Consider the following 62,402-nt stretch of genomic DNA (forward strand, 5'->3'; position numbering starts at 1 on the left):
TAAATCTGCATGAGGGCCTTTTGAAAAGCCATTTGACACGGTCAACTTTATACTGATGAGAGTTCTAATCGTACAATAATCCTACCAAGGAACACTAATTGTGAAACTATTTTCCTTACTGATAAACAGTGGAGCCCAATAGACTTAAGAAGTAGTTTGAAGTATAGTAGTCTGAAGGATATCTAAATATATAACCTTACAATCTAATGTTACCAATGTTATATCCCATAAAAGGTTCCAATAATAAGATCCTAAATCCCAGATTCCAGGACTCATTAACAGTAGAGAAGAACTGAAGGACAGTGCTTAAGAAGACATTTATCTCCTCGTTCTATAGATGGAGCATTACATAGCTTTATAGCCGATTAAAAGGAAGCAAAGAGGATTCTCTTCATCTATGAAAAAAGGAAATCCGACACAAACAAGTGACAAAAGTATCGTGCTCCTGAAAGGTCAGAACCGAAGCTCTTTGCTATAGTAGCAATTAATGGCCACTCTTGTGCAACAATCGTCAGATGACATCCTCTGCTTTCACTGCCTGTGACAGCGCCTAGCTGCATGGCATGGGGCTTAGGTGAATATGAACTATCCAATTTAAGCAATATTTAAATCACATTTCCAATTTGCAGCGCTCGAACAGCAGTTTAGAGTGGGATGAGGAGGTTGAAGCATAATGACAGATTCACCAGGGCTTATTGAAAATCATGAATACTCAGAAGAGGGGATTGCTCAATGTGAATTCATGAATTTGAAAGAGATTATTTAAGCGGAGATCAATTTAAAAGTCCAACAGCTCAACATTGATGAAATGCCTCAAGGTTAAAAAGAAGAAAAAAAGAAGAAGAGAGAGACAAGAGAAAAAGAAAGAAAAATGACAGAGCAGGAATCAATAGGGTGAAAAAATACCTCCCTTCACTATAGTCTGAAAAGCTCTCTACTGCTGGAACAAATTGGCTTTCTAAATCTGATAATGCTACCAACCAAACCTGTTATGTTTCATCAGCAATACCAGGGCGAAGAAGACCCTCCCTTGCCACACTGGAGTGCAGATCCTGTGAATCCTAATCCACCCAGTCTGTAGCGGGTCTCCAGAATCTAATTATGGATAACTAAGAAGATAAACCAAAACAAGCCTAGACAGCGACCAAAACACCAGGGGCCACACAAAAAAAGTCTACTGGCGATAGTTTACAGTGTGAGCAGATTAGCAGCGAGGCCCGTTGCTGGACTGCTGGGACCAACTGTACCAGAGGCACAGCAGAATAAAGAAAGAAAAACATAGACGGCATGGGTGGAATGCGGAGTTTCTATCAAAGGAGCTCAGAAACCAGATCCCCCGCATCAGAAGACAGAGGGGAAGAAAAACACATCACTAATAAATGAACACGGGGGTACAAAGAGAACAGAAAATCTAGGACAAAAATAATACAGCGGCATGTGTTTGGTGCTAATCTGGGAGTCAAATGGAATGGAGGATATAAGCCACTGCCGCTGTCCTGCAGGGCGAACGTTTTTTTGCTTCTTTCTTCCCCAACACATCCCTGTGTCTGCCGGCGCTCATTTGCTGATCTCATTAATATCCCTGATTTTGTGGAAGAGAGACAGCAGCCATGAAGCAACCCAACCCTGTCCCCAGACTCCCCACCTCTCTCTGCCTCCGCCTCCTGTACCATCCACGCCGTGCCTGTTCTATTGGGCTCCCCCTCCGCCTCATCTCCGCCTCTCCGTAGTTCAGTAATTGGGCTCGGCTCATTGTTATTCAAAACCCTGTAGAACCAATTAGCCGCGGACCTCCTGACCCTGGGTTGCTATGTAATGGTGCTAGCTAAAGACTCTAAGTGAGGAAGCCGAGAGCAAAGGTTTGAAATTCCTTTAGTTCCTGATTAATAATCCTGTCAGGGCGATCACAGACATTAAAGAGAAGACTGTGGTTCGGCTACCGCTTTTATGGCTTCTCCCTCATTTCTGGGCTGTCCATTAAAGCTTAATGATGCCGGGGGTCGCTCTCTCTCTCCTCTGCCTTGTCAGATAAATGTACAGTTAAAAGGATAATGAGGAATCCTGATCCACCAGCAATCTGGGACAAAAGGAGCCCTGTGACCCCACGGGGAAGAAGCAGGAGGCAAGCAGGGGAGGCACGGACAGATAGCAGAGGACAGGGGAAGTGGTGGTGGTGGGCATGGTGGGCAGGGAGGTCCAACTGCCCTGAAGGAAAGGGATGAAAGACAAGGGGTGGGGGACAAAGATGAGAAGGATGCAGATAAGGCGTCATGCTCCTTTGATGACGGACAGTGGACGGGGGAGGTGTACTGGTGGAGACAGCTTAGCCAGCATACGTGTCAATAGCCAATACTAGAGGGAGCGAGAACAATGAGCTGGTACCACCCACTTTAAAATCAAATATGGGTAAATACTCCTTCTACAGCACTGCCACTGTAGAATGCCCTGAACCCCTCCCTCAAAAAATGCATATCACTTACATATTTTAAAACTTCTCTCTTAACCCATTCTGGGCGGGAACCCCTATTGGTATCTTACCCCCTCAGGCCGGGCACCCATATTTGGGTTCTGTACAGTATGTACAGTATTAAAAAATGTAATTTTTTTGATGCTGCTATATAAATATTTGAATTTTTTCAGAAACCTTAGGTCAGGATTTAGAGGCCTTTTTAGAATCGGCCTTAGGCCTAAATGGGTTAAACAGGTGATCACCCCCCCCCCTTTAAAAATGTCCTGATATGATATAGATTTATGTTTTTTTTTTCTTCCTGTGATGATATTGAATTGTGTTGTTATTCTTCATGTCATGTCTATGAATTGATTGCATAGGGCCTAAATGGAAACAAGACCACAAGGACTTTTTTTGTCCTGTGTTTGACTGTACTCGGTTGCTGTTTTTACATTTCTGTCTAATAAACTATTCAATCAATCAAAGCCAGGTAGGCCTACAAATAATTTGTTTGGAACGGACAAGATAACGTCCAAAGACAGCAGAGACTTCAAGAGCGGAGAGGCGTAATTGTTGCCACCCATTTATAAAAAACTGCCATCAGGGTATGTTGGCCTGCATACGTGCTGTAATCACATGACTGATGATCAGCATATTCCAGAATGCAGCTACTGTACTGTATGCTTAAAGACTGAAGTAGCTTCACAGCTCCAAGGCACCTGCAGTCTTATATCATATATCAGTTCGAAGAGCAACCCTCCCCATAATATAGGCCTGTCAATGTGTTCTACCTGGTTGCTGGCTTCAATTATACAGAGCAAAGAAAGTTTCATCTCATCAAATATACCATGGGACATAAAAACCCCAAAAAGATTTCAAAATGTGCCCATATAAGGCCTCTTGACCTGTCTTGTTTATCAATCCTCTCTGCAAGCAATTATATTCTTTTGAGCGAGGAAGGTCAGCTCACACCTGTTTTCTGAAAACCTGTTTGGAGGCGATGTGATGTTTGCATTCCTCGCGTTGAAGTGCTTATTTGGTGGAGTTTTCCATGCCTGGCCTGGAGTCATGGGAGGATCCACATGCAATGCTATGCTTAAACACTGCCTGCCGCAAGCCCTCTGACACTGCTGCATAGCCTCACAGTCCACTATAAATCTCTTTACAACAAACTCCATAAAGCTCTTTGGTGCCTAAATATTTATGGGTGCCTGAGTTTCCCCAGAGGGCTGTTTTCCGTCAGAGCACCAACAGTGCTAAACCATGTGGAGTGACTCCAGACCTCTTATCTTGGGAGTTGGGCTAAAAAGGGCCAGGTGGTCTGGCCTCCACAACAGCTCCCTCATCTCCATGTCTGCCAGATGAAGAACACACAGGGCGGACAGACACGTGCCGCGTTCTCCTGCATGCTGTCATCGTCCCTCGTCCGCTATAGTGGACCTCGACTGACCAGACAAACAAACAAAACATACCACCGGGTGACCTTTACTCACCAGACGGACAAAACAAACAAATACACAAACAAACAAGCAGATCCGTGTCAACATTATCCAAACCTCTCTGTCAGTCGATGTAGAACAAACATGCTGGAAACATCAATGTGGTGGGAGACGACAGCAGGGGACGCAGCGGACTATAGACCTTATGCAGACCGCGGCCATCTTGCCATTCATTAATTTAATTGAACTTTTCATCTCCGCTTTGGACTACGGGGACATATACAGAAACGCATCAGTTACCACACTTAAAATCTTGGACCCAGTTTATCATTCTGCCCTCAGATTTATAACAGGAGACAGCTATATAACACCCATCATTACATAGTACATACTGTACAATAAGGTTGGTTGGCCCTCCCTTGCGACAAGGAGACCAACACTGGTTTTTATTTGTCTATAAAGCTCTAATTGTGAGTTCACCTTATTTAAACTCTCTTTTACAATGGAAAACTATTTCTTATCATACACGTTCTCAAGATTATTTGATGCTAGTTTGTTTTTTTGTTTGTTTTTGTTTTCTTTGTCTGTCTGTCGTCCAAATTCAAGCTTTTCGTACTTTTCGAATGTCGTAATATTCCAAAGGCACGCTCCAGAATTGTTTTATGTAGAAGAGGCAAACTAATATTGTTTATGTTGTTTGCGTTGATGGAATAATTGATTGAACATGTACGCCGTAATATGATTTGATTTGGGTGTGTTCAAATTTATTTGTATGTGTAAACTTGAAACATTATTGTACTGTAAAAAGGTCTATTTTCTTTGAACTTTATCTTTTTTAGTATAATAATATTAGTTTACTATAGGCATAATTAGATTAATACACGATAATCAACACTAACACTTTATTTAGAACACACCCAAATCAAATCATAGTACAACGTACACGTGTGTTCAATCAATTATTAAATCAAAGCAAACGGCATAAACAATATTAGTTGGCCTCTTCCACAAAAATAAAACGTACAAGTTAGTTATAAGGCTGCATTCTGTTGCACGTGCCAAGCTGTCATTCTCTTATTTATTTCCCACAGTAACCTCGCATCTCGGAGGACAGTCAAGACGGGCAGTGTCGGTAGGCCAATCAGAGACAGGTGGGACTTTACCATGTCTATGCTCGTACGCAAACTAGATATACGCGTTACCACCCAGCCATTAAGTTAATGGCAAGATGGCTGCAGTCTGCATAAGGTACCATATAACGTAACTTGAGTCACTCATCCCACGTGACCCATAGTTCAAGTGACCACAGCCCTCGCAGTAGCAAATACACATTTAGTCGCTTAGAGCATGGATATGACACAGAGAGATGCTAGGAAAATATAGGTGTAGTTAGGGCGAACCCCATATGCTGATGATGACTACAGCATGTCATTTTTAACCATTGTTGTGGTTCCGTCATGAAGCTGCTAAACAAGGTTGCTCCAAGAAGCAAGTGTCTCTAAAAGCTGCAGCGGGCCCTGATGAGTCCTTGAGCATCCTCCCAGTGCTGTGATTACTGATGTTTACCCTCTTTAATATGTGTAATTCCCATTTCTCTGATTCTTGAGTGAGAGCCCCTGGGGGGACCACACTCAGTGGCAGGCTGCCAAGGTCCTCCAGTATGAAAGCCCAAGTCATTCTCACTCTGTAGTTAGATGAAGTGTGACAGTTACAGGTTGTCTGACGCTACTATTATTATAATTGTATCTTAGAGCACCGATGATACACCTTGATTACGGAACATCTATTGTTACGGGTTCTGAAAAATACACACACACATCCATCAGCAAGGAATTTCCAAAAAAGAATCTGAGGACATGCAAACACTGCCTTGCTAGCAGGATGCCAAAACTCACAATTAGCATGGTCAACACTGATGTTGACTCTGAGGTGAGACACATTTTGAGTTCATGATAGGATACCTATATAGCTATTCTGAAACAGATTGTAAGCTACGAGCCATTAACTATGTTTCACAAACATTCGCTAATGCACTGCAAATTGCTGCTTATCGCAGCTCAGTGATCCCATATAATGACTGCTTTACCACAGTCAGAATATACTGACCATAGAGGACACTAAACTAAGTCTTTTCATAATCCACTTTCCATTACCATCACACAGTGTTTTGAAACAGTTCCACGTGTTGTATGTTCATTTAGAAACTGTTGAACGATAGAGCGAGGGCAGCTCTAACTTCTATCATATACGGTAGTTCATTACTCGTTGCTGTTTGGCAGAAACCTTGTATCTACATATTTTCTTTTGTATTTTGTTTTTTCATCATACAGGAGTGTCGCACAAAATTTGTGAAAATAGCTGATCTACAAGTTCACAACATGTTGCGATGCGACACGCTGTGAGCTATTCTTACTATTTTTAAAATGTTTTTAAATAATAAAAAATAAACAGATTTGGATAAAGGTTTCAACCCGACAGCAACGATATTAAAGCCGATATATGGAGCTGATGACACCTCCATCATCATCAGCCTGATTATGGACAATTAGAGATGAGATGAGGAAGTGAGAACCCTGACATCATGCTGTCATGTCAGGATAACAACAACCTTTTTAACATCAGCAAAACAGAAAAAAAAGAAAAAGAGAAAAAAAGGAGATGATCTTGGACTACAGATGGCTGCACGCACGCACGCACGCACGCACGCACACGCACACGCACACACACACACACACACACACACAAATTCCTCTGGACCTGGGCTGCTCAAATCACATGTGCACCATCATCAAGGCAACGAGACAACTTCCTCTCTGCAGACTCAGGCGGTTTGGCATGAACTCCAGGATACTCCTTCTACAGGTGCACCATGAGAGTACTCTGACAGGCTGCATCCCTGCCTACACACTGAGGGAGGTTTAAACCGCACGCAGCACATCTACTGTGCTGCACACTATGCAGGACCTGTATACACCCAGGAGAACAGACCTGGTGAGGGCCCAGAGGATCCTCAATGACCCTAGTCAATTAAATTCAAAGGAGCTTTATTGGCAAGAGAAAACATATGTTTACATTGCCAAAGCAAGTGTCAAAATACAATAAAACTGTTGAAAATGGGGAGTATATACAGTTTGAAACAAATAGCAGCATTTGTTTTGCAGTTACTTTGAGACAAATAGCATTTTTTTCTCACAAATATTTAAATAGCAATAGCATACAGTGTTTAAAGGTGCCATCTCTGTCTACATGTGCAGTAGATCTAGTGGTCTACTTGGTACAGATAGTAGTCCTTAGGGTGGTTGTACTCCATTGGCTAACCTTTTTTTGTCGCAACAGTTCACACTAGTCACTTGTTGTCAGTCACACATATGGACTGTTGACTCTGCTATGGTCTGACAAACGGTACTGGAGTACCGGGTCTCGATATAGCAGGCTCAGTGACACAGTGGCACAGTTTCTATCCCGCAGGCCATAAGACTTTTGAAATCAAAAATGCAATTGTAAGTTTGTAACTGGAGATGCCAAGCTTTCCAGATAATATTACTTACTTGTACCCTAAGTATAGCTTTCTACACCGCATTAATGGAGAATTAAGTCAACATACTAGCTTTCCGCTACTTCCTGGCCGCAAGTGCTACGCTCAGGCAGTAGTATGGATGTGAGAGGTAGTAGTTCTTTTTACCATCTAGTTAACATATTCCTTTCATCCCGGCTTTCAATGCGCCACAGGGTACATACAGAAGGCCCACTGTCAGAGGACGGCTGCATGATGACAGACCCACCGAGAATGTTGTCCTTACCGCCATATGTAATACAGCACCAGAGTTCCCTTATTAAGGAGTGAAATAATTTCTACCAAAGTGGTTGGTGGTGCTGACAGCTCAGATTAATGCTTGCTGTAAAACAGCCAGAATAACAACTGCTCCTGCACGCATCGTGAAAACCAGTACGTTTGGCTGAGGGAAGCCTGCCAGCTCCACAAATTCATGCATATTTGGGTCTGTGAACATCTGCCAGCACAAATAATTTATGCCATTCCCTCTCGGCTAAGGGGCAATGAATCCCTTCTGAAAAGTTTTCCCTCCAACTTCTATGGCTAGCCTGTATGTATGCCACCTCCCACCCTACCCTCCTTTCTTGCCTCCTCCATGGTGTTAAGTCATCAAGACGTGCACAGACTGGGGTTGAATGGGGTAGATCTCAAGGCGTGTGGGGGAAAGTCCCAGGCATCACTTAGTTCAGACCTACTGAGGGCCAACTGTTTCCTGTCCCTCTGCTGCCGGCCCTGGGGGCTTGGAGGCAGGCTGTCAAGGCTATAATACCCATAATGTGCGTCGTACAGCAACATGAATGGAGCTTTGCCCAGAGAGAGATCGACATGGCACAGCACGGCACATGCAGCTCCAACGCACAGCAGATATCTTGCAGCACGCTTTGCTGTTGGGGCCCTGTAGACATTTGTGCCCTACCAGGGCACAGTGAATATGTTATGAGCACCGTGGGGTTGGATCAAAACGTTTGTGCTTGCCGACACCGAGCCTGTTTCCTTGGGATAGTTCCAACACAAAGGTATCAGGTGATTAAACATCCTAGGGGAGACATATTGATATTCAAAACACTGCAACCAGCAGATGGCATATTATTAATCATTAATTCCTCCTCCGCCGTTTTAGTGTTTGATCTGGAGCACAACATTCTGGGTTAATTTAGCTCCACAGTACTGCTTGGAGTTGATAGTTATAGGACTATGTGCCCGTGCACATAAAAGGGAACCTATCATTTATGTCAGCCTCTCTATTCCTCCAGCTTCTCTGTTCTCATCAACAAAACCCTTTGGACAAGAAGCAGGTTTATGCGCCAGCCAATCAGCTGGTTAATTTGAGCTGTGCAGCATTATGAGAAACATCTGGACGAGTGGGATGAATCAGAGATCTACCAGCAGTAAATTCTCAAAATCCCACACACAAATTGGATTTCAACCATGGTCTTGATCAGCATGACAATTTTGTTATGTGTGCCTGACAATGAACAAATTACATTTTAATTTATAACAAACTGTAAATCTAATGGTGAATGTAATCCAATTTAGAAAAATGAATCAATTACAATTCTTCTTCAAGTATAAGGTTTGGTAAACATTAATCACATATTGATCAAATACGTCAGTGATGCGCAATGAAAATGTGTCATGCAACAGATGTATGCCGTATATTTCCACCACACTGTCAATGTGTCATTACATTTCACACATCATCGTTAAATCCCATCTCTCTGTGCCCTTTGACTCACACAGTGGAAATGTGTGGGAGGAGAGACCTACAAAACCTCAGACCTCCTCCCTGCCAAACGTGTGTGTGTGTGCGTGCGCGTATGTGTGTGTGTGTGTGTGTGTATGCAAGCTGTGGCAAAAAGCTGTCAAGAAACTCACCCCTCCCCACTGTTCTCCCTTCTCTCCGTCCAAACTGCTCTCCTCTGATCTCGTCTACTCCACTCAGCTGGCAGGAGGTCAGCGTCGGGCCAATCCCCGGCGGCCCCAGAAGGGAGCTGCTGTCAACATGCAACAAGCAACAAGGATGGTTTGAACACTGAGGGCAGCACTGTGGCACACCAAGGTCATGTGGAATCACTCAACCCAAAATGGGCCATCAGCACCAACTGTGCTGATGTCATGGTTTTGGGGCTGTGGAATGGATACCTCCGCCACTTTATTACGGTTATGGAATGTGCTGGGGTGGCATACTGAACCCTAAACTTAGTTCAGAACTGGCAAGCCAGTCTGTCCAAGACCGATTCCATATCTATCGCCTCGTTGGGATGGAAATGATCGAACCCACATTTCCTCTCCGCCACTTAGTAATTAGACTCGGGACCACAAATCCACAATGCACAGTAAACGCAGCTAGAAGAATATGCAGGCTTAAGTTTAGACTCTCTTTATAAGGACAGATGACAAGGAGTTGTAGTCTACAACTTGTAGAACGCCACCGGTCGCTCCGTTTATTCAAGGCAAGCTTCCTCCAACAAGTTAACAACATAAACTCTGACGCATCACAACACTGCGTCATCCACGCACGACAGCCGCCAGGCAAAAGCAAGCGATCCCCGAGCCTACATTATTACCTTGTTGATCAATGACCATGCATACATTAAACTACATAGTACATGATACTACATAGTACCAACTACCAACCCAACACACTGCTCTTTGCGTCAATCCTGTTCCTGATAGGAAACTGCTCATTTCTCAGACAAGCCTGCCCTCTGCAGGTTAAAGGTTGTACTGTAAGAGGTCTTAGACATCAGGCCTTCAGATGTTTACCTTGAAATTAGACAGATAAGATACATGTATGCATAGATACTAGACACGACAGACGTAGCCTATAAGGTTCTCAAGGTATCCACATTTTTTTTCATTAAAATACCCTACAAAAGTTTTTCATGTTCATTGAACTGACACATCCTATATTAAAATTGCCTTAAAGGGATATTTCGCTTACAAATTAAATAAACAGCAGGACATTCTAATGCGTGAGGGGGCCGTGATTTTTCTACCCATTACTTTCTTTTATTATAGTATACACAGGTTTGTCTTTAGTTCAATAACACATTGACAATGAAGGGAAAATGTACATCATAATGTGTCATTTACGTCATATTGTCTCTTTATTGTTAATGGCGTTGGTTTGTGTTTGCACCGTTTGTTTTACATCAAAGTTACATCACCTAATCAACATGAGATAGACTTTAATATATTAGCGCCCCTCACTTCACACGGGTGTGATCTTTTTATATACTGTATTTTTGAGGGGCCCTATACATTCAGCTATTAGTGTAGAATAGATTTTCATATTACACAAACTCACAATAATATTTTCTTTTCTAAAGAGATAAAACCAGTGACTCTTGCTCAATGCTACACACGAGGTTCTCATGCCCCCTACTGACCCTGCTCCTTTGTTCCTCCTAGTGAGCCAGATGCTAGTTTTTACCTGCGCAAGTAAAAAGTTCAGCAGTCCCATTCGTCTCTTTTGTGATGCTTTGTACTTTGGCCCAAAAATAAACATTTCATCATTGAGCTCTTCATTAAAACTGTTAAACCATCTATGTAGCAGCGCAAACAGACTACCAAGCCTTGCGCACCTTAATTAACCATTATGTTCAAGTATTTCTTCCTCCTGACAGAATGAACAACTTCTACTGGCCCTAGAGTCAATGTGTGCCACATGTCTGTTTGTATCCACGGCCCCATGCACTATTCTCCACTGTAGATCCGCTGTGCGTTTCTCCAAAGCTTTGTACTGTCATGGACCTCCAGCTGCCCTGTGGAGAAGAGCCTAGTGCAAGCACTTCTGACCACTTTGACTCCTGTACTCCCACCAGTGTGTCCTTGTTGATGACCTTGACACACAGCATATAGGGTCTTACTGGACAGTTCACATATATCTCCCAATTTAGGCATTGAAATAGAGGAGTAGACCTTCCTCTTCCTCTCCTTCCTCTACTGCCGCAGAGACCTCTAGAGCTGGAAAATCCAAACTCCTTTCATTCTGTTTACCTTCAGGGTCTCTTCCCAATGTCTCTCTGAGTGGGCCGGGTAGTGAACAGACCTCATACCAGTCTGCTCAGTGCTCACTGAGGTTTTCCTGTTTTCTAGCCTCTTCCCGATCTCAGATCAGCTAGTTTCACCAGTCCTGCATTTATTAATATTCTTTCAACGGAGGTAGATATCCTGCTCTGGATAACGGGGTTGTAGAACAGTGGTTTCTCCACTGCTTGACTATAAGTCTGTGTTGCGTTCCTCCGAGCTTTCAGAATTTAGTTCCAAGCTCGTAGAACGATTGATCAAAAACAGTGGTACCCGATTTATCCATCTTGTTCTAGTGTGAAAAGATGTCTGTCATAGCATAGGCGTTGTACTGTCCTTAAAGCGTGCATGCTATGTCTGTCCACACCACTGGAGACGCTGTGCAGTTTGTAGTCGGAACTTCGGAAGGCTGAGACACGGCTGCGTAGGTCGATTAGCCCCTTGACCTCCCTCGGCCAAAGGCAGGAACAATACGGATGCCCTAGTCCAGTGTTGTCCCCCGAGAAGAAATTCACTAGTCTTCTCTGAATCTCCTTTAACAAAATTAACAGTGTGCATCAAGGTGGCTCCAACAGTGAGCCGATGCCAGAACATTGAACGATCAGGTTGTTTGCACCAACACTCTAGCCCTGTAGGACAACTGTGGCAGGACCCATGTCCATTGAGACAATCGGGCGCACATCTTCTCTATCATCCCCTCCCAATTTTTCTTTTGAGATTTTGAATTACCAGAAAGACTCCGAAACATTTCATCCCCTCTGTACTCCAACATAATGCTGCCGGCAGTGTTGGTAGTCTGTTGAACGGGTGGCGCACCTATAGTCAGAGCGCCTATGTGTTGGTTAATGAGCACCAGTACCAATATTAGTACCAGTAGGGGCGCTGTTGTGCCAGCAACAGAGAGAGAGAGAGTGCTGCACTGTTGCCTGCTAATGAGAATTCACCTTGATGCTTGTTCGTATAATGCTAGGCTCTTAGTAAGACACTTTAGTAAGACAACTTAAACTACTCATTATCAAAATTAATCTGTTCACTTTTATATTATGAAATAAAACGTATACCGGTATGTACATAAGAATATGCAACACATATACATTATATAAATTCAATACACATATATCCCTATCATACATATCAAAAATATCCATTTTAAACATGTAAGGACCTGAATTATCCATTTTCCTCCTCCCTGTATTTTGTGAAAACCATATTTTAAGTAACCACCTTACTTTAAACAGATTGATGCTAGAACATTGTTTTTGCTCATCCCTCAAATTGTTCCACAGTGTTACACCCCTAATCGAAACACAAAAACCAGCAGTTTTGACTGTAGATAGCTGACCTTGTGAATGGTTCTTATTGCTCTTTTTGTAGAATGACCAGCGACTGAACTGAATTTGTATAGATATTTCCCCAAACCTCAGCACAATAATGAAAACATGGCAATACTAATGAACAGTAGAGAGTGTGAAGTGACTTGGGATCGAGCACCTGCTTTGCCTTATTTATGACTGCTATACTTCTAGCCACTTTGTACTTGACATTAGTAATGTGTGGTTTTCAGCTAAGCCTGTCATCTATTGTCACACCCAGAAATGTATTTTCATAGACCCGGTCAATAGCAATCCCATCAATATTTACCTGTACCCTACCTGTGTGTTTGTCCTGTGATTACCAAACTTCGTCTTGCTCACATTTAAAGATAATTTATTATAATCAAACCATAACTTTGAGAGAGAGAGAGAGAGAGAGAGAGAGAGAGAGAGAGAGAGACAGACCGACCGTTATTGGGAAGTCTGAAATATAATGGAAAGATGCATCTCCACAGCATATAGTGCAATCACACCAAAACACTCTGCCCTGGATCAAAGGGGTGGGAAAACTAGTGAAATGGCAGATGAAAGCACTACAGATTAAGCTGTTTACTGAGGTGACATGAAAAGGTGTTTTAGCAGTATTCAGCCTAATGAGGGGGAGAAACCTGAGAGGGCTATGCCATTAAAGATTCAGAGCTGGTAGGTTCACAGCCTCTTGTGCACCCTTCCTCCACATCAAAGGAGATAATTCACAATTATCTGGGGTGATATCTTTTCATAGCATGGTGTCTCTATGGATCATATTTTTAACTGTTTCATGGACGGCCTCATTTTAGGGATATTTTAAAAGTTTTTGGCTTTTATGCCTATTGATAGTTACAGTGAAGACGGACAGGAAAGACTAGGGAGGGAGAGACGGGGAGAGACATGCAGCAAAGGTTGTCATGAACGGGACTCGAACACGCGACATGCTGTCAGGCCAGAGCCTAAATGTGGCATGCGCCTGGACTGTCTGGACCGTTAGGCCAACGGGCGCCCTATTTTAAAACCTGAGCACCGAATGACAATAGGACATGCATGGACATTCCAAATAAAAGTGGTGGTTTCCCTCCCAGTGGCTTGTGACTGGAATCACTATGCCCGATATAGTACAGATGACACAATCCTACGTTCTACCCAAGTTTGCTTTAACAACTAAGCTGCGCTTATAGGTTCATACGGCTATCCTGCTATGCAAAAGTTAAATGTACATTGTTTGCTTCACCTGTCTGAGGGAGGTACTGTAATTGCAACAATGTCTGAACTACAATACAGAGCACATAATGCACATCTACACATATCCAAATCATCCAATGTCCTCAACAACACCAGGGCCGGATTGGAGCCCAAAATCAGGCCGGGAGTCATACACCAGCCAGGCCACCCACATGAGCACACGCACATTTAAACATTTTTTTAAATGAATTCCCATTTTTACCATCCTGTGGATGTATTTTTGGCACGCACGCACGCACAAACTGGCTGCAACCAGCTAACCACATACAGCATCACCACACTGACAAACTGAAGGTTGTAATAAGTAGTAGCTTTTATATTGACAGACAACCACTGTACATCTCTTCTCTACCACTATCACAGAACACTGCAGCAGACAAAATAAATCCACAATGTGGAATAAAGCTATTATGCTACTTTGCATAAGAAACATGACCAAATAGTGTAAAACTTCCATTTTACAATGTCTACTGGGCACACACACACCTGGCTGGTATAGGAGAAATGTATTTTGTAGCATAGAAAAGCTGTGCTGGTTTGCCTGGCCTGCCCTGGACTTTTTTTTTTTGACAGGCAGGCAGACCAATAGGCGGCAGGCCACAGGGAAAGGAGCACCAGGGCTCTCCATGGCACACGCTGCTCAATCGAGCCAACCTTCGGGAGGTACAAACATCTCTGTAATCCCCCTCTGAGTGACCAATGACCATAAACACATCCCGTCGCAAGAAATGGCAAAACCACTTTACCTCCATGACAAATGTGCCACAGCTCATCAGAGGGAGATCCAGGTGGTAAGATGGGATGGACAGGGGAAAACAGTCTCGGCCACGCCTTCGGCCTGGTGGAAACAATAAGTTAAAGGACGACTTCACCCAGTCATTTTCAACCATTTCCAAGCTATTGTCATATTTATTTTCAGCTCGGTCTGTGTCTCAGAGGGCTGTGGACAGTTCAGAAACCCGCCTGCCAGTGACAGCATCAGTAGGCAGGTTTTCAAATACTTACATTTTTTGAGGGGCGCTATTCCCTCCAATGTCTGGCTTTCCCTCGTGACGTCATGTGGCAGCCAGGCCAATGGACTTTTAATGTTTGCAGCCCACAATAGAAAGCTTGGATATCAGGTGGTGGATTTCTAAACTGTCCACAGCCTCCTCTGAGAGAGAAGAGACAAAAAGGAAAATACTGTTCCTGAAGAAACAGTGTGAGTAGCTTGCCAAGTGCATTCTTCTATTGGTTGACCCACATGACATCACAGGGGACGGATTATAAAACAGGAATAAAGAGTGACGATAATAATTGTTCCTCATTAATGCTCATTGTGGGCTCGAGTAGAAAATAGTTAAGTGGTCCTTTATATTCCTTGAGCTGATTTAGATTTTGAATACATGGGTTTCCATCAGTCATCGTGTTTTAGGCAACATGATTTTGGAGTTGGATTTGATTAACTATCATCATATAACAATATGTTCATTGCTTGTTTGCAGTATGCTATCTGCTTATAAAAGGCCAACTAAAACAAGCAGTGGTAACACAGCTGCACAACTCTGGCCCATTTGGACAGATGCAGAGAAGGAGTGGGCGGCAGGGGGGGGGGGGGGGGGGGTGACTGGATGGAGCAGTGGTGCAGACAGGACCTCATGCAGTTCAGGGCAGACTCTCCTCTATTACATTTAGATCAAAACAAAACCAGTACTCGCAGGGGAGGATCCGGTTTCAGCCAAGTTAAAGTGCCGTCACAAGGACGATAAGCCCTATGTGTAAATCGAGTAAAGGCCCCAACATGCTCCGAAGCCTCCACAATTTCTCACTGTCCCGCAGTTTAAGACACCCGTGTGCATGAAAAAAAGAGACACACAACACCGCATTGAAAACAGATGGTCAAAGCAACTCCCTTTTTTGGACTGCGCACTGTTATTGGAAAGAATGTCAGTAAGGATTACCAAATGTGGCCGCCTTTCAGGAAAACAAATGGACACAGATGTAGTTTTCCATTTTACAGGCTGTTTATGTCTTGCAAATTCCTCCTCCAGAAGAGCGGGGGTATGTTCTTTCATGTTTTAATGGCTCGGAGTGACCGCAGCCCTTTGTGGCCAATGCATTTTCCAATACTAATGACATGCAGTCACACACTGCTCTGGCATCAGTGTGCTACTAAGGCCCTGCGCCCACTATGTAATTAGTCTACCACTAACTCCTACTCTGGGGAAACATTCACAACCACATTAAACCTTGACGGTTTTTCACCTCACAGAGCCCAAAGCAGATGGCTGTGCTCAAGAGGAATCATATAGAGGCTACAAATGGCTTTTGGCAGTCGGTTAAACTGATAATATTTGCTGCCTAATGGGAAGGGACGTTCAATGATCCCTGCAGGAGCTTGGCTCTACTTCCCCTGGTCAATCTGGACTGAAAGAAGCAGGAAGACCAACAAGGATTAGATGACAACCTTTTCTCTTTTCTGTTTTGGCGATACATCACCACAGTAACGCAATCACTCCCTGGAGAGTCAGGCAATCTGCTGCTGTAAAAAAAAAAACACACCAGAGGGGCCTGCTGTAGTCAGAGACAATCCTGAATCTTCCACAACACCTCATGGAATTCGGAAATGCCTCCCTTCTCATCACACACCCTACAATTCTGTTGGAACAATAGCAAGGCAATACTGATCCATATCTGAGGTGTGCAATGCTGCCATCGAGTGGGTACAAAATGACATTACATGGCTCATATTATAAATGTATATATTACAGCTTTTACTGTGCCTATTACAGCTTTTACTGGTAATGTTTGTAAACATTAAAGGTCCATAGACTTGGCTGTCACTCTATTTAAAGTGCCATATGACGTAATTTCAAAAGGCAGGGGATAGCGCCCCTCAAAAAGATATTATTTGTGGAGACCACAGCAGTCTGTCTGTAATCATCCTTGTGTCACAGTGAACTCATAACACTGGGGCACTCTCTGATCCCTTTGTCAAACGTCTGTTCCAGATCTCTCTCAAGTGTTCCTTTAGATTTCCAGATCAGAAGGGGACACATCAGGAGAAAACCTGTTGAAGCGATCAATCAGACTTGAACCAGCCTCATTAGCCATGGCTACATCGGCATATGTGCCTTGCGCAGACGACAGGCTCTGTGTCACAGAGGTTACATGAAAGCTTTCCCAGTGAGAAACAGTTCTGAGAGGGGGCCCTTTCTGTGACCTGGCTTTAAACAAAGTGTTAATCCAGAAGAGGTGGGCTCACTCTTGTAAAGCAGGATGTGATCGGAGTGTGTGTTGGGCTGGGGTAGCCAATTGTTGAACGAATCTCAAGAGATCTGAGAAGGCTGTTGCATGTCATTCTTTCTGGTGTCATCATCCCAGCGCTGAGATGTTATTAAAGCACAATAACCTGAAGCAAGTCACAGAATGGACATATGGTTCTGGTTACAGCTCTGGAAATGAGATTAAAGGATGTTCTTCTTCAAGCACACTGAATTGTACTTGCCATAACTACTGAAAACAATTGACACGGATGAAACCACAAATGACTATATAAGAAGCTAATGGTTGCTCTTTCTTTGTTTCATGCCGACTCTTTCACGATAATAACCAAAAAGAGAAAGAAAGGAAAAAGCATTTGACCATTCAACTCAACAAATGTATACAGAGGTGACAGGAGGAAGGTTTTGCAGCCACTCTTCAGTGGCATATTAAGTTTCTTTCTTCTATAAAGTGGCCCAGGATCAGCACTTGATTTCAGGGGAATGACATATGGCTACCCGTGCCAGTAGTCGTAGACTCAAACCAGGAGGAGGAAAACAGAGAAATCATCCAGGACAATATAAATCTCACAGGTGTCTATGTAATCCCTGTGCTTAGCCATGTCCAGCACTTCACTGGAAATAAATCGTATTAGTTGCATTAATAAAGGCTTTGAGGGGACTGCAGTGCCAGGCCACATTCCTCTGAAAAGCGTTTTAAAGCATTTAAATTAAGAGCACATGTCCTCTTCATATGTAAGCAATATTTCATGAGTCAGTAAGAATTACACTAGCACAACTGAATAGGACATCTACACTTAATAAACATTTAGTGGGAGGGTAAACATCTAGGTTTTCAGGCAAAAACTAAACTTCACTATTGTTGGGGTAACATATGTGATATTTCTTTCATGAGAAAACATACCACATGACTTTATGGTGGAGACATTTTTCACTGGCATGGCTATGAAAAGGAGCCAGAGAAACAAATGAATGCTACTAAACAAGATTACTTGTCCTGCAGCATAGCAGATAAAATGCACGACTCTATTCACAGTGAAATAGACACTGGTGCAAAAGCTAATTTGATCAGCATGTCTGACATCAAAGCTGTGAAGTTGCAGGTATGAAGTCCTCAACCTGCTCCCTGTACCAGACCCTCTCCCCACCAACCACCTCAAGAACTGCCTCCCCAGTCCCCACTCTCTCCCCATCTCGGCCCGTCTCAAACCCATTTCTGTCAAAACAAATCTGGAATGAGTTGTCGCAACACTAATCACTGCATACATGATACATACCTGGACATGAATGACCTCTATGAATAGTTTCAATCCGGCTTCCGTACCAAACACAGAGACACAAATTACCTCCTGGCTGCTATCTTAGAGTATATATGAATAGAGAAGGCACCCGGAGGAAACCCTGAGGCGAAATGGACATAGTGGCCGAATTTGTCATTGCAGCTCGAGCCAGCGCTGGTCCGTTGACTATCATTGCGCACGTTCATGTGTTTGAGGCCATGACACGTGAACGAATGTTTCATACGTGAACGCGCACAAATGGCACAATGATAGTCAACGGCAGCGCGTTCATGTGTTTGAGGCAAATCCATCCCAGAATGCACTCTGTTCCTACACGGAAGGAGGAGTGAAATCGCCTCATGCACTTTTGAGCAACTTAATGCAAGTGGATGGAAGGAGAACTCGGGTGTCTTCTCTATTCATATATACTCTAAGGCTGCTATACTGACACCGGCTCACTCAACATCCTCATCCTCATTGACCTCAGTGTTGCCTTTGATACCATACACCACTCCATACTCATCTCACGCCTCAAATTCACCCTTGGAATCACTGACACCGCCCTCTCCTGGTTCAAATCATACCTAACTGACAGACATTTCATTTCCATTAACAAACACACAACCCCCAAGGCTCATGGTCCTCCTACATGCTTCCCCTTGGTCACATACGGCCTCCGCTCCGTTTCCACCGGTTGACACACAACCTCCCCTCCACAACAGTCATTACATCACCATCCCATTTTCTCAATAAAAGTTACAGGCTACGAGAGCTTTTATTGTTATTCTTCTGGTTTGAGGGAAAAGGAAGTTGCCGCCTGTTGTTCCTGCCTGTCGACTACAAAACAATACTACAACATGACGTAACGATATCATCTGCTCCTGACAGGATCATATTGACTTTTGAAACAGAGACCATGCAGGCTTTCCTCCGAGGTGGTGGAAAGCCTGGTGAGGCGAGGTTATATCGCCGGTAGTCACCGGGTCCCATAGACAAATAATTCACTTAAATTCATGGATTCATCATCCAGACTACTGCAATAGCTTCCAAGGTTCTCAAAGAAATTACACCCGTGTGAAGGGAACAAACATTTAAAGGTCCATAGACTTGGCTGCCATAAGTCATAATTTCATGTGGGGCTAGTGCTCCCCCAAAATCACACTTGTGTCAGTGAGGGGCACCTCACTTCTTTAATTTGATTGATTGACAGATTGTATTAACAGTTTGCAGAATGGGTAGGCCTACATTTCACATGAAAGTGCAACTCAATACAAAGACTGTTACTGTGGACGACACACTGATAAAGCATCACACTTGTTTACAACAGCAGGGTCCACCATTTTCAATTAATCAGAAAATGTCAAACATTGTACTCTAAACCAACATTATTTAAAGGTCGGACTTGGCTGTGTTCCTGTTTTTTGGGTACTGTTTGTTAAGCAAACATTAAAACATCCCCTCAAAAACTACAGTATACAAAACTGCAGGCCTGCTGACCAGAACCCATTCAAAGGACCACACCAGTCCTCCGTGAACTCCACTGGCTCCCAGTCAAGCACACACGCACTATTAAAATACTCACCACAAAGCCCTCAACAGCCAGACTCCTGCTACCTCTCTGAACACATGGTTTGTTGAACTCCCTCTGTACTGGTGTTGTGGGTGTGGACTTCGTTATTAAGGAAGTAGGTAGGGTATTGGTGGTGTAGCGAATCTTGTGGACCAGACCCATTGCAAGATGCTGTACTCTGTCGTCAACCCTAAGCCATTTCAACCTGTCAAAGTGGGCAGGGGTGAGGTGGGTTCGGTTCGGGGAGTGAGGCCAGTAGCCTGACCAGTTTGTTATGCTAATTGCTAACATGATGTCTAGCTTGCAGATCCAAGCCGTGTGCAAGCCCCAAGCCGTGTCGGGCGATATACATGGGCGAGCCGTCTCTCTCTCTCTGAGATTTACCTGTAGCCTACTATATTTTCACCTGTAGCCTACTTTGAGATTTTTCCTGTACTTTTAAACAGAGAGAGAGAGGGGGGGGGGTAAAGTGTCTATAGATCAATGTACTGTAGTATGTCAAACCATATATATATATATATATATATATATATATATATATATATATATATATATGTGTGTGTGTGTGTGTGTGTGTGTGTGTGTGTGTGTGTCAAACCCACAGATGTTCATTTCCAAAGTTATCAAATTATTTTGTGCAATTAAATGGTCAGCTAGATGATGATAAAAAGGTGAGTATGTGAATACCAATGATAGGCCTACCAATGATATTTCAGGATATTGTTTACTAATGAATTACATTGTTTCGGTACTTTGGTGTTTAAACTTTAGCATTCCTGAATCCTACTTCATCTAGTGTAAACTAAACTCTAAACAACTATCATCTCTCTCTCTCTCTCTCTCTCAATTCAATGCAATTTAAATGAAGGTGAAGTAAAATGCACTAAACCGCGGCGAGAGAGACATATCCCTTTAGATATTTCAAAATGCACTATGACCTGCACCAATAGATGGTGCTGCTGCAGCTTCTTATGCTGCTCAAACAGCATTTTAATAACATTGTGGCATTCTTATCATTGAATTGAATGGTTATTGGTTAATGGGACATTTCACTGCTGGAAGAATGTTAATAAGTCACATGTTAATAGTATTTGTAGTAGATAACAGTAGCACAATTTTAAATGTGCACCCTATGGCCAGAAAAATAATGAAGTCTGTTTGACTGGATTGCTGAATTCCTACAATGACCATAATGCCTTGGTGCACCTCCTTGTGGAGAGGGAGAAACTACGTGTGGAGGTGTGACCTTATAACTCTACAGTATAGCCAAAATCTTGGCCACTCACTCACACTTGACTTGGGTCACTCCAGCATGGCAAATTATGGTGAAATTGGTGACCTGCCGAAATATGTTACCATCATGTGGACTCCATACAACTTACATGGAGGTCTTTAAATGTGGCCTGAATACTGCTATTTTAACTCTGCTAATGAACAAACTGCAACTATTTACATTCAGACATTGACTTGATTGTCTACACACGATTGTCACATATATTTCAGCAGGTCACCAATTTCACCCTAACACTGCCATGCTGGAGTGACCGTGTGAGTGAGCGAGTGGCCGAGATTTTGGGTATTGGAATTTGGCTTATGGGTGTGACCCTATTGGTGTGACTTGTAGTCTAGGAAGTGGGACCACATTTTCATGACAAATTTGGGTCATTTGGCTAAAATATCTAAAAACACATAAAAATCCCAGGATGTACGCTTGTGTCCTAAACATCATTCAAATAAGATCTGGTTGCAAAAGGGGTGAAGTGACCCTTTAATGCTTACTTGGCAGTTGGCACAGAAAGTAATGAAAATAAGAAAATATATAAATAAATAAATGATCCATGCACTCAAATCTTAAATTGGAAGTAAAAAGTAATTGCATTACTGAAATCATGGCTCAACATCTTTCCAACGGAATAACATTAGGCTACTTCTTAAAGAGCAACTTCCATGACAGATATAAAAAATAATGAGTTTAATTTACCATAATCACAGTAATCCTAGTCATATTCAAGGGCTTTTTTGGATAAATTAGACTCCAGCTCTACTGCAGAGGCGTGTTTGTGTCCACCTGATGCTAGTTTACACTCGTTAATGCATCGAGGAAGGCAATTACTATATATTTCTGCAACTGTCAAATAGATCTTCTACATCTATTCTATGATGAATGTATTTGAAAAATACATTGTGACCCTTTGCACTTCACCCTAGACATAATTTGACCCTTGGAGAAAACAAATAGGGGAACCATGGCCTAGCTTGAGACTGAATTTCCACTTCATTTAATCGCAACATGGAGAATTTATTTTTATTGCCATGACTAACAATTCAGGGTCTGGAACCAGGCAAAGTTTGCCCCTAAAAGTATATCAAATGTGGTTTGAATCCTCTTCATAACAGCACTACTGTATACACAGTAAACTGAGAATGAAAAACTTTTATTATAAAATGACAACAGCCAACAAGACTAACTTAGCCAGCGTTAGAACAGAAACAAAACATGATGATTTTTCCTTTTTTGAAAGATCTCAGTAAACACCAGAAGAGAACAAGCATCATAATTAGAAACTAAAAAGTGGTACTCAAGAACATACCAAAAACACACACGTTCTCAGCAGCTTTCCACATGAATTGAAAGTAATGAGTTTTAGTCCAGGGAGAAGTCTGAAGTCTTGGGACTGTTTTTTTTATAAACTCTCAATAACAATCAATAAAGATCTCAAGCGATCTGTTCTGAAAACTCTCTTGTGACATCTTTTCCCAAAAAGGTGGCAAGAACATGGTCTGCCATTCAACAGACAAGACCTCACATGGTAACCGTATCAACATTAAGCCTACTTTATGATTTGGTGACAAAGTGTTGTCGCTTGACATGTCGCTCAACATGTTTTCAAGAGATAAAAGAGAATGCATAAACACTTTCAGTTAAAAACAAGTTGTTTCTTCAAGCAACACATCGCACAACACTCGTCGACGCAAGTCAGGGTTTTAAACTGCTTTGCGGTGGTACTCTGGAGGGGCCACTTCATAGTCACTTGCGTTGAAGAGGGATGCAGAATTTTTAACCAGGTACCTGGAAAAGGAGACAAAACAGTTACTTGCATACTGTACTGCAGACTGAAAACGATATTGCATGTATTTTTTTAAACCTGGAGTAGGCTACTCACTTGAGGAAATCCTGCAGATAACTGAGCAGCAGTGCAAGGCTCTTCTCATCCAGGGGTGTGTAAGCCAGCATGGCTCCAATTCTTACTGTCAGAACCAAGAGTGGGTTGGGGGTTATAAATAATAACATTTTCTTCGATAGATTAAACCATAATGAATTGCATTTTTATAGTGCTTTTCCAAGTGCTCAAATCGCTTTACAATGGTTCATTCATTCATACATTGGGAAGTGAAGCGGCGAACAGTCGACACCAGCGTCTTCACTTCCCACATTCACACACCAATGGCGGCAAGCTCCGGTATAGATCGCATTTTAAACGGGTAGTTTAAAATCATTACAAGTAAACTACAAAATGTTACAATACTATGATTAACTAATTACAAAGGTTACATTTAGAAAGTAGTAAGTAAGGTTAAAAGTTGAACTACCGTTATGTTGGAAACATTGGAAAGGTATGTGCAATGGTTTATGGGATCAGTAGTTCCTTCACTCTTTGCATATTCCAATTTAATTATTTTTGACCCAAATCAAATGCTTTATGATTTTTATCATATTTGAATGGCTTGTAAATGCATGGTAAATTTACTTCAGGAAACAGCTGCTCAAAAAATGGGATGTCAGTTATTCTCTAGGGGATGTGATTTCAGCTTGGGCAACTCATCACAGATGTTGGATTGAATTTGGCCCGCATTAACCCTCCAGAAGGCTCAAAGAAACATTTGGACTTTGTTTGCGTTACATAAACCAACAAATATTCCCACAGCCTTCATATTTACATTTAGTAAAGAAAGAACGCAACCCATCCAACAAAAATAAAAAAATAGGGGGCAAACAGAGAAATAGATTAAACCCAGTGTGTAAATAACTGAGCTTCTGGTGATACAGACTGTGGATAAAATAAATTAATGATGGGCATCTGGGCAGGATTCAAATTAGTTTAACCCACAATTCTGAGAGACATTTGAAGAAGTTTGATTGATTTAAGAACATACTAATGTTAGTTCTAGATAGATACCACTAGCATGGTCAAATGAACAGCACTGGAGAGCTTGCAACCATTGAGTTTGATGGAATATTTTTTGCAATTATTGCCAAAACTATATGGTATTCATGATTTGTCATGAATTCTTCATTAAATATTTGCGGTGTTTTATGTATTATTTATGTTATTATTGTTGTTTGACCCTTACATCAGTGGTTTCAATAGTGGTCCTTGAGGGGGTTCCAGGTGGTCCCCAGCTACATTTTGTAGTTTGGAGTAATCAAATGGACCCTTATAGAAGATTGTTAACTCTTGAGTGTAAAATGCAACAAAATGGACACTTACGGGTCCATTTTATGCTCTCAAGAGTTACTTAGTTTACAAGAAGTCTACAAAATGATAGAATGTAGAAGAATTGTACCGCGCCATCAATACATCAATGGAATTGGACAAAATCGTAAGGTTTGAGAAGCTAAATCTCATTAAATGGTGTTCCGTGGCTCAAATGCTGAAGAAATAATGGACCTTGATGTGAAAAAGATTTCAAACTACTGCTTAACATAATAAAAGCCCATCCCTGGCCTGTAATAACAAAGTAGTAGTACCAAATAGTCTGAGTAAATGCGGAGCCCCGTAGATCTGAGACATAGATGTATCTGGGTGGTTGGCAAGGATGTCTGCATACTGTGGCCTCTCAAACTTGTACAGAAGTTGTGTTCCCAGCATGACGTTGAAATACTCCCGTACACCAGCAACAACCTCATTCACAGCAAATTCCCTGCGCAATAAACAGATAAGTTATTGTCAGAGGGTATATCGAATTATTATTAGGACAAATGTTATTGTACTACAAGGTAAACCAACAAGAATGGCTCACGATATAGATAGAGCTGGGAAATATGTCTATATCAAACTACAAATGTACAACGCAATGCATCAGGAAACGTTGTGAGCCTGTACCAACTATTTTTGCTATCTTTGAAATGTATTGAATTCTTAAAAAAAAAAAGAAAATTACATTATCGTCACAATACAATATTATCACAATATCAATATTATTATTTTTTAGAATTTGATTTTGTCCATATCACCCAGCCCGGCTACATAGGCAACAAGATCAAAACATAAATGTTAAGTGTGTTTATTACTTGCTGTCAGAGTTTCCTCTAGATTTCTTGTAACTTGCATAATCTTCAAGAACAGAATCCACACTCTTTTTGGCAGGTAGGTGGAAAAGCTGAAGAAGATGAAGAAAGATCTTTAATGATTTGACAGAAGGCAGTTACTGGGGTGATGCGAGGGGAAGATATGCTGTGTAATTCTGATTCTGGTCATGAACCTGTTTCTGCCGCGTGATCAGATCCCAGTCATCCACAAGCCATGGTTTTAACTCCTCTGGAATCTTTACTTTAACCTCCACTCGATTTATGAAGGTCTCCTCCTAAAACACACACAGGAACAATGAATTGAATGCACAACACAGGACCACAATGGAAATAAGGGATTTTTGTGCTATCCTTTTAGCACCATTGTATAATCGTACCACTATACTATTTGCAAACTGTTAAAAGTATTCAATCAGTAACTACTAGATCAATACAGTATGCACCTCAGTGACAGCTTCTATTGTGTAAAACACATGGCACTTTGTTTTTGCACAATAGAGGTCCCCCTGTCAGTGCTCTTTTAGTACACTAGAGGTTCGGGACGATATGAGCCCCTCACATCCAATATCCGGCCGGTGTCACACCTGCAGTATTTGGAGATCTCTGTATATGCGAGTCCTTGTCCCATTTATACCCATATGTAAAACTCCCTGATGTACAGTATATATGCCCATACACTGTATGAGAATTCCCCCTTTTGTGCCCATATGGAGCTGTTCATCTGGTTATGGTGTCATAACCAGATAAAGAAAGATTTAAATTTCCTGTTGATTTATCCATTTTCTGTAGAAAAGTCCTGGACTGCATCCGCAGATTTTCAAATGGTAAAATCGATTGGAAGTTTAACATTTTCTTTAAACCCCCCCCCCCCCCCCCCCACCCACTTCGTACTGGGTTTTGTGATATACCGGTATGCAATTAAAAAAAAAAGTTTTTCTATGTACGTACACTTTCAACTGTCGGGTCAACACGGGCCCTCTTCTTCCGTGGTGGGTGGGCCGGGTCTCCCCCTGAACTAGTGCCCTCTCCTGCCCCTGGAGCTGGATGGACACAAACGCGTTAAATAAAACTAAAGACATTTATTATTATTGTGGTTCATCTTGACTGTGCATTTAAAACACCCAGGACCCTTGATACTACCAATTTGAGTACTATGAACTTGAGAATTGTATGTTCATTTATTTTGGATTCAGAAAATTATTATTTTGAATAGAACATACAGTTATATAATTTATTTAGCACCTACAGTTATAAGTCATATTCATATCAAAACGGCATCAGTCTTTCATACAGACTACAGATATACAATACATTGTTTGAATATGTAATGTGTCAAGGATGTACAGTATAGTGTTTGTGAGGGGGATAATACACAGACTTTATGAGATACTTACGCTTCTGTTTGTTCTTTTTGGTTTTCCTGAAAAGGGTAAAACAATATAGATATTTTAAAATTCCAGAAGGAAAAATCAATTATTAGGTATCTAAAAGGATTTAGAAATAGAAGGTACAGAAAACATAACCATCTGTACTCACACATCATTTTTCTGCGGCACGGCAGGTATCTTCTTGTTCGGTGCTACACCCCTCATCCTTCCCTCAACATAATGGTCTCTGAAGAAAAAAAAATATATAGTTTACTTGTGATTTATAAATATTGCTTAATGTGGCAATAGAAAGGGCATTCATATAAAATAAATACAGTATTATACTAAGAACCTCATTTCAGAGATGAGCCTGCTCTGAGATTTTGAGAATATAAAGCTTGAATAGTCGATTCTAAAAGAAAAGGGGAGTCTTGCACACTGTCTTCACTTACAAAAATGTATTGGTAAAGATGCAACGTTCCAGTCGCTTGGACCTTCACCAGGCATTAAAAGGAAGCTAGCTCCCAGCTAATTTCTAATTTACATCAATATTTTCCTTGGTACCAATAACTAAACATTTGACAGGTTGGCCATGCCTTTATTAAGTTTAATAGACTGTTGATTTAATTTATTTTATTAGTTTGCTAAATCTATCCAGTTAAAACACTATTACCGTTACTATTGCTGCCCTCTAGTGGTCGAAAATAACTTGTACTGCTTGTCTCCACAATGTGATGAATTTGTGATAGTTGAAAGAAATGTTTTAAACAATAAACGTTTGTACATATAAAGGAGTTATGTGGGGCAGCAGTGGCTCAGGTCAGGTTGTTCTGGCTCTGCTGTCAATGTGCTTATGTGCATGAATGGGTGAATGTAATGCACATTGTAAGGTGCTTTGGATAAAAGGCACAATATAAATGCACCATTTATCATTTGTCTCTAAACTACTGTAATGTATACTGACAAAATGCAGCAACCAAATATTAATTTCAGTGCACATGCTTAAAGCAACTCCTGAAAGAAAGACAGTTTGATGAGTAACTCTATGCTGCCGTCAGGGCTGAAGTCTACTGTACATCATAATGACAGGTCCATTTTCACTTTCGAAACACATGAAGAAAAGTCTGTCTAAAATATTTGAGAAGACCAACTCACTGATTAGCCCTCTGAAGCTCTTTTTGTTTCTGCAGGTTACTGTCCACATACTTAAGCACTCTGCTTTCAGGAACCCATTCGTCCCAGCTGGAAAAAAGAAAAACAACAGTAGGGGGTGAAAACAAATCAAGAAGCACCTGTACAATATTTTACTGCTTTACGATATCATATCAAACATTTGAATTTTGACAATTTGACAGAAAAACTTACTTTTTATTCCATCCACTGTAATGAATGAAGTATTTGATTTGCTTTTCCTTGATATTTGTCTTAACACACTGTGAAGAGAGAATAGGACTGTAATAACTATGAACTGAGTCATTGAGTCATAGATAAGATAATATGTAAATCAGTGGTTTTCAACTAGTGGTCCTTGAGAGGGTTCCAGGTAGTCTTAAATGATGTACAGTAAAGTTGGTAACCAAATGGACCCTTATAGATATTCTCTTGAGTGTTAAATGAAACCAAATAGACCCAGAGTTCAATTATTGTTAAACATCTGCATTACTTCATTTACAAGAAGTCTACAAAAATTAGAGAATGTAGAAGAATTGTTATTTTGATCAATGTGTGCCTGTTATCTCTCCGAATGGTAATTTTGTCAACAATTCCATGCTATGTTGATGTTGGTCAACACAGCATGGAATTGTGGACAAAATCTTATCCAACGATAACAACAATAGTCTTTAGTTTTGAGTCTGAGAGGCTAAATCTCATCAAATGGTGGTCCATGGCTCAATGCTGAATGAATAATGGGCCTTGATATGAAAAGGGTTGAAATTGAAAACCACAGATGTAAATGGTCACACGAGATACACTGGGCAAACTGCCTAAAGGCCTACCTTAGCTTCGTAGAGCAATGGCCCATGAAAACACAGAACTCGTTCACCTAAATAAAGAACAGTTAAAACATGCAATGAGAACAGGCTAAAGGAAGACCTTTGCTGTGGTCCGCAGGGTAATTTCTTTGCACGTACTGTAGATAATGAGGATCATAAATCATACAAATTTAAGTTTAGAATCACACCTCTCTCTTTCTTCATTAGTTTGTTTGTAAATACATCAAAGATGCGAATATAATCCATTTCTAATGGATGCCTTGGCCTGAAGGAGAGGTCATCAGGTGGTCTCCAACCTTCTTAGAGTGTTTCAACCCTCAACCACTACACTCTCCAGACGTTGGCGGGTCAGCAGTGATTGGCCAAGTCACTGCCCCTCTTCTCCAGGCTTCCAGCTATAGACAAGTCCACGGAGGGGCAGCCACCACCGAGGCGTGACCACCACCGAGGGAGAGCCACACCCGGCCAACAGGGAAGTGCGAAAAACCAGGTGCAGCAAACCAGTGCTGACCACACCCCAGCGACCGCCGTAAGTATGAAGCATGCTGCATTGCACTCAGATGTGGATGTGTACTGTGAATTGATTGAAAAATTGCTGCAACTCCTAGATCCTATTTTTATTATTTGGAATCTATAGTTGCAATACCAACACCTGACAGCCCATAAATCCAAACAGAAAAGTCCTATCGGATTGTATTAAACGACGTTAAACTCACCAACATTGTTGGAAATAACTAAACTCTAAAAATTGCACATAATGCAGGAGGCAGCTAGATGTATTATTGAAAACGATCGCTTCCTTCATGGAATTTGACAGAGAGTAACCCGTAACAGTGTCTATGGTGGATTTTTATTAAACAAAAACTTGCATTTAGAAAGAGAATAATTCAGGCTTTCCGTACATCTGCAATGTTGGTGAGTTGGAATTCAGTGCACAAAATTAACATAAACATATTACCGGATATAAAACACATCACCATAACATTGTACCTGAAATAATATACAGGGTATGACCATAGTACTTACATGACAGATGATTACACAACATATTATAGCCTTGGATCAAGACTGTCATAGATATATTTGATAGTCTGACATTTGCTCATCATAAATGTCAGACTTGATAGAAGAAATCTATGACAGTCTTGATCCAAGCCAAGGCTAATATAGATTTAACAGTAAAGGGCGTCCACCCCTATAATGATAGGAAGAAATGATAACTATAATGTTAACTAACGTTCTGTAAACATGCTCAACGTGTTGAATGTAAACATTTAGCTGTATATTGGCTGTCAGTGTTTTTATCGACCATGATATAGCTCTTAAGTATTGTTCACGACTCATCACGAGTCACGACCACTGCCGTTGCTATTGTAGTTGTGGAGCTACACATACTTTTAGTTATAGACAGTTGTGTGTAGACGGCCCTTAAAGATACAGACAAAGACGCACTTTGATCGGCACCGTCCTAGCTTGCTAGTGTATAATTTCGATACCAGCTTTCGACACTTCCTATTCCTATTCCCATCAATGCAACAAAAGTGGGATAGCATGCATGTATAATTGTAAGTGTAGGCCAAGTATACCATTATATTGATTAGAATACAAATGCGAACTTGGTCAATCATTGTGATCCAGAGCCACTATAAAAGCAGGAAGATAACATTAACAGGAGCATTAGCTAGTGAGCTGCGGGTATGGTATGATGCTAACCATCATCGTCTCATCTCATCAAGCATACGCCTTACCAAGCTACACTTCAGATATGCGACGAACAATTCCATACCTTCTTGAAATTTAGGCTTCGGGTCCTGTTTCGGCGCCATTCACAGATTAAACGATCAAAATATCTGAAAATCAAATCCAGGCATCGCCAGCTCCCATTCCATTCAGAAACGGCGCCGCTCTATTACGTATTCCTCACCCGTGACGTATAAACCGTGCGACAAGCCAGCCTGCGTTCGGCGTTCACACCGATGTTCACACGGGCAGAGTAGACGCAAAGAAAAATAGGAGTATTGTTGCATTCACACGACGATGCAGTCTACCATTCATTGTCAATAGAAGACAGCGACATGACGTTGTAAAGTCGCAATGATGCATGTCGCTGCTCCAAATCAACTCACTCACAACGGGTCTTTTCTTTATTTTTCACTGGCATTGCTGATTTTGTGATTTGAAAGTCGAAGAATCTCTCAGAAGACTATAGTTAAAGACACAACACCAGAGGACGGGGCAGAGGTAGCAGCAATTTGCAACACTGGGAATGGGTTGAATAAGATGAGCTACAGAAGCATAGGGATAGCCTGATGGTCAGACTCTAGGCGGTGGAAAGCCTGGTGAGGCGAGGTTAGTCAGACTCAGAGCTTCCAGCTGCTCTCAGTCGAGTGGGCGGGGTCTATGGGCTGGAAACCAGGCTAGCATAGGGGACTGATTCTGAGACAACGCATCTACTCTCGTAGATGTATTTATCGATTCTGAAATTTCTGACAGATCACAGAATCGATAAATAAATCTACGAGAGTTCAGATTTTGGGCTAGGGGCTGAATCTAGAGTTGCACACTTGCAACAACACCCTCCATTGACAGCGCATTCATCCAAATAGAAAAGTCCATCTGCTTGTATTAAACGACTTAAACTCACCAACATTGCAGCTGTAAAGCAAGCTTGAATTATCCTTTCTTTCAATCTGCAAAGCGTTTGTTTGTAAAAATCCACCGTAGACTTGTTATGAGCTACGTCAATAAATTCCGTGCAGGTGATCATTTTGAGTTTGGTTTGGAACTACCGGTAAGCACTCTTCGGAAGTCACTCAATGGACCCGGCCGTACCACCTGTTTCGTATTTGTATAAGCAGCAGCACGTTATAGGTTATTAAAAACGAGTGCTTCCAAACTCCAACACTTGAAAAAATTATACATATAGGGGCAGTGACGTAGCCGAGCACACAGGACCACAATGTAAACAACCCCAGTACTTTTTGTGTTATCTCTTCAGCACAATTGTATAATCGTACCACTCTATTGCAAACAGTTCCAATTATTCAATCAATCGAGTTGCACTAAGGGCTAAGGCACCATCAACCAGTCTACTGTACAAGGTTCTTTCGTGGAAGTGGAACAATTAACCTCCAAAGAATTGTCTAATCTGCTGGCCTGCCTGGCCACAAGCTATTTTTGGACCTGCTACAGCCGGCTTACTGTCACTGTCCCCTACATTAGCCCTGATTCAGTCCCCAATGCAATATATATTTTCCTTTTTATTAAGAATTATCAATTGGAACCAATGGTTATCTTACTGGTTACAGCTAGGCCAAGTGAATTTGGTTATGACTACTACATTGGAGTTCACAAAATTCAAAGTGGTTGTTAATTTGTGGTTATCTAATATTTCTTAAAGGAGCCATAGACCATGGTGTATTTATTAGGAACACATTTTAGTACATTAAAAAAACATGGGGAGCTGCATCAGGACTAATCTCTGACCAACTACAAATATGTGCTTTCTTATATTTGTTTTAATTCATACAAATATCAAACTGAACAGTAGACCTGGGAGCCAGTCAAAATTATCAGTCCATTGTGTTACTGACATCTACGGACAGGGGGAAATTGGGGGGAAAAAAGTTACAATGCATGTCAAGCAACAGTATCTTTAAATAGCATTAATTATATAATTACAAAAGAAATATCACATACAATGACAGCAATGTATATCCACAGATCAAAATGCAAAAAAGAAAAAAATGAAATACATAATAAATAATCCTAATTATATGCACAAGTCAGGAGAAAAAGCAAAGGGAGCAACCGAGCAAAGTAACTTGAATGATTCTTTTCTCAACCATCACAAGATGAAATTTCAGTATTCGGCTGCAGCAAATTCACTGAACAGAGTAGGCTGTGCCTGTTATGGTTTCACGAAGTAATCATAGGAGAGTCCAACAAATTAACTTCCAGGTGTTTTGCAGAGAGTACATCAGGCATGCAAAGCCGGGAACTATGCCATAACTGTATTCTATAATTGTGAACCCTTCACTGGTCAAAATTGCCTTAATGTAAAAAGCAAGTACTAAAAATCTGACTGCACTCGACACTTGTATGCGTCGTTTTAAATAAAATAAAGAACTGAGTGGACCAGAGGCTAGCCTTGTCGCAGATTTTGAAGTCAGGTTTGGAGATAACGCCAACATCAAGTACCAGTGGTACTTTAATATAAGTGTAAAAGTCAATATCACATAGTGGTCTCATGTTTTTGTGAAAAAACAACTTGTCCTCATCCCTTATTTTACATTTAAATAGTCCAAATTAATAATTTGGTGACAAAAGCAGGCAGAAGCACAGACTCTTTGCTAAACAATACACTTCCTTCCCACAAATTAAAATGCCTGGTCCAACAATATTGACCAATTTCCAATTAATATGTATACATATTAATCACACTCTGAACTATAAACAATCATGTTATTTCACTATAGAAGAGCACGGATAAATTGAGCAAGCAAATACGAGTGCAGACTTATGACAACAGAAGGATCTAGTAGCATCTGTTTTTGCATTTCTAGTGGCAACAATTCCTAAAGGCGTTGGGAATGCTCTTAAAACACATATCCAACATAACTTACATCATAAATAATTAATGAAAAACAACAAAACAATAACAACCACAGCTTGAATGTCTGAAAGAAAAATAAACAAAAGAAAATCTACCGTTGTGGTAAAAATATATCAGACCTTTCTGCTGTCGAAAAATCTATGAGTACGCAATTTAGAAAATAAAAACAATATGATGCATTCTGCATTTTCTATATATCCTAAGTATTATGTTCCATACGTTGTCACCTTGTACAGGTGTGTGTGCACTTTACATTATAATAGATAATGCCATTGACATGGAATAGTGAAACAAATAAAACGTAAAAACCAAGTACAAAAGGTACAATCTAATCAAAGGACCACGTGAAGAGGTGTGAAAAAGTCTTCAGTATTCACAGAAAAATATCAACTGAAGTTAACTCACTGGACAGGAAGCGTCCTAAGTCTTTATACATACGATAAGTAAAATTGAAAATAGATTTTTCTCTCTGTACATAGCATTGTATTCTTTCATCTTTTCCACTTCTTCTGTATTTACAAAAGGAACTCCTGTTCTCAAGTTCTCCCACCAGTTGGTTCTCAGTTCTGTGTGTGTGTGTGTGTGTGTGTGTGTGTGTGTTCTAATCGAGCGAGATAACATCAGATATGGAGCCGTACATGGCCGCCGCTGCAGCCATGGCTGCCGCCTCCGCCGAAGACCTCGACACGGCTGAGATGCCGTGGCTGTCCCTATCCCTCTCCCGATCCTTGTCACGGTCCCGCAGACTGCTGGAGGACACCAGGCTGCTGGTGCTGCCACTGTTGCTCCCCCCATTGGCAGCGGTCAGAGTGCTGCCACCAGGCGTGCCAGGCTGCTCCAGGAACATCTGGGATGAGCCGTAGGGCAGGAAGCGGTTGAGGAGCAAGTCGTGGTCCTCCGAGGCAGAGGCAGACGCGGCTGCTGCTGCCGCCATCACCATGTTGTAATGCTGATGGATCAGACAAAGACACAAAGAAAAGAGTGAGGATAATGACATCGGCAGATACATTTATGTCGTCGTTCAATGGTGTGTACTAGTGATGACAACAGTTACATGTTCTGCATTTCTATACTCTGTGTCCGGGCAGCTTAGTTGGTACAGCCTTTGTCTTTGAACCGCAAGTTTCTGGGTTCGATACGCACAGCTCAATTTATCAGCGTATGTGTAACATAGCATGGCTTAAGAAACTCAGATGTGCAGTAAAGTACTGGAAGCTGACAGCAGGAGTGACACTCTACCTCAGCGATCCCTGATCTAGCGCCTTACAAGATTACATTGTTGATCGACTGATAGACAATTAGCTATTTTACTTACTTATTTCTATAGCACCTTTATCGAAAGCAATTTGCAAGTGTGTTACATTCACACAATGACAGCGGAGGCAACGATGCAAGGCATCAGCCTGCTCATCGTGGTTACTGGTTAGTGATTCATTGTCTTGCTCAAGGACAATTAGACATAAAGCCACGATGGTTTCCAAATGGACACTACGAGCCAGTTGCTAACAAAATATATGCTTAAAAGCGTATTGTTTCATTTTCATAATACATGATAACTAGAAAGATGCAATTCTTGAAAAATTGCAAAACATTCTGGAAGGTCTATATACTCTGCCAGCTGATCAGACAAAGTGAGATTGCACCTAGAGCGAACCAAAAAAGAATAGTCAAAGTGAGGCTCAATTTAGGATAATTTGAGGAAAGACGATGACAAAGTTGAGTGTAAAGTTCTGATCGCATTCACTCCAGTCCTCTCTGTCTTTCTTTCTCAGACTCTCACCCAATCCCTTTCTCAGTCTATCTCGGTCAACAGATTATGCACTAAATTGACACCAGAACACATTGAGGCGTAAATTGTCCTTAAAAAAAATATGTAGGCCAACCTCAAGCAGCCAGTAGCCTGGGTCGGTGTTGATCTGTTGACTCCACTGGAAATGTGATTTTGTTTAGTTAGTGTCAATGTCGTATTTCTTTGCCCTGATATCCAGCACAATTTAGGCAATTATTATGCCTAAAAAATGTATTGTCATGTTTAAGGTTTCATTTTGAATAAATTAATACCATTTATCATACCATGATAAACATTAATTCTATGTAAACATTATGTGTAACTGTATTTAAACCTTATTAACCTTTAAACTACATAATGATGTTGGCTAAATGTTTGTAAAACTATTTGTATGTATGTAAGTATGTTTACCTGATTATCGCCTTGGAGGAAGGAGAAGAAATTAAGATCTGCAAGAAATGAAAAAAGGTGCATTTAGTCCATTTGGTCCATTCTTTAACATGTATTAGGCGTGTTTACAAGATAGTGCCCGGATAATTAACATCTGTTAAGTTAAGTTAAGTGCTGCTCTAACCTGGCAGGTCGCTGGGTGTGTGATAGTAGTGGCGGTAGTCCTGGATGAGAGGTGGAGGCGGTGGAATGTAACTTGTATCCACAGGAGGCATACTGGGAGCTCTGCTCACAGGGGAGGATTGACCATGTAGATTCAACACCCTATGTGGAGAAAATTTCACATCACTACAGTAACACAGAAAGGAGAGGGGGGAGACAAGAAAAAACAATCAGATGTGGTTGTATAACAATTATTAATTAATTAATAATTAATCTATTTATCGCGCATTGCCAAATGGCTTTTCAACCCTTATTTTGAAGAGCCAAATTACGATGACATAATGATGTGTGTGGTGTCTTGACCGGTTGTTCTCTCGCTCCGTGCAGAAAAAACCCGACAGCGATTAATGCTTCGGTGACATTGACATGCAGAGTGCAAGAAACTACCAAAAGTGCTGGTATAGATCAATGGCAGACATGTGACAAAGGCTTAGTGATTTTAGCCCATGATGTGGGCTAAAATCATGTTTCTTAACAGCTGTTTGGGAGACTCACCCCTTGTGTACAGGTGGAGAGGAGGGTGACATGGAGGGACAGGCGCGTTTAGGAGGAGGCTCGTCATCCACCTCCTCGTCCGAGGAGCTGTCCAGTGTGAGGTCGATGACGGCCACATTCTTGCCATGGTCATTTGACGAGCTGTATTTCTGCTCATATCCTGTCGTCCGACATGAATCTACAAAAATGAAAGTAAATATATATATGATCACTATGGAACAGACTCAGGGCACATTAAGGGTGTGAAAAACTTGCTGGCCCGCTACTTACCGGAGTCTACGCCATTGTACGAAGCAGACACGTCCTGCACTTCCTTCTTTGACCTCATAGGTGACCAGTTCCCATCCTCTTTGAACTGGATCTCATCACAATCTGTACAGCTGTTCAAGATCTCCATGAACAACCTGAAAAAAACAAAAAACAAATCTAATTTATTTGGGAAACATGACAAATCAAGTACACAGGTATTTTTCTGCCTTCTTTTTCAAAGATTCCGGTCTACACAAGCACGTCTATAAACAAATCTCAGCCCATACAGCTCGGTTTGTTTTTAGATACCTCAAATTATACAATGTGCACATCAAAAAAGAAGAGATCAGATGTGTAATATATATTGTTTTTCCATGAAACCATAAATGGACAAATTTTGCAATCATTAAAATCTAGTGCACGTACGCTTATGTAATACTGATAGGTAGGAGATGACGTCACAAGCAAAATACAGCGGCGCATGTGGCAGCAGAAAACCGTTTTCTGCTGATCCATGCCTGTAAAGCTGTAGATGTAATATTAGCTCACCCGTCAATGATGAGGTGTTCATAGGGTGCCTTCTTGTCACACACCGGACAAACCCAGGTTGGCTTCTTCTCATTCATTTGGAGGTAAAGTGTGGCGTCAAAGCACTGAAGGTGCGAGCACGTCATTGCTCTACTGGGGATTGTCAGTCTCATCTTCCCAAGCTGAAAAATACACAAATAAAATTAGTTAATGATAGCATGTTGTAGAACAAAGTGAGCTAGTCCTCATGATTGATATGGTTTTATTACTGTAAGGTTAGGGTTATAAGATAAGACAAGACAAGGTATCATAACAGCATATGAATCGTATGAGAGGTTTATATAATAGTATATATAAGGTTATTATTTACTGGCACTGCTGGGTGCACTGCGGGGTGGACCGGCACTTTTATGTCATGTAATTATTACCCTTCTGTTATCATATTACTACTAACTTTGCAAATGTAGTGTAGTAATACTGTATGTCTTGTTGAGACCCATATCTAACTTGCATTGCCCTGGCCTAGAAGACAAATTGTTGCCCAAAAAGTAGTTTGAGGCATACGAGTCCAACTTTGACCACATACACTAAACACAAGTACTGTATATATATCTATTCTAGATAGTTAACTTGAGTGCAGTGAGCAGTGAGCAGTATTTACTGGACAAAGGAGAGAGACTCGTAGACTGGTTGTGGCGATCTCACTCTCTGGATCAGCTGTTAGCTTCTCTTTGACTGTGAGATTAAACATAAGGAAAACAGACATATTAGGGTACAAGAAATCAAATATTTTCTATATTAGTTTACACAAACATTAAATGCCATTGACAATTTTGAGTGTTTGTGTAAACACAAACATTGCTTAACACACAAACATTGATGACGAAGGTGAGGCCACAAATTGTGATTGGCCCGAATGAGATGACGTACGATGATAAGAGCGCACCTCACTTCACACAGGTGTGATTTTTATTTAGACATTTTATCACGTCTCTTCTCATCTGTGCTACATAGATAGTTCGATTTGAATATTTCCAAAATAATTATATGTCAAAACCCACGTGTGTGTGTGGAAGAAGGAGAGAATGTATAGGCATACCCTCTCGTGTAATATTGCTTAATTATACCATATATCTGATATACCTTTTTACCACTTAAATGGTATAAAAGATCGGTTTCTCCAGTTCGGGTAAAATACCGATCGTTCACCGATCGCCACACTAAAGGAGCTCACTCCGGCACTCCAATGTAGCAGCTTCAGGGAGAGGTTCCATGGGCTGGACTGGCGTCAGCCTCCAGGCTGGCTGCCTCATGTCTCACACCGAACACAGCTTCGCGCTGCGGTCTCGATGCGATACATGTCGAAGCAGCCATAGCGTGGAGGCCAGCGCCAGCCCAGACTCCACTATTGTACACAACCATACTATATAAACGGCTTCTTCTTTTGGGTGAATTTGGGTGTGTTGTCGTCTGCTCTGATGATGGCACCGCAATGAGCTACAGGCATATAAGGTCCGACAGGCTGAAACTCGTCCTGTGAGAAACGTTCCAGGGTGAAGAAACGGACGGCCGTGTACATACAATGAAATATCGTGAGTCGGCTGGTGATTTCGATACACTGTATCGAACATCAATTTCGATACGAATCGAGAATCGTGACAGCCTTAGGTCACATTCTCACCAGAGAGCTTTGCTGCGATTAAAACGAATCCTGCTGCGCATTTTCAGAAAGTGCGCTTCGTTTGGCAGGTGTGAAGGCTCTTTCGAATCCTAATGCGCAACAAAGAACCGCATTTTACTCCGAGCAAAAACGGGGGTTTCGCTTCGCTTCCAATCGCGCTTGACTACGATTCGGTGCAGGTGTGAATGCAATCCGCAGCAAATACAGGAAATGAAGCAAACATACGTCAGGCGGGTGAGGAGCTGAACACAGTTGGAGACGGAGAAGGCATATTTTACGCAGCGCAAAGATGTCCCGTTACCGTGGATAGACGTGGTCGAATGAGGAGAGTGGAGACTGAAGCCCTGATCGAAATGAGGACGAGTACATTAATCAATTGCTTAAGAAAACACAAACACTGCAGTGCAGTGTAATAGTATTATAGCCTACAGAATATGCTGTCTGTCTGTGCGTGCCGTAAACATGGAGTGCTGTCACTGCGTGGGGACTAGTGGGGAGTAGGAACTTTCATCTCGATAAACTTGTAAACATTTTGCGCTGCTGTCTGTTATATCAGTGCGCTCAGCGCTGTGCCTCCATGCCCAAAAGAACAGTGCGTGCGTGGCTGCGTGCTTATAGTGAGAGAGCGAGAGAGGGGGGGGCAGTCCCAGACCGTCGGCACGACACATAATGCACGTTATGAGTATAATTATCACCATAGATTTATCATTTCACTGTGTAGGCTAGTTTATGAATGTAACACATTGATAAAGGTCCCCCCTGCTGCGTTTCCAATTGCTGCGGATCATGACAGTGTGAAGGCAAACCGTAGCCAATTAAATATGCAAGAATCCCATTTCTCCTCCCATACGCATTCGAGTCTACCGAAGTATTAGGTGAGAATGCGACCTTAGTTGTTAGTGCCCGTTAGTGGCAGAAGGGAAATAGCTGTTTTTGATGTCTCTGCAACTACAATATATCACCATGTGACCACATACAGAAATACAGTATGTGAATGTGAGTCTGTGCAAGCAATGCTATGACATCAGCTGGATGGTATTACATAAAAATCAAGTAACCACATACTCAGAGCCCTGGAGTGGTCAGGGTTCCGAATTCCTTTGGCCCGTAGTCTTTGCAGCAACACTGTAGATGACTGCTGTCTCACCAGATACACAGCCATGGAAAAACTCTGACAAAAAGGAAAACAATGAGGGCAGTGGTTACAGTCATGCTTAATTAAGCATTTATGACACTTCACAACCTTACATTATCCTTCAAAGTGGATTAATAGAGACTAGAATACAAACAAAGTGGCATGAATCTCTTTACCCTGCCAATCTCTGAGGTCCATGACACCACAATCGTGTTGGGTACTGTGGTGGATAACCGCACCAGAGAGGTTATGTTGATGGGGCGACTTGGCCTTTTTGGTTCAACTCCATTTTTGGTTGGAGGAAGATATCCCTGTGGGCGGAAAGGCATAAATTGCTGATTAGTGCCAATCATTTGCAATTGGGACACAGAATTTGACGCAAAACACGCTGTGAGAACTCACCGGTAGGTTACAGGGTTTGCCGTTCACCTTAACACACAAATTTGGGGGGAAATGATCCTCCTGGGGACAGCTGGTCTCTGATAAACAAAATCTGGAACAAAATAGCAGTGACTGTGAGAGAAATCAACTCAGATAGCTGTGAGAAACATTTCTATATATGTGGATAATCTCACTATAACACTGGACTTTCTTTGTTATGACAAATCCTGACACCCCCCCTTGTTTCTCACTGTTAACCCAACAGTTGTGGAAGGGTGTAGATGAGCATGTGTCGAGATATCTACATGTTTGCGACTGGTATCATACTTAGGATTATTTCAGCCAGCGCCACAAATTCCTGCAGGACTAAATCTAAACAATAAAGTAACAAAATGCCACATTCTGGAACTCGTGCCTGTCAATTGGATGAGCAGTTGTTGAGATATCCAAGGCATACAGACAGAGATTCCTGGCATTTATAGATGGCTGCCTTGACTTTTGAAATCCAGTCTCTCTGGAGACTGCCATGCTGCTGCTGCACTTGGATGCATTGGAAGTGTGATTTTCATTCGATACTGAGCAAATAATGGCCATTAATTTGGCTTTTAACACTCCTTACAACTGTGATCATAGACCACCCATCGACACAATATCAATACAATTCACATCATGATACAGCGCTAACAATTCAATACACTGTGATCCTATTAACATTGTTTTATATAGGGATCTTGTGTCAGAAATGCTAAAATAAATATATATATAGTATAAACTCCTTTGAATTCTACGGACCAGAACTACAGTCTACAGTACACTGAAAATACACTTGCATGTTTGTTTTGCAACAACTACACGCTCATTACACTTGCACTCATCTTATACAGTGCTTGGTGTTAAAATGTCATTTTCTCCAAACCGGTCTTTTTTTTTTATGGTAAATCTTTTGGTGTACCAGTCATTTTGGTTAATCACACACTCTGCATGTAATTTATCAATTAAGAATTGATTCAACATAATCGAGAATTAATATATACTATAAATGAAATGTACAATGTTAGTGAAGCCATTTCCCTTACACCGATCATGAGGATATGTTTACATCTGTGTATAATTCCATGTAGAATTACATTGGAGAATTGAATACACGCAATGAACAAAGTGGAAAGAACGGCCCCAAAATAAGTGGGTAGAAAGGCTGTACACTGCTGAGGTGTTTGAAGAGAAAATGGTTTGGAGAGAAGAAACAAACGCTTTTCTGGAGATCAGCATAAGAATAAAAACATGTTTTCTTACCTTAACTGTACTTGAACAGCAAAGTCACATTTGGTCCCAGAAATGTCCCTATAGGATTAACATACATGTCAGATGAATGTGATTATTATGTGTGTATGTGACCAAGTGTTGATGTTCAAACATCTAAGCAACATCTCTGAGGAATACTACAAATATATTTTTTGTGGTACCTATTTTGTGGTACCTATTAACAACATTAGCTAACGGCTCTTTGCTTCACGAAGTTCACGTAATAAATCCTGATCATGATTATGCAATTCCACACTTACATTGAACTGCTGATCTGTTGAACTTGCTGTGGTGTTAATGCAAAAGCATAACATGTTTCCTGGAACCGTTGACTGTTGTCTGAGGCTACAAATGACAGAAAGCAGATTAAAAAAAAAACAATAACAATTTTCCCATTATCAATATTGCTGAACAAGTAGTGGTGGTAGACTGGACTCACCCAGGCTGGTGGGCTTGATGAGCTCATCTAGCATGTCATAGAAGGGCAATCTCTGGAGCTTGACGTCTGGGTGTACAGGGTGCAGGGCGGAGGGGAGGTGAGGCAAACCCAACTCATGCTTAGGACCAAGTAAAGACACAGGCAGCAGGGGTGAGGCGGCACCGTGGCTGTCGAAGCCCAACTGAGTAAGTCCTGCAGGTAGGCTGGAGGTGGAATGGACGTTGGGCAGCGCTAGGTCCACCGGAGACACCATCTTGGTGGGAAAGCGTCGTCTATATAGTTCCTTGATCTTCATCTGCACGGCAGGGCTGCAGCCAGCCTTCAACAGGTGTAGTGCTTTGGTCAAAAGTTCGTGTTTCCGTCCGTGCTTGTTCCGGCCTGCGTATCCCAGCAAAACTTGAAGCTCCGAAACTCGTAGGCTCATAACCATTTGCTAGAAAATATTTAAAAAGAACAAAGTAAACATCCTATAACAATACCATGGAAGTTTAGTTTCCCTTGTTGACATGTGTTGAAGAACACAGCCTAGTTCCTTCCATTATGTCATAAAGGAAGGAACAAGGCTGTGTTCTTTGACTTTTCGACGTCAGCAAGGGCATGCGGACGCAATGGGTTCCTAACGCCAAATCAAATGGGTTCAGATCTGAGCAAAGTCTCCTCACTCCTAAGGAGGCACGACTGAAACCTGTCCTGGACACCCGTCCTATAGCTTTAACATTTTGATGTTAAATATCAGACACGTTCTGTTTTATTTAGTTTGGTTGTTTAAAGCCGCAGTGGAAAACTAGGGCTGCAACTATCGATTTGATTACCATTTTGATTAATCGAATAACCAAGAAGCATGTTTTATATAAAATTATATCTTTTTTGACATATCAATTAACCACTTGAGCCCTATTTTATACTTCGCTACACAAAACAAACTCAACTAGTCAATTAACTGTTGCAAAATATGATTATAAAATATTACTCAAGCTTTTTCTGGTTATCTGGGTTAGAGCCCGCCGCAGTGGTGTCCGATGAGAACTTAACCGGGATGCGACAATCTCTGCACAATAATATCTGGGTTGTAAAGCTTGAGTATTCTGGAATCTGGAGCCGTTGTAGTTCCTAGTAAGAAGCGTAATAATTACTTCTGCACACATGCTCTCTGTAAGGCCACTGCTTTATACTGTTCGACTATGCGTGTCACGATGACTAGGCCAATCGTATATATACATATGGGTTTGCTACATCAAACTGATCACTGATGTCTGCAATAAATGTCTCTGTCATCCTCATATATGGAACTGTTCCATATATGAGGAAGACAGAGACAATCGTTTTGATCAGAGTCAGCCAGGACCAAATATGGGGATTATAATACTAGACCTGAATAAGCTAGTCGGATATGTTAGATATCTCCATCATGTATAGAAACTAAATATCCAGTGAGCATCTCTCCCATATCCGATAAATGAATGTGAATGGAAGTGAGAGTCTTTGTTACAATGATTTCTCATAGTAATAGTGTTGAGTGTTTCAACTAAAAGCATTGAGAAGGCAACAGTGACAATCGTTAACTTTGAATTTAGAAAAGGGAAGAATCGAAACATTGGAATTATGCACGCTTATGCTTTTTGTCAAAACTGGTTAAACATATTCATAACAGAATAGCACTTCTAGAGTTGAGTGGATAATTATTCAACAAATATTTTTTGTTTTTTCATATCGATGATCTTTGTATTATATTACATACAAAGTACATATTGTACTACATAGAGAATCATTTTCAGTGACCTACAGTATAATAATTGAGTGTTATCAAGCAGTATGATAACAATGTTTGGCTAATCACATTTTTGTGTCTTGAATTATTTTAGCCAAGGTGACATGATATGCAAACCATTTAGCTTTCTTTGCACTGGACCCTTACTAGGCAATATGGTAAAGCAAGTTATATCAATACCAAGGATGGAAAAATATGTTGAACTCTCTATACAGTGGAAAGCATAGAAATAACCCACTCCTACATACATTTTGTAATAACAGAATTGATTTGACTTGTAATTTAAATGAAAATTCCATATCTAATATAACCACTTGTTATGGCAACATAGTTTTAATTCTCTATCATCCCAATGATATTGCAAATTTGCCATCGATAGTGAAAATAATGCCATTTTACCAAAATGGTATTATTGCACACATCCCAAATCTCAAGCTGGTGGTGAGCTGAACAGTGCCTGAAAATAGAGAAACATGGCCTCTCAATTATACTGACAATGTAATGTATATTCCAAATATGGGGCTCCCTCTCCCAGAGGTTACGAGGTGTGGTTGGTTGGTGCAGGTTTATATAATCAGAACAATACCTCTGTTGTCAAGTTTCTAGACTAAAGGCCTATTCATCGTCTGGATTTTCGGTGGTGAGGTGACCACCGCTCCGGTGGTGAGCTGCCCACCGGAGCTGAAAAAACGTTGGGCGGTGTTGAGTAAAAACAGAGAGAAGGGCTGGAGCGGTGGCGCCGTGGCGGTGGTTTGCTCTTCACCACGGCTCGTGACGTCATGGTGTAGTTCGGTGGTCACCTAACCACCGAAAATCCAGACTATGTATGAGCTTTAAGGAAGATGCAGACAGCATCAAAAGTTGTGTTTTCACACCAGAAATAGACTTTCCCTGTCCTGCTGCACCTGTCCTGCTCCTGAGAGGAACTGGACTGTCAGATATATAGAAGACAGGTGTGGAAATGCAACAGGTTACGTTTGTCACACAATCATTCATCAGTCTCATAGCAGATAGCACTAGTTACTTGAAATGTGGTTGTATTCATAAAAGACAAGAATCATTGAAAATACATCATTGGATGATTCTTGGCCAATCAACTTGATCCTTTCAGTAGCCACGATTTGCAAGTTGCAACACTAGATATATTTTTTTAAATAACGGGTTGAATCTAGAGTTGCAATACCCGCCATTGACAGCCCATTGATCCAAATAGAAATGTCCGATCTGTCTGTATTAAATGACTTTAAACTCAATAACATTGCAGGGGTAAGGCAAGCTTGAATTATGCTCTTTCAATCTGCAAAGCGTTTGTTTCATAAAAATCCACCGTAGACATGTTACGAGCTACTTACTGGCTACGGCTAAGAAATTCCATACCATAATAATTTTTGAGGGGCACTAGCCCCTCCTACACATACAAAGCTGGGCAGCTTTGTGTGCACGGAATGTGATGATGTATAATGATAAGATCGCCCCTCATTTCACATTTTTGAGTAGCGCTAGCCCCTCCCATGTCCAGCTTTCAGAGGGTATGTGTAAATACAAACATTGAAGACTGCAAAAGTGAGGAAGCAAATTGTGATTGGCCAGAGTGAGATGATGTTTGATGACGTATGATGATTGGAGCGCCCCTCGCTTCACATGGGTGTGATTTTTTCTAAAGCCAAATTCCAATACAATACCCCAAATCTCGGCCTCTCGCTCACTCACACTCGGTCACTTTAGCATGGTGGTGTTACGGTGAAATTGGTGACATGCTGAAATATGTGACAATTGTAGACATCACATGTCAGTGTCTGGATGTAAATCGTTGCATTTTGTTTATTAGCGGAGTTCAACCTAGCGGTATTTAGGCCACGTATTTAAAGAACTCCATGTAAGTTGTGTGAAGTCCACAAGATGGTCACATATTTGGAACAATGGGCTGTCAATGGAGGGTATTGCAACTCTAGATTTAACCCATTATTTTTCTTTAAACACACTTGTGTGAAGTGAGGGGTGCTCTTATCATCATACGTCACATTCCATGTTCAGCCAATCAAATCATCACTATGTGGCGATCACAATGTTTTGATCATATTGACCATGTAAATCCCAACTATGAAGTGCAGGAGCTGAGATAAACAAGAGTGTGACAGGTGAGTTTATGACAGGTGTTCCAGAGATAAGAATAAATAAATTAAGACTTCATTAGCATTACCCACTTATCAAGACTTACAAAACCGAATCCAAATTCAGCACATTTCAGATGACGGGGGGAGGGGCAATCTGGAATTGAATGAATTAACTGACTGGTGCTGTTATACATTTTACATAGGCTACTAAATGAAATATTAGCACAAATCTCCAATTTGAACTCAATCATAACAATGTTGATCACTTCTATGAATCGCATTAAACAGGAATGAACAGTAAAGTTTTGATTATATACAGTGGACTCCGACTACTACGAGCTAATGTAGCTAATGTTCATAAACTGCGTTGATTTACCAGGGAATAGACACATCCCGTTATAGCATACATGGCAGCACAGCGTACAATGTCATACTTACGTTTGTAGGCTGATTTTGCTAATAGCCGAAGTGGGACGGCCAACAATAATGTAACTTTTATGTCGTTAAATGCAGGCTTGTCTGTGAGGCCTTGTCTGCAGGAGAGGAACCTTCCCTTACCTAACGGAACCTCGGCAACAATAACAAAGCTAATGCTAACTAGGTAGATAGCTAACAGTCCAGCTAGTCTGCGATTACTGCTGTGTTGCCGTGAACTGTAGAACAACGTGTGTATCACCAATAAATCGTGTTTATGTGATCGGTAACCGACGTTTTAAGCGTGAACCGTTTATTTGTAAAATGTAATGCTGGGTTTCGCTTTACCTTCAGTTCCGCACTCTCCGCCATCTTGTTACTCTGGGTGCGCACGCGCAATATCCATCCTCAGGGGACAGGGAGGACAGAGCAGAGAGAGGGGGTCTCGGTCCTGTCGTTGGATGTCATGATGCAACGGCTGCATTTTTCATTTTCCCCTTTCTTTTGTAAGGAAAACAGATTGTATCTGAACTACCTTTGATTGTAGTTTTAACTACTTTTAAAACGATTTAATGTTTTCATTTAATGTTTGTGCTAGTAGAAATTGCTGGCAAAAACACCACAACTGCAATGAGGGGAGCTATAGGCCACAGCAAAGGAGAAACACATCTACAATCATTTCAGGATCAGGACTCAAATAGTCCTTATTAACAGATTGGAGAATTACAGTACATTTCAAGCACAACTCAAAACAAACGGTGGACGACACCATAAAGCATTACACTTTTTTACAATAGGGCCCACCATGTTCAATTCATCATAACAATTAGTGACGTACAAATATACTCTATATAGTAAAAAAAACTTTAGGAGGTAAAAAAGGAAAGAAACAAACATACATACAGTGAGGGGGGAAAGGGGTGGGTGGAGGATTCAGGTTTTACGGGGGCCAGTTTCGAATTGCGGCCGTCCGTATGTGCCCTTTGAGAGCGGTTTTGAAGGAGTCAAGGGATTCACATGTCTTAATGACTGTTGGTAGGGCGTTCCACATTTTGGTGGCATAGGAGCGAAATCTGCAGGTTGCACATGGGCAGTTGCGCTCCCTCTGGTGTTATGGGTGTGGACTTCATTGACATTAAGGAAGTATTTAGGTACATGGGTATCATGGAGGTGTATCGAATCTTGTGGACCAGACCCATTGCAAGATGCTGTACTCTGTCGTCAACCCTAAGCCATTTCAGCCTGTCAAAGTTGGCAGGGGTGAGGTGGGTTCGGGGAGTGAGGCCAAGTAGTAGCCTGACCAGTTTGTTTTGGGAAGTCTGGAGCCTTGTTTTAAGGTGAGGTGAGGTTTTGAGGTGCTGTGGTACCAAGAGATGCATGCATAGTCGAAGAAACCTTATACGAGGAATCAACAGGCCCTAAAATTAACAGTAGCCTACACTCAAGACATGCTCCTTATATGGCCAGTACAGCATGTTGATCTGACCCCCCATGCCAAAGCGCCAGCGCTCGCCCAACAGTCTGCCGTCAACGAGGCGGATGCGTGCACGCGACCTGCCCTGGCCTTAGGCATCTTATTGGTTTATTTGTTCTCTTTGTACTTTGACATGCTTATAATTATGCTTATTTAGAGAGACAAAGAAAATAAGAGGTGAGGGACAGGGAGTGCAAAGAGAGAAAGATATCTTAATACTATAGATGTATTTTCATTACACACAACATAATCCAGCTGGTACAGTACATTAGGTTAGACATAAGGTGCATGAATAGCATGTATATTGATGGTTCTAATTAGACCATTATGAGGAGAATGTTTTTAGTTTTATATTTTATAAGTGAATAATGTAAGTCTGAACCAGGACCTTAAGTTATAATGTCCAGACCACCAGGTACAAATTTACAGAAATAATCCAATTGTCCGAGGTGTTCCGAATAGTCTTCTCAAGCAATATCCATGATTTTAAAGAGAAGATGAAGTTCGTTGTTGTTAGTTCAGAGTTGTTGGACTGTCGTGATTGGATGAGAAGCCTCCACATGTTGACGATGAGCTGGCGGGGACCCACGTGGAGAGAACCATGGCCATCTCGGATTGGCCCAACTAAGTAAAGATGGTGGTGGTGTAGTGACGTAGATGTGGTCCCGTAGACTGCATGAAGTTGAATGCGTTGCCATGATAACCTGCAGATAAGCCCTGACTCCTGTGAACTGGCCACTAACAGTCAGAGGTGTTTTAGCTGTCTCCTGTTCAGTAACAAGGTCACGCTGATAAAGGGACAGCTGCCTGGCCGACTGAATCAAAACATTGTCCTGTAATATTACGCCTAACTGGGGAAAGGACAGTAATATGCGCTGTATAGACAGAGAATCTGGCGACAGAGATATATCTTATAAGTTAATAAGGCCATGAAATACGAACAACAGGATGGGACGATGACATTAAGTAGGGATGGAATAAAAACATACGGTTGTCACAAACAAGAAATACCGGACAAAATATGATAGGATATGGAAAAACATGGAATTGTGTGTATAATCATGTATGCATGTTAAGCTATTAGTCTAACAGCAAACAAGTAGTTTATTGCTGTTTCTGTCTAAACAACCTTCATACTACTCAGACATAACCATAAACAAGACCATAGAGATGTGGTTGTCCAGAGTGTATGGAACATCAGGGATATCATATATGAGCAAATAAGGGACACCAACAGGTACTCAAAGCCCCTGACACTGACACAAAATACTCAAAACTGGCCATTCATTGTCAATGGCATTCAATGTTAGTGTTTACACAAATAAGAAACCTCATAGGAGCGGCTATAGCGCCTCTCAAAAATAATAGTTGCTTTGGTGTGGACTGGCCTTAAAACTGTTTTGTTGCAAGGTGTTGCAACTAGTTGCTTTTTTCATATGTATCCTTCTACCCTAATGGAAAGGGGATACACAAGCACATGGCCGTTTATCCGTTCTCCTTAGTCCTACCAAACCACTCCGTTAGCACACATCTCTCCATGCACAAGAAATCCTGCATGCCACCCGAATCCATATGCACTACATAGCTTCCCCACAACTGCCATATTTACTGTACAAATATTACTTTGGTCAGACACACTGTTTCTGACCGCAACATTTCTCTGTGATGCAAATTACATGACAAATTCCCCATTCCCCGCCCCCTCCCCTTCTCATTGCTCACACACACACACACACACACACACACACACACACACACACACACACACACACACACACACACACACACACACGCACACACACACACACACACACACACACACACACACACACACACACGCATTGGCCAATGGCCAGTATGAGATGATGCATGATGATGTATGATGATAAGAGCGCCCCTCATTTCACACGGGTGTGATTTTTTTCCTAGTTTGGATTTTTGAGGGTCGCTAGCCCCTCCTATACACAGGTTTAATGTTTGTTTTTAGTTCATTGTTTGTTTTGTAAACGCCATTGACAATGAAGGGAAAATTTACGTCCATTTTCCAAAAGGTCCCTTTAGCTGTCACTTCAATATATGAATGGAAATGGGGTACATGGATACCCACAGGCCTCCCCTGTACAGATATGCCAAATGTATTGTCTCCACCAGGCTGAAGGCATGGGGAGAGAGTATGTGTGTCCGTCCGTGTGTCCATCCGTCCGTCTGTGAACAGCTAATCTTTCAAAGTTTGCAGGATTGGCCCTTTTGAAACAAAAAGCCACAAATCATGAACGCAGCATGCAATTTACGTAAAAATAAGACCTTCCTACTAGGCTGAGGAATATATCCCATTCTTTTCACATTGGCCTGTTATAGCGCCACCAACAGGTGGATTTGTGCAAAACACATTTTTGGAACAAAATGACCCAATTGCCATCAATGGTGTAAGAACAAATGGCACCCTTTTCACATTGGCCTATTATAGCGCCACCAGGAGGGCACAACCTGACCTGGCCTGGTGGAGACCTGTGCCCCGAGAGGCACTTTTTCGAGTTCCAATCTCATGCAGTTTGGGGCAAGAACCATGCAGTTTTATACATGCAGTACAAATGTGTAATTTCTGCCTATTGTAAAAATGAGACCTGTATGAGACCACTGTACTTCTAGACTATACTGTGCTGCATCTATAGACCTCTGTACTGTATATATGTCACTGCACTTCATCTCAACTCAAATCAACACAAAATGTATTTATTAAGCACATGATGAACGAGGTCACCCAAAGTGCTGTACATACAGGTTCGAATACAATTGAAATAGAAACAAAAACAAGACATTAGCATCTGTAAAGGAAGATCGTGGACGCCAGGCTCAGCTGTTGCTAAAGACCAGGCAGAAGGAATTTATCTTTAATACAGATTGACAAATATCCATTGACTGCATGGGCAGCTCTGGTGTGTAGGGCTAGGGGCAAGATATTTCTGGTGAGTTGTTGGCTTTGTGCCAAGCACTGCCTGACGATGCTTTCACGGATTACAACAAACTAAGCAGTGGCAATATTTTGACCAGCAGCAGCTGCACGCAAATACTGCAGCGGTGGACGTCTCGGAGTCAGACTGACCTACAGCACTATTGCTCCAGTGAAATGAGTTGACATCCAGGCTGGTGTTGAGGTCCCAGCACAAATTAGTGCAGTTCAAATCTCCCTCCTGTGTGAATATGGTGGGATAGGTTAGGACAGGGATACTCAAATAGATTTACCTGTGGGCCACATTACAAAAATGGCAAGGGGCCAGGGGCCAGTAGATAAAATTACGACATTAATGATACTTGATAACTTCTCTCTTTCAATTGCTTTATTTTCGCAAAATGTATCAAAGTACAATGTGCATGCACACAATATGTAAATAAATAAATGTGTTACATTTTCTTGCATAAACACAAAGAGCTGTTTCCATAACTGCACAAATTATTGCACATAACATGAGTAGCTGTTATAATAACATAATAACATAACATGAGTAGCTCTTTGCCTGCCTGTCTGTCTGTCTGTCCATGAGTAGTTATTTGTCTGTCTGTCAATGAGTAGCTGTCTTACTGTCTGCCTGTCTATGAGTAGCTGTCTGCCTGCCTGTCTATGAGTAGCTGTCTGTCTGCCTGCCTGCCTGTCCAATTGTCCATGAGTAGCTGTCTGTCTGCCTGTCTGAGTAGCTGTCTGCCTGCCTGCCTAATTGTCCATGAGTAGCTGTCTGTCTGCCTGTCTATGAGTAGCTGTCTGCCTGCCTGCCTAATTGTCCATGAGTAGCTGTCTGTCTGCCTGTCTATGAGTAGCTGTCTGCCTTCCTGCCTGCCAATTGTCTGAGTAGCTGTCTGTCTGTCTATGAGTAGCTGTCTGCCTGCCTGCCTGTCTGTCTATGAGTAGCTGTCTGCCTTCCTGCCTGTCCAATTGTCCATGAGTAGCTGTCTGCCTGCCTGTCCAATTCTCCATGAGTAGCTGTCTGTCTGCCTGTCTATGAGTAGCTGTCTGACTGTCTGCCTGTCCAATTCTCCATGAGTAGCTGTCTGTCTGTCTGCCTGTCTATGAGTAGCTGTCTGCCTGCCTGCCAGAAAATAAAACAATCTACCTGAAAATAGATAGCTATAAGTGAATAGCAATTTCCGCAATTACCATTTCCGCAATTTCCGCAATGTCCATTTCCGCAATTTCCTCAATTTTCATTTCCGCAATTTCCACCAGTTCCGCAATTTCCGCAATTACCATTTCCGCAATTTCCGCAATTTCCATTTCCGCATTTCCGCAATTTCCGCAATTTCCATTTCCACCATTTCCGCAATTACAATTTCCGCCATTTTTCATTTCCAACTATTAATGGCAGCTGGGTTTCATCATTCAAATGAAATAGAATTCTGTCCGTTTAGCTATAAAATTATGTCAGGGAATATGGATACACAGTATATGTCTTTCATTTGCATTGCATCTCCCCCCCCCCCCCCCCCCCCCCCAAGCTTTTATTTTCGTTCGAGTAATAGTACAACTCTAATAGTATTACTTATAATAATGTAATCAAATAGCAATCTGTTCAATGATGTAGTAGCCTACTCATAAACATAATTGATATTACCAAACAACCTATAATTTAAGGGGGTAGCCCCTCCTATGCCCAGCTTTGTCTGTTTGTGCGAACACAATCACGAGCAAAGTACATATTTTATATTTGTGCAGTGGTGAAAGTAAGTAACTATACATTTACTTACCGGTAAGTACTGTACAATTTTGAGGTATTTGTAGGCTACTTTATAGTATTTGAAACCCTTAGTTATTAGTTACTTTGTAGATTTTGATTATTACAAAACATACTTCAACCCACTTCAGTCCTATTTCGGCCATTTGATGCATTGTGAGCTTGTATATCTGCTATTTTCAAAAGTTTTTTTTATACATTACATTTTGATTACCATACTTGTAACTGAGTAATTTTTCCATCACTGCATTTGTGATGATTTGATTGTCTCAGCACGGAATGTGATGTATGATGCATATATGATTATTTATGATTTTTGTGGTGCAACCACTCCAAGGAACAGCTTTGTCCGTGTTCACTTGTGTTCACCTATGTGACTATGAGCATCATATAATGAGTACCAGTAGGGGCGCTGTTTGCCAGAAACAGAGAGACAGTGCTGCACTGTTGCCTGCTAATGAGAGAGAGAGGAGGAGGAGGAGGAGGGGGGAGAGAGAGGGGAGTTGCACAACTCGGTTCACACGGGTGTGATTATTTTTTTTTTACACAGAGCTCAGCTATATCAAACACTCTCTGAACAATACCAACTATAGCCAACACCGTCCATTGCCTGACACTTCCAGTGGCCTAACAGTAGATGGCGATGTCGCGCTACAAAACGTAGCCTGGCTAAATATGAACGTGTCATGTAGGTCACTTTTTTAACAGGAACTCATGTGAACAGCAATGAAACGTACACGCGCGCGCGTACGAACACGCACGTGCGTGTGTGTGTGCGCGCGCGCGTGTACGTGTAGTGTGTGTGTGTGTGTGTGTGTGTGTGTGTGTGTGTGTGTGTGTGTGTGTGTGTGCGTGTGTGTGTGTGTGCACTGTGTATATGTTCTAATAATATTAAGTTAACAATCATAATATAGGCCAATAGAATGATGATTTAAACTCTATTTACCTATACCTGTATAGGCCTATCAGATTTTAGTTTTATTGAACACACATGGGAGGATTTTATATTTCATTTAATAAAATTATTCATTCATTAGCTGTCAAAACAGACTACATGGACAGATAGGCTACTCTTAGTAGGATATGTTGCTACTTACAAGTTAGCAGAAGTAATTTAGCCTACTAACTTATGTTTGCAAACCTTCAAAGCAAATAAGTCCCAATTATTGGTGCATGTTGTGATAAAAATCAGTCCCCAAACAAATATTATATTTCAATACACACAGGGTAAGTAATTTCAATCAAGTTTAAAGTGCATAACATCAAAACATATACGTAGGCCCAAGCTAAAGCCTACAAAGTTGAACACAGCAAAAGTAGTAGGCTAATTCACAAGATGAATAAAGAGCAATGAGTTGGCTACTTGCATCTTCTAATGACAAAAGAATACTGAAATAACAATCTAACTATTACAATATACATACATTGTCATTGCACTTTGCCACTAAATAAATATTGATGGTATATTTTCAGTGAAACAAATGTCACCTACTCACCTTATGCGAAAGGATATAGGCTAGGCTACATTGAGTGTGGAGATACATAGTCCAGTATGTTACAGTTAATTACAAGAGAGGGCCAGTATAACAACTACAGGCTATACAAGCTTGTATTCTCAACATATTTTGTGTGGCCTTTCAGTCGTTCGTTCTGTCCTTGACAATGTCCTTTCCTGTGAGGAGTTTTCCTATGAGGAGTTGCAGGGTTTAAGGTGGCAGCAGAGGAGACTTGAAGGTACAGGTTCCAGCGCAGTGGCGCGGAGTTAACATCTTACACGAGAAATGGTGTAATGCGTCGTGAGCTTCTAGGAAAAAACACAAAACACAATGAATAGACATCGTGTGTGTGTGTGTGTGTGTGTGTGTGTGTGTGTGTGTTTTGGAAGGGGACTTGCAGGCGTTGGATATCCGCATCGATCATGTTTCCCTTACAAACATGCAATTTACGCTAACCCTAATTTTTCCTCGTGAGACACTTCACGGCAAGTTAGCGGTCATATTTGGGTCTCAAAGAAAACATCCATATAGCCTACTAGCCTAGCTATCATCAGTTATAGGCTATAAGTTGATTCAAGGCCATGCTAAAAATATGCAATGAAACAAGACTGACCGACGATATAGGCTGCTATGTGTAAAAAGGTCCGGGAAAGAGAGAGAGAGAAGCGAATAGGCCTAGCTATTAAAATATAGAACCATGCAGTGTTTGTCAAGACAGACCCAACCCAAGGGCAGAACAGTTTGTAGCCTGTATGTCTTCGCCGGGATTCCAACGCAACTTCTATAGATAGGCCTATACTGAATTGGCCTAGCGTTCGTTTTTCTTTTCTGGTTCAACCATGCATGCCGTATAGGCCTATAACGGTCCAACTCGCTGCATAATGTGTCCATCCATTGCAAGACATAAATAATCGATTCATAACGTTTATTGATGCGCACTGATACGGATTAATTCCTACAAATAAATACGCATTTGGCTCGAATGAATTATATTAATATTATTATACATTAAAATAAATACATTAAAAATAGACAAAAACGGTATTACAAGCCGATGGCAATCATGACCTGTCCTGACCACTCAAAATAACATTTGAACAATGTCTTTATTTCATTTGAGTCACTGTTCTCAATTAAAGGTATATAGGCTACAGTTTAAATATAGATTTACTCGTCTCATAGTCTAAACATATAAGACAGTCACAACCGACAACTGACTATACTGTAAATAACAGTAAAATCCACATAAACCTATAGCTATTTTGAGCAGGGCAGGCCTATGCAATGGCTATACTATGCCAATTTATATAAAGATAGTTGCTGCATAATATTAGACAGCGCTTCATGTCGCTATATCTCTTTTGTTGGTTTGTTTGTTGGTTTGTTTTTACTTTTTGTTTTTAGTTTTGTTATTGTTCTCACCTCTGACAATATGAAGCTGTTGGACCATCTCTTCCCTGTAGGAAAGCTCCCTTTTCATTTGATCTTGAAAATTATCTATAAGACGCAAAGGGAAAATACACATTTTAGTCAACAAACAGACTTAGGGCGGATGCCCCAGTCTACGTTTGTTATGTTCAATTATAGGCCATACAGTGTATGTAGCCCTGCTATACTGGCGTCGCCGTCGCGTGGATGGAGACAGGTGGATCAGTGGATGTCCAAACAGAACAGGCTACACATCTCTGACTGCACTAAACCAAGCAATTAGCTCCCGGGTCCTTATTCGCCCATAGATGGCGCTGTTTTAAAGCTATAGTGGCAAAACGAGGTACCGAATTAAAGATTTCAAGGATTCCGATGGTGCCATAGTCCAATGCCAATTTGCATGATAGGATAAAATATTTCCGTTTTATTTGTTCGAGGGTTAAAATAACTCATTTTTATTAAATATAGGCCTACTATATCTGATATTTGGTAACAAAAATAGATCCCTTCGAAAATTAGGATGGCAATTTGCACTGTGGCATATGAGGTATATGAAGCTTCAAAGAGCCAGAAAAACAACATAAACACAAGGTACAGTATCTTTAACTGATGATTGAGATTTGTCTTGAATGAGAAGAAAAATGTGAATGAATGCAGGGGACAATATTATTCAAAACATCCAAATGCAACAGATGATGTCTGAAGAAAATGTTGATTTTCATTCATTTCAGACCACTTTTTTGTGATAATAACCTCTCATACTGAGTTTATTTTTAGTATTTTTGGATGGATGGAGAATTCAAACACCCCTTACTCCAACACGTGGGAATTAAATTATCGCAAGAACTTTTACATTTCTTTCCACAATTTAAAGAGATAAAATTTCCTGAAATTCAACTTCCAGATTTTAGGCACCTAACTATTTTGACCTCAGTCTCTATTCCCATATTATATTTCTTCCTTAAATGTACTGTGTAAGTGCTAATATAGGCTATAGCTTATGTGTTTAAGTATATGTACTTGTGTTTATAGGCCTATAGAAGTGTGTAGGTCTTTATGGATGTGTAATTGTTACTAATAATGTATTGTTTATAATGGGGGGTTGGGAAACAAAAACCTGATATGTTGAAATGATGTGATTATTTAGTATTACATTGTTCCATGTTCTGAAAATAATAATCAATCAGAAGAGCATGTCAAATTGATAGTGTTCCAGTTCCAATTTTGTCTGCTCATTATTATTATTATTATTATTAATACAAAATACTAATCATACTACTAATTATTATTATTATTATTATTTGAATCACTTAAAATGTCACTTTCTTATCACGTAAGGGTTCTCTCTCCTGATTCGATCAAATTGGTAGGCCTACTAAAGAGTTGGAGAGGCGGGTGGAAGTGGAACCCTGTCAAATACTCTGATACGGAATATAGAGTTTAATATAGAATAAATTATAGAGTTTAACACTGTGTGTGTGTGTGTGTGTGTGTGTGTGTGTGTGTGTGTGTGTGTGTGTGTGTGTGTGTGTGTGTGTGTTAAAATGCTAATCATTTCAAATTTATAGTTTATCCCTTTATTTTTATTTTTTTAATTTTTCAGAATATGTTGACCCTGCAAGGTCTATATGCACATAATCTGGGATATCCCAAACATGAGCTACAAAAATGTTCAACAATAATCAACAAACAAGTGACATGAACGACACAAACAAGAAAAAGGCCTATACCTTTTAAATGTTGAAACTCACGTTCCAACTTCTTCCTCAGCTCAACTTGCTCCAACAGTTGTTTCTGTAGCTCTTCTATTGATAATTGGAAAGAAAGAGTTGAGGCAATGAATTTGCTATTTAGGAAATAACTCAAGTTGACCTTTAATAATGTAATTTTGTATTGGCGTTGGGAAGGGGTCCTGTCATATTGTGTTTGGATTGAGGGCCTATACTCGTTGGACCTCCAGCAATGGCATGAAAGCAGGGCCTTGCTAAAAAATATTATGTATTCCCATGGGAGTCTGGTCAGTAAGCACAAGGATTCGTGCTTAAATGAGTGGCCCTTTTGCTATTGGCACAATGCAGTGTGTGTGTGTGTGTGTGTGTGTGTGTGTGTGTGTGTGTGTGTGTGTGTGTGTGTGTGTGTGTGTGTGTGTGTGTGCGTGCGTGCGTGCGTGTGTGTGTGTGTGTGTGCGCACACACATATATATCCAATTATCCATGTTCAATAAAGAAGTGTAGGCCTAAATGTATTCATTTCTCAAATAGTCATATTAACATTAATATAAGTAGTAGGCTTTAGTATTTAATTAGCTTATCAGTTAATATCACGTTTAGCAAGCGGATGCGATCATCTCACCTTTTGCAACAGTTTCGATATCTTTTTGTGTTGGTGGAGTTCTGACTGCTGTTTCCTCGCCTATATAGGTATATAGAGAAAACGTACCTCTATAGGCTTTTCCAAAATCATTTAATCAAAGGCAAAATGACACTCTTGACAAGTCCTATTATTTAACTTACCGTCGTCCGCTTCTCGCTGGGAATCATCGCTTTGTTCGTTAAACGATTTCGTCTCTATCTCTTCTACGGTGGAGGATGGTTCTTCTTTGCTTGCACTTTCATCTTAAGAGAACATAAATAAATGCACGTAAGTTTCCTCTCGATTTCAAATCTCAAATAATTTAGCAAATTAAGGTCAACAGCAAAATCGCTAACCGTTTGATGTGATCAGTCCACTCTGGTAATTTGTAGGTCTGAAGTGATAAGGACTATTTCTTTGTTGCAGCTCTGCCCTTTCCGGTGTATATACCTAAAGAAATGAATAATAAAAACTATTTTAGTTCTTAGAAATGATCATAGGCAAGGAATGATTAATGGTTTAAATCAACGTAAATATATTATATAAAATATGCCAAGACACAAACCCACTTGCAGAAAACTTCTGAAATTAAACCCTCCGTACATGTCACTGTATCTCAGTTTTGATGGGTCAAATCGGTACAGGTCACTCACTTCAGCAAATAAAGATGTGGTTGCGTGGTTTTCTGCAGGCAACTGCTTGCTTTGTATTTCTCTTTCTGTTGACTGTGTCACATCATGCAAGCCCATTCTCTGAGAGTCGACACGTGCAGCTTCCTGCACAGTTTTGGACTCTGTTTGGTTTGGCGAGACACTGTGAGCCATGTTCTGTGCAGGAGGAGTCCGAGGACTCGGAGACACTGATTCATCGTCCCTTGGTGATTTATTGGTCTCCACGTCCACATCTGGCTCACCCTCGCTGTCCACGCAAGGGGACATTGAGCGGTAGCTCGAGCTCTCGCTTAAGAAATCTGGCGATAAATAGCCGGTGCGCGAGCCGGTGTAAACGCCCCTGTTGCTGTATAGTTTGGCAATACTATCAGCGTCTTTAATGACAGGCCTGAATGCAGATATGTAGCTAATTTTTCTGGGCACAAGGGTCATTCCTTCCATCGGCCTCGCCTCGTCCCCTGACTTATCCTCCTCGTTGCGCGTCGACTGGGTGCTGGAGCATCGCTCACTGTCAACCAAGCTGTCTTTTGGAGTGTTCGTGTTAGTACGGTCGCTGAGCTCGGATATGTCCAGTTCACTCTGTCTAGGAGGGCAGAGCAGCTCGGAAGGTGGTTTGTGTGGAGACTGGGGGTACGGGGGCATGAGGCCGCCTGCTGTGGGCCAGAACATCGGGAAAGAGTGGTAGGCGCTGTCCTTGGTACCTGGCCAAAGGACACCCGATAAACTAGGCTTAGTTTGCTCTCCCATCATACTGTCCTCTTTCTTTTGACACAGCCCAAAGGCTGGAAATCCGTATGGATGCGGGAAGAGCGGCGGTGGGATCTTTTGTAGCATGCCAAAGCCCTTACTGGGGACGGGGATGACAGGGTAGCTGCGCGCACTCGTTATGTTCATGCCTGCCCGGTTGTCCTCGCAGCGCAGGATTTTGTTCGGGATCTCGGGTGCCGAGTGGCGGGGATGTGACCCATGTGATTTTAGCGAAGAGCTGGACTCTGGCCCGTTCATTGGTAGAATCCTCTTGCGACTGCCACCGTTGAACATGGCCTTCACGTCTTCCCATGCGTGTGCCACGTCGTCTGCGGAGTTTTTGTCCGTCAGTTTGAGATGTCGTCTCCACGAATTAAAATTCGCTGCGTCTGGTTGCGTGTACTTTGATTCTGGCGTGCGGTGCGAATGAAATATGAATTTATTAGGAGAGAAATACATGTTACAGTAGGAGCACTTGATGCATTTGGCCCTGGAACTGTTGTATCTAGCCGGGATGAAGCTTCCTCGACTGCCCCAGGCGCACTCGTGGGAGACGTCAAATGCGAAATTTTCCGGTAGTTTCGGGGGCGCGTGAGCACCAAGGAACGATTTGCAGAGTCTCTCGGCCTCGCGTTTGGTTATCATCCCACAGCGCCTGGAGGAGATGGGCATCGCTCCGGCGCGCCTCAGGATCTCCAGCTGAACCGGAGTGCACTGCACGCAGGTGATTCCGAGCGCCACGCGCCGGTTGTGGATCTCATTGTAGCTGTAGTTCTTCAGCAGGGTGTTGGAAATCTGCGCTAGGCAAAGTCTCTCCTGGCCATCTATGACCAGGGATACGATGGGTATTCCGTACAGAATGGTCTCACTGACTTGGTTGGGTTTTAGGTTGGTGCTGGGGTATGAAAGTTCTTGTTTGGAGCTGGGCGAAGAGCTTGCGTCCCGTCCTGCAGGCAACGACTCCATCCCTTGAAAACCTGTGTGTCACCAAGACAATGAACGTGTAATATTAACAACTGAGTTTTGTTTTGTTTTTGCCCAAAGGAATGTTGACATCAGGAGCATTTAAATATAGCCTCGGTCTGCATTTGCAGTGTCACCCACACACTGCATGTGCTATTTAGATCAGAGAGGCCCAGAAACAAAATTGTCTACAGAATCTAGTCACTAGGAAAGACAAATAAATGACATATTCGTATTAAGAAAACAAATAAACAAAATGGTCATTTAAAAATAAATATATTTTGACCAGGATTACATTTGGGCTATGCCGTATAAAGGATAAAGGCTGACCTTTATCGACGCATCATTAAGAACCTTAATGATGGCAGTCAGAAGTCGAAAAGCTATTACATAACTACCGTATACATATTCGAAATAGTTTCAAGTATAGCTATAGCCTAATATAAGCCAGAGAGCGATTTCATTTAACTGTGCAGGTGCTTTGGAGCTCTCGTCATTAAAAAATACCGGTAACATGTAGGTCACAGAGAGTCTGTGTGTTTTTCGTTTATAGGCTAATTATTTCAGCAGCCTTTAAAAAGAAACGACATGCTGCATCGGAAGCATATAGCCTACATTTCTTCACACTTAATACATTTAAGCTCCAGAAGCATTGTCGTTAAACAGTTCCCATAAACTCACCTTGAACGCGCAGTATTAATAGCTTGATCTCATCTGTTCCTTTGCGAAATAAGCAGTGACCAAGTTCACGGCGAAGCCCAGTTTGTGCAAAAAATGTTTTTCGCTATAATATATTATAACCCTGACGCAATGCTTGTCCAAAAGCAGCTCCCTCTCCTCTCGTGAAACGTGTGTCCTCTGCGTTGCGCTGAGCTATGTGCGCCTGGTGTGTGTGGTGCGCCTGCCAGTACTGTCCACATGGCAGTCTGGTACAGCCCCCTCTTCTATGACATCCACAAGGCTTTCCACAGCGATCAAGTGACAGCCAAACTTATGGCAAGGCACTGGCACTCCCTCCCACTCACACAGGCAGGCAGTCCACAGTGCATGGCGATATATGAGCACGAGGATATCGCGTCCGTATATTATTAACAATATTTAGTTGTGCTGCATTGCATGTGCTTGATTTAATTTAATTATTTATGTGGCTATGTGACTAAATATTATAGCAAGTAAAATGTTTAAAAATATATATATTTATTGAATTTACTTATTTTCAATTGTCACATAGACTATATAAATAAACGAATTCTCAACTAGTGTAAATACAAGTTTTAATTAATGTTTAGTTTTATAACCTGGACTTATTGTGTGGCTGTTTCCGTGCATTTGCTTTTAATTTCTTACTAAGTAATTACTAACACTTGCTAAAAAAATATCTTCCTGCTGTTTCTTATTTAAAAATCAGTATTGTTGATATTGTTGCATGAGCCTGTAGTTAGTAGTGTCTGGCTGAGAAAAGCAAAACAAAGAAACATTAGTGGCCCATGCAGTGATGAATGCGTGGGCAGGCCTTGGTCATGTGTTGGGTTCCCACGGACTCACAGTTTACAACGCATCATACAATAGCCAATAGGTTTTGACAGTGACCAGCTGCTCAAGAGTGATTTGATTTTTCCAGCATTGGCCGGAAGAAAAAGGAAAAATAAAGACAGAAATTAAGTTGTTGGTCAATGTGGGTCGTCGACGAAATACGCCTGGAACTTCTAAAAGGCAAAACATTTCTTGGGATAATCATTTTCATTTTGCATTGCGCAAAGCCAGGCCCAATGCAATATTGATGAAGGTAACCGAACCTGTCCCTTTGGTCTTATTGACTTCAGTGGGCGGAAAACCTTTTCTACACTCAAGAATAATTACAATTTATCAGATTCCTTTAAACTTTCAGGCATGATGATATAGAGTACCCTATAGCCTATGGCCTTTGCTATTAATATGAATTAACGAAAAAAAACGCACATTATTAAAACACAAGGCAAGAGAGGACGTTTCAAACAGCAGAACGTATACCTGAAATGTATACAGCTTATAAAACAAATGAACATAAAGGAAGGTGGGCATAAAATCTGTCTAAATTATATGGTGACATTTTTAAGAGAGAGAGAGAGACAGAGAGAGAGCATATCTGTCTCCTGGTTTCCAAAAAACGTATTTCACCAGATATTTTAAGCAGGCT

General features: G+C 41.4%; 3 protein-coding genes across 9 annotated transcripts; all 3 read right to left on the minus strand.

Moving 5' to 3' along the window:
• Positions 1–22,591: 22,591 nt before the first annotated feature.
• Positions 22,592–30,770, minus strand: morf4l1 (mortality factor 4 like 1). Its single transcript, XM_080761257.1, has 12 exons — positions 30,636–30,770; positions 28,853–28,899; positions 28,221–28,288; positions 28,011–28,097; positions 27,025–27,102; positions 26,883–26,908; positions 26,437–26,528; positions 25,662–25,763; positions 25,471–25,559; positions 24,928–25,100; positions 23,342–23,426; positions 22,592–23,247 (listed from the first exon to the last, which is right to left on the minus strand). The coding sequence occupies exons 1-12, from the start codon at positions 30,673–30,675 to the stop codon at positions 23,163–23,165; spliced, it is 972 nt and encodes a 323-aa protein (XP_080617383.1). The 5' UTR covers positions 30,676–30,770; the 3' UTR covers positions 22,592–23,162.
• Positions 30,771–32,486: 1,716 nt separating this feature from the next.
• pias1b (protein inhibitor of activated STAT, 1b) lies at positions 32,487–46,755 on the minus strand (the record flags this gene model as incomplete). Of its 7 annotated transcripts, none has more annotated exons than XM_080760926.1 (16): positions 32,487–34,413; positions 35,348–35,392; positions 35,665–35,702; positions 35,828–35,991; positions 36,361–36,538; positions 36,631–36,764; positions 37,159–37,319; positions 37,799–37,872; positions 39,884–39,989; positions 40,130–40,264; positions 40,356–40,446; positions 41,628–41,675; positions 41,897–41,981; positions 42,076–42,508; positions 44,243–44,300; positions 46,062–46,111. In XM_080760926.1, 14 exons carry the CDS (start codon positions 42,503–42,505, stop codon positions 34,066–34,068), a joined length of 2,037 nt encoding a protein of 678 aa, XP_080617052.1. In that variant the 3' UTR covers positions 32,487–34,065. The 7 variants fall into 7 exon arrangements, with proteins under 7 accessions (XP_080617052.1, XP_080617051.1, XP_080617055.1 ...); XM_080760925.1 differs by lacking the exon at positions 46,062–46,111 and adding an exon at positions 43,046–43,185 and having other exon boundaries at positions 44,243–44,282; XM_080760929.1 differs by lacking the exons at positions 44,243–44,300; positions 46,062–46,111 and adding an exon at positions 46,720–46,746.
• Positions 46,756–54,275: 7,520 nt separating this feature from the next.
• Positions 54,276–60,229, minus strand: skor1b (SKI family transcriptional corepressor 1b; the record flags this gene model as incomplete). Its single annotated transcript, XM_080761271.1, has 6 exons — positions 54,276–54,373; positions 55,488–55,562; positions 57,224–57,339; positions 58,003–58,108; positions 58,202–58,295; positions 58,499–60,229. 6 exons carry the CDS (start codon positions 60,227–60,229, stop codon positions 54,276–54,278), a joined length of 2,220 nt encoding a protein of 739 aa, XP_080617397.1.
• Between the last annotated feature and the right edge of the window lie 2,173 nt (positions 60,230–62,402).

The sequence above is a fragment of the Protomyctophum bolini genome (genome assembly GCF_963924005.1).
Source record: "Protomyctophum bolini genome assembly, chromosome: 4".
Lineage (NCBI taxonomy): Eukaryota > Metazoa > Chordata > Actinopteri > Myctophiformes > Myctophidae > Protomyctophum > Protomyctophum bolini.

Coding starts and splice junctions, on each gene's coding strand:
- morf4l1 (XM_080761257.1), bottom strand. CDS start 30,675: ATGGCGCCGAAACAGGACCCGAAGCCTAAATTTCAAGAAG. Junction 26,529..26,882: donor CAAAAAGAACAAACAGAAGC/GTAAGTATCTCA, acceptor GTGTCCATCCAG/CTCCAGGGGCAGGAGAGGGC. Junction 25,101..25,470: donor AGAGGAAACTCTGACAGCAA/GTAATAAACACA, acceptor TTTATTGCGCAG/GGAATTTGCTGTGAATGAGG.